Below are 72,089 nucleotides of genomic sequence, written 5' to 3'. Positions count from 1 at the left end.
GAGTCAAAATTGTGACCACTAGAGTGTTAACAAGGTTTTTCTATGTTTAGCTCCGGTGACCTAGTTTTTCATCTGAGATGACCCATGTTCAAACTCATCCGAGCTATCACCTAGACAAACATCTTTTTTTTTTTTTTTTTTTTTTTTTTTTTTCAGGCCCCGAAGGTGACCCCATTTATTGCCTCCGTCGCATGACTATTTAAGGGTCGGAGGTCCATCCCTTAACAGTCTTACAATAATGTGTTAAAACATGAAAAGTTAACATAGTATTTGCATAAAGTAATTTACGGCAAAACTTTATTTTTTGAAAAATTGAATATGTAAAGGAGGTTATAAGTTCAAGATATAGAAAAATATTACTAAATCTACATTATGCCTTAAACAGAAACATAATTACTTTTTTCTATATTTATGAGTAATACACAAACTAATGATACTAATGGGGTTAGCTAGGAGGCTTGACGATAGAATGAATAGACATACGAAAAAGGATGATTATTTACAAAAGAAAACAACAATATTATACAAACATAAACATCAAAGACAAATACTTTGCGGCCAGGGCACGTTCAAAAATACTACAAACTTGAATTTATTCTTCCATGTATGCTCAAACAAAGCTAGGTATGAAAACTGAAAAGACAAAGGTCGCTCCTAACATCAACATACGAAACAGTATTTCGATGATTTTTCACATTATTCATTATCAGATTGGAACAAAAAATTTGGATAGGTCTCTATTATATTATGATGATTGATGACATATATTTAAAATAGTATGCCAGTCTTTTTTTAAATTGGTCAATATTTCCACATTGGATAGCTTTTTTCTTCATTTACCTTTAAAACATATGAAATATACTTTATAGCACCAGCAAAAGAGAGCATTGTTTTATTAGTTTTACATTTAAAAAATATACATTTTGACATATAAAAGAACTAAATTGTTTACAATATCTATTGTATTGTTTCCTTTAGTGTAACCAAAAAGCATAGTTTCTTTATTCAAGTTTGGCATGTTTAGTTTATCTATACAAATTTCGTGTATTAATTTATTGCTGTGAATGCATTCCCAAAAGATATGTTCTATAGTTTCATCATGAAGATTACAAAGGCTACATAAGGGACTGTTAATATATTTCATTTTGAACAAAAGATTATTTGTACCTAAAATCCTATGGATAAGTCTTACTTGGAACCATTGTAAATAAGTATCTTTTGTCAATTTGAATGGTAAATTATATATATTTTTCCAGTATTCATCATTATTTGGGAGGCATAGTTTTTGTGACCATTTGACCTGACAAACGGGCTTGCTGAAATTGAGATTAAGCGAATCATACATATATTTTGAACCTTTTTGGTCTTTAAGTATCCCTTTAATGTGTATTGGAATTGTTGGCAATTTTTCTCTCTTAAAAGTTAAAGGGTTGAAGCAGACATTTTGAAAAAATTTTGTAACTGCTTTTTTAATTCCTAAATTTAAAAGATGATTGATATTTATATTGTAGATCTTGCCTAATTCTTCTGGTGTATAAAACTGGCCATTGTCTTGTAAGATATCATAAATACAACGAATTCCCTTATCATACCAAGATTTCCAAAAAATACTTTTATTGCCAATAGTAATGTTCTGATTGTAAAATAAAGGTAAGTTACAAATGTCTTCTTTATCAAATTTCTGATGCTCAATAAACAATGAAAATGCATTTAAAGTGTGTTTCCAGAATTCATTTTTAATAGATTTTGACATTTTCTCGACATAATGCTTTCCACACGTGACTAATTTTGTACATCAATACCCTGTTTTAAAATACTTATCCAACAACCATCACTTGAAATAATTCTTCTTATCCATGTAAGTTTTAACGCATTCATAAAAGCATTTATATTTACCATTCTTAAACCCCCTTCCATGTAATCTTTAACTAACACATTTTTATTAATTTTTGAAGTTCCATTCCAAATAAAAGCATATAATGCAGGGCTCATCCTGGGGGGAAATTTTAGGGAGAAGTGACTTCCTCGCGAAAATTAGGGAGAATGGAAACAACCCAATGTGTATGCATTAACATGCATGGCTATACATCCTTTAATTATAATATAAACACAATTAACATCACATATAATATTTCTCCAGTTTATTAATAGTAGATTAATTAATAGTAGATCTGGCAATGGCATCTAAATGTTTTTGAGCTGCAAATATGAATAAAAAAAATTATTTTTGATATCTATTGATCAGCTATTTATAAGCTTTCTCTAAATATGTGTTTATATATTTTAATGTAGTTTTGTTGATAATAATGTGTAAGAAAAAGATATGATGATAAAATCAATTTTATATTTTCCTCACTTTTAATAGAAGATGAGGTCACATTGGATATTGAATAACAATATCTGTTCTATTCTGTTCTGGTGACAGAAATTTCTTTCAAATTCATAACTGTTGTAATGTCACTTTTATATGAATATAATTATGCTTATAGAACAATTTTCAAACATCAAATAATATGTAAAATATGTACTGCAAACATGTGTGCACATTATATTTGATTACTAAAATTACATACATTCATTTCTTATTGAAAAATTTGACTGAGAAATTGTAGAAAATTAATTTCTAATTACCTCCCTTTATTTTCATGAAATGTTAAATTCGGTAATATCTTTATAAATAATGCTTTTTAAAATTTACAATACTGATAAATCTTAATCTGAGCGTCATATTTACGACATTAAAACAAATATATATATTGAAACAAAAAGAACACTTCTTTCCTGACAAATTTTGTTGTTATATACGTTACATGTAACATGATATACGACCGATATGTAGTTTCGCCGGGATGTCGTGCCCACGTGCGTAAACTGTGTCAAATTTGGCATTTCTACAAAGAGAACAATGCCAAACACCCCCACTGTCTACAACATACCATCGCAAGATTTTTGCGAATTGGCTTTCTTAAATTTTCGCGTAGACCTGTGTAACTATCATTCAGAATCAGTAACTTTCTTAAGTTGCTCGGTTTCGGCATTTCGCCTCGTAGCCATGACGTGAGCGACATAACAATTTTACAGTAAAAATTGATGTTAACAGACTGAAATCATTCAAAACTATGACTAAGTATTTAATCCTGTCGCTGAACATTATTTTAATTGACTAGCCGTGAAAAATCCATTGCACATCGCCTTTACTCGGTTTAAAAACCCACCATCGAAGTGCATCGTGTATATCAATTAAGGAAGATTGCACGTGAAAAAACAATCTATAATTATCGCCAAATCCCGTATTAAACTCGCAAAACTATCACACAATTATACCGTTTCGGGCCGATGCTCTCATTAATTACTGTTTAGAGTAGGCGGTCTATCGCTTTGCTTACAGGTAGAAGGGTAGTATAAAGCGACGCTCTGATTGGATAATGATATTTAGCGGTCGTCATATGGGCGGATACAATCTCTGCTCTTTACATCGCTAAGAAATTACTCTTTGGGAATTAAGATTTTATCGGCGATGTTGACTTCTCTTTGATCAATCGGGAGAGCGAAATTGGAATATACACGGCGAAGTTATCGCCTGAATCGCCCTTCCGGATGAGCCCTGATAATGTATCATTAATTTGTTGTATATATTTATCCGAAGGATTCGGCAACATTATAAATAAATGGTTTAGTTGTGAGATAAGTATTGTTTTTATTACTGTTATTTTTCCGATTGGAGTCAAAGCTCTTCTATTCCATTGTTTAATCATTTTTTCTATATTGGATATTTTTTCTTTAAAGTTAAGATCTACCATTTTTTCAAGATCCACATGGAATGTTATACCAAGCATTTTGAAACTAGTTTCGTTCCAATTGAGTTTCCATCTAGTTTTTATGCTATCACTGCTGTACTTTTTAATGCCTATCCAAACAACCTTTGTCTTCTCAAAGTTCACCCTGAGCCCCGAGATCTGAGCAAAAACTGTTAAAACATCAAGAGTGGCATTTAAAGATTGTGCTGTTCCATCTAACATTACAGTGGTATCATCAGCAAACTGTGACAGTAAATGTTCAGTCTGTTTAATACGTATTCCTTTAATATTTTCTACGGATTTCAACTTAAGGGAAAGAACTTCTGCACATAATATAAATATATAACATGAAAGAGGGTCGCCTTGTCGACAGCCTCGCTGTACATTGATAAATTTGGATAAGAATCCACATTGACAAACAGCTGATGTTGCATTTTTATAAAAGATATTAAACCATTTTTTAATTGATGCACCAAAATTGAAAAAAGATAAGGTATTCTGTACAAAATCCCAAGATAGACAAACATCTTGACAAAGTTTGATGATGACTGATGCAAAAATGTGACCACTAGAGTGTAAACAAGGTTTTTCTATTTTTAGCTCCAGTGACCTACTTTTTCATCCAAGATGACCCATGTTCAAACTCATCCGAGCTATCACCTAGACAAGCATCTTGACCAAGTTTGATGATGATTGATGCAAAAATGTGACCGCTAGAGTGTTAACAAGGTTTTTCCATATTTATAGCTCCGGTGACCTATTTTTTCATCCGAGATGACCCATATTCGAACTCATCCGAGCTATTATCTAAACAAGCATCCTGACAAAGTTTGATGATGATTGGGTCAAAAATGTGACCACTAGAGTGTTCACAAGGTTTTTCTATTTTTAGCTCCTGTGACCTAGTTTTTCATCAGAGATGACCCATGTTTGAACTCATCCAAGCAATTGACTAGACAAGCAATCTGACCAAGTTTGATGAAGATTGGTTCAAAAATGTGACCACTAGAGTGTTCACAAGGTTTTTCTATTTTTAGCCCTGGTGACCTACTTTTTCATCCGAGATGATCCATGTTTGAACTCATCCGAGCTATCACCTAGACAAACATCCTGACCAAGTTTGATGATGATTGGGTCAAAAATGTGACCTCTAGAGTGTTCACAAGGTTTTTCTATTTTTAGCTCTTGTGACCTAGTTTTTCATCTGAGATGAGCCATGTTCGAACTCATCGGAGCTTTCAACTAGATAAGCATCCTGACCAAGTTTGATGATGATTGAGGCAAAAATGCGACCACTAGAGTGTTCACAAGCAATTGTGGACGGACGACGGACATTCACCTCACCTTAAAGCTCACCCTGAGCAAGCTCAGGTGAGCTAAAAAAAATCCCCCTATTCAGTGGCAGTAGGGAAATTTTACATAAAGAAAAAATTATCAACAAATGTAATAAATTTTCACTTTAGATAAAAATTTACCCTTTTTTTTCCGAATCCTAGGATAGACACTGAATTGTTAAACACAATGAATGAAAGTACTTTGTATTACAATTGGTGATTGAGATAACATTGTCCTTATGTTTAAAAGATGTACAATATTTAATAGTCCTATAACAATTAATATGATGTTGCTTTGAGGTATTTTTGCTTTGGAGTAGCAAAGTCATACTGAAATTGCTATAAAAAAAACCATACCACTTTCCGCAAGAAAATCTGAAGGAACAAAAAAAACAAACACTTAAATCAGCGTATAAATACATTGATTTTGACCTCTTCATGAACAAAAGTCAAAATTAAATACCTTTTAACAAAATAATTAAACTGTCACATCCGATAAATCATGATTTAATCCTCTTATTTAATTGAATTATTTATACAGCCTATAAACAAATGGCCGTCACACAGTGAGCGAAATAAGATTGGCTAATTCAGATGCAAGCATTTAAATGAGTCAAACGTTTCAAAAGAAATATTTTTTAACGAAATATTTTCCGAATGCCCTACCGTCAGCGTGTAAGAATATATTTTTCTGCCTAGTAAACTTGTGAATCAATCTGTAAAGCACTTTATTTATCCAGTATGGCCGATAGGCAAAAAATAGATTAATGTTTGTATTTTATTTAAATTGATAACTACATTGTTTGAGGTTTTTTTCATGATTGAGTGTGAAATTAAAAGAAAATTTGATAAATTTTTTAATAAAGCTTGAGCCTTGAAAGGCGAGAAAAAAAGATTTTTTTGTGATTTTTTTATGATGCTATGCGTTTATCACAGGAGTTCGGCACATTTGCCATGCCAATAATGGTTCAATTATAATAAAATAATCACCCCATGACCATCAAGAATAAAATTACTATCCAGCAATCACCTGTTTATATAGAATATATACAAGGTATATAACTTGCCGTAGCGGATTCCACAAACGTAAACAATTTGCTGTCGCATTTTTTGCCCAACTCCTATGGCGTTTATGAGCAATAACTATTAGACATAAACTATAACAAGCCTGTATTGGGCTAAATATCTTAGTGTTTGTCAACTTACGAAAATACTTATGAACACATAAAAACTTAATTTGTTGTTGAATTATTAACTAAATAAAAAATATTGAACGAGGTGTGAAGTGTCTCGAGGGGTGAACTGTTTTGAGGTTGAAGTGTCTTCATAATTTGAGGGGTGAAGTGTCTGGGTGTGAGATGACTTGTTCCCGCTGAATCAAATTATACAATTTTTTCATGTGATAAATCGGGGCCTTTCAATACATTATTGCACAGTTTTGTACGTGAATGAAACATATAACTTCCCCTATATTGAATACTCAAATGGCATAGGATTCGCACCCTTTGACCCTTTGTTTCCCAATTTGGGAGTAGATATTCTTAAATATTTGGGGATATCATCGCATATAACATAAGTATTGGTATTGCTCCTAACATCATCTTACCAGGTCATCACGTGTCTTTCAAATAATGCTTTTAAAATGTAGCAAGCATTAAAACAGGACGCCGGCTTCTCCTCTCTCGCAAATTTCCACCATCTTGAATCAATTAATTGCATTATCCAATCAAAAAGGACCTCGCGCGCTTACAAACGCATGAGGTACTTGAGGGGAATTTAATTGATTGGGTCAGAAGCCACTAAAACCGCGTGCATGTGGTGTCTAGTAGATATGCATTCGCCTATTCAGCAATGGGGAAATTTTAGACTTGTTTTTATGTATTTTTTGTTTGTTTTAACAACATCGCACTGTTTTCAAATTTTCTAATGTAAATAGTTTTGCTGTTGTATAACATGTCACAAAGCTTTCAGTAATTAAAATAAACGTTTAATAATAATAATAATAATAATAATAATAATAATAATTATAATAACTACTTTATTTGAGAAGGTGACATAATTAGAGTACATAATAAACATACAACGTATTTCCAGTAACTTTATTAAGAGATAATGCCATGTTGGAATATCATATTCTTTTTATCAATATCTAATTTTATTTATCTAATAAATAACGTGCCAATGAGCCAGTCTTTAAACGGCTCACTAATGATGGGAACCAAATTCGGACAGGGAACTAAAATAGGACAACGGAGACTTTGGCGATACGGACGAAACGGAAATATTTTTTGCAAAACAGGCAAAACGTGTGCTAATTCATGAATGAAAATAATTAACATTTAAGTTTTAAAACAGATAAACTGAGTGAAAAAAGTACGTTTATTCCTAAGTGTATCACAAATATATACAATAGGTCATAGGATTCTGTGATGTTTGTTCTCTTTTGCCAATATTTTTTTATTACATTTAGTGGTTCTATACCTAGATTCAAGGCTTGTATATATTTAATCAAGTAGTTTAATTTTTTATAAATGAGAAAACAATACGTTACTAAGAATTGATTATATTTAACAATTTATTCACAACTATTATTTGATATTACAGAGACATATTTTGCTATTTGTAAGATAACAGAACAGTTCGTCCTCAAAATCATTCGATCATTATGCATTTGGCACCAATATTTAAATGGACATATTCTCAGCGCAACGAAGATATTTTTCTTTACCTCTCTTTGTTTTTGATTTTTTTAATTAGACCAATCATTTAAATTTTACATGTTATCCAATTTATTTTGCTTTGATCAAAGCTTTTAATCTTTGTCGCAACAGACAAATTAACATTTCAGAATTTCAGACGTGACTTAATGCATTAGGTGCTACTTTTTCACAAAAAAGCAACTTAATCATTACACAACGAGCACATAACAAGAACATGGAGAAAAATTTGATTAGTGCTTCGGATATTCAACTGTAATAGACAACGATTTTCAAGATAACATGTGACTGTTCACATCATTTGGCGGCGTCTTTGATGTGCAGCATCAATATTTAACTTGTTTAAATCTGCACAGCTGTATCTAGATCTAAACTGGAACTTAAAATGATCATAATGTATATTTGAAGCCCCAGATCTACACAGATCTGAATCATGACTACTAATAAAGTGACCATGACTCACATAGCATTTCTAACACAGTAAAAAAAGCGCACGCGTAAAACATTTGCCACAGATGACTTTACCAATTGGTATATCGAAAATGACTTACGGAATAATACATGTACTTACAAATAGTGAACATGATTCACGGATCACTACTCACACGATAAACTTTACTCACGAAGCACTTCTCACACAGTTAACTTTTCTCACGGAGCACTACTCACACAGTTAATTTTATTCACGGAGCACTAATCACACGGTGAACTTTACTCACTGAGCACTACTAACACAGTTAACTTTACTCATGGAGCACTTCTCACACAGTTAAGTTTACTCACGGAGCACTACTCACACGATAAACTTTACTCACGAAGCACTACTCACACGATGAACTTTACAAGGATCACTACTCACACGATGAACTTTACTCACGGAGCACTTCTCACACAGTTAACTTTTCTCACGGAGCACTACTCACACAGTTAATTTTATTCACGGAGCACTAATCACACGGTGAACTTTACTCACTGAGCACTACTAACACAGTTAACTTAACTCACGGAGCACTTCTCACACAGTTAACTTTACTCACGGAGCACTACTCACACGATAAACTTTACTCACGAAGCACTACTCACACGATGAACTTTACTCACGGATCACTACTCGTGAACACGATAAACTTTACTCACGGATCACTACTCACACAATGAACTTTACTCACGGAGCACTTCTCACACAGTTAACTTTACTCACGTTGCACTTCTCACACAGTTAACTTTTCTCACGGAGCACTACTCACACGATGAACATTACTCACGGAGCACTACTCACACGATGAACTTTACTCACGGAGCACTACTCACACAGTTCGCTTTACTCACGGAGCTCTACTCACACAGTCAACTTTACTCATGGAGCACTACTCATACTGTGAACATGACTGGCGGAGCACTACTCGCACAGTAAACATGACTGACGGAGCAATAGTTACACAGTGTATATATGTCTCGCAGACCATTACTTAGACAAAATCACATGACTTACAAAACACGTCTAACACAGTGAACATGACTCGTAAGCACTACTCAGTGAACATGACTCAAAGAGCGCTTCTAAAACAGTGACCATTACACTCTATATTATAAGCAGTACTCAAACAGTGAACATGACTTACGGAGCGCTACTTACACAATGAACATGACTATCGGAGCACTACTTTTACAGTGAAAATGACTCCCGGAGCTCTACTTACATAGAGAACACGACTCATGGAGCAATACTTACAGGGAGAACATGACTCGATCACGGAGCATTATTTACACAGAAAGCATGACTCCCGGAGAACTACTTACACAGCGGATATGACTAACGGAGCGCTACTTGCACAGAGAACATGACTCACGGATCACTACTCACATAGTGAACATGACTCACGGAGCGCTAATTACACAAAGAACACGACTCCTGGAGCGGTACTTACTCAGATAACATGACTCACGGAGCGTTACTTACACAGAGAACATGACTCACGGAGCGCTACTTACACAGAGAACATAACTCACGGAACATTACTTACACAGCGGACATGACTCACAGAGCGCTACTTACTCAGAGAACACGACTCCTGGAGTGGTACTTACACAGAGAACATGACTCACGGAGCGCTACTTACACAGAGAGCATGACTCACGGAGCGCTACTTACAGAGAGAACATGACTCACGGATCACTACTCACATAGTGAACATGACTCACGGAGCGCTTATTACACAAAGAAACACGACTCTTGGAGCGGTACTTACTCAGGGAACATGACTCACGGAGCGCTCTTACACAGAGAACACGACTCACGGAACACTACTTACACAGCGAACATGACTCACGGAGCACTACTTACACAGAGAACATAACTCACGTAACATTACTTTCACAGAGAACATGACTCACAGAGCGCTACTTACACAGATAACATGATAAACGGAGCACTACTTACACAGAGAACATGACTCACGGAGCCTTACTTACACAGAGAACATGACTCACGGAGCGCTACTTACACAGAGAACATGACTCACGGAGCGCTACTTACACAGAGAACATGACTCACGGAGCGCTACTTACACAGAGAACATGACTCACGGAGCACTACTTACACAGAGAACATGACTCACAGAGCGTTACTTACACAGAGAACATGACTCACGGAGCGCTACTTACACAGAGAACATGACTCACGGAGCACTACTTACACAGAGAACATGACCTACGGAGCACAACTTACACAGAGAACATGAGTAATATACTTAACTCCAACAATAACTTTACTTAATTCGAAAAGCTGTAGTTTGTTCGGTAATGCCCAAAAGGTATATTTAAACACTAAATACACTAAATATTCCAAGTTGGTCCATGGTTGGCCCAACATCCATTATTCTGTGAGAATTTTCCGTTTTTTGACCGCTGACTTGATGTACATTATGTAAGAGGAGTGACTTTTGTATTTTCTGTAGTGAGAATCGGTCTGTTGTGAGGTGCACCGAAAGCCATGTTCGCTCTGTTAATCATTTCTATGTGTGAGTAGTGGTAATCCGTGGCATAGTCACTGTGTAAGTAGTGCTCAGTGAATCCTGATTAATGTGTGAGTAATGTTTTGTGCGTCCCGTTAACTGTGTGTAATAGTGTTCTGTGGTACATGTTTAGTGTGTAAGTGTTGTTCACTGCGTTAGAAGAGCTCTGAGGTTTGTTCGCTGTGTCTTGTGTGTGTAGTAGTTTACAGTCCGTGAGTAGTTTACTGTGTGTGTGTGTGTCAGGTCAGTTGTGTCAGTATTGTTCTGAGTGCCTCAGGCCAGTTTGTGAGTAGTGTTCTGTATGTCTCAGGTCAGTTGTGCGAGAAGTGTCAGGTTAGTGTGTCAGGTCAGTTGTGCGATTAGTGTTCTGTGTATATCAGGCCAGTTTGTGTGAGTGGTGTCCCGCATGTCTCATATCAGACTGCAGTATACTGTGAGTGTAAGGTCAGTTGTGTCAGTAGTGTTTGCATCAAACCAGTTTGTTAGTAGAGTTCTGTATGTGTCAGATCAGTTGTGTGCATCAGGTCAGTAGTGTTCTGACTGCGTCAGGTCAGTGTGTCAGGTCAGTTGTGTCAGTAGTGTGCTGTGTGCGTCAGGTCGGTCCCTGTGTATAATGTCCTGTATGTGTCAGGTCAGTCTGTGAGTAGTGACATGTGTGTGTCAATGTCAGGTCAGTTGTGTGAGTAGTGTCATGTGTCCGTCTGCTTTGTCTGTGAGTTGTATACTGTGTGTATCAGGTCAATTTTGTGAGCAGTGTCCTCTGTGTGTCAGGTCAGTGTGTGCAAAGTATTTTGTGTGTCGATCATGTTTCGCCATAGAGGCCTGTGTGTCATGCTCGCCATTACAAGAGTCATTTGCATTAATTTTTCTTACGAAAGATTGTTAGTAATTTTAGTGGAGAAGCGGGGGATCGAACTCGCAACCTCTGGATTTGTAGTCAGACAGTGTTACCACTGCACCACAGCGTCCGCTCTGATTTATAACTATTTTGGAATTCCCTATATACATTATCACATTAGTGGCCAAGAAAGTGTGTTATACAATTGAATTTTCACACCTCAATAGTTAATATAGCGGTAAGTTACAATGGCTGATATTCGTATCATATGTTAAAGAACTTTACACAAACGTCGGAGTAGTAACAAAGAATAAGTAAGACTGGTGAAAAGCAATAATAAAACCCATACCGGAAAAGCATTGTTAATTAAAGTTCGAATATTTACAATAAGTAGGCTGAAACCAATATATATACTTGTTGTTAATGATTCATGAAGGTTTGAGACAAATCTATTAAATCAAATTTCACTAGTTAAAAATATTTCTGTTGGTGGAAATTAGGTGAAAAGAAAAATATGTTAAAGCAGGAAACCTCCAGACTCATGCTTATTTTCATGCAAATTTTGAAAATGATATGTAAATAAAAGGTTAATAATTTTTCAAGTGAAGAAAGTAATTTACATATTGCAAACTACACTTTCAATCACGTAAGTTACCAAATAAATGTCAAAATATGTTTGTCAAAAAAAGCTCTTAATGCGTTAGTCACGCAAAATACTTTTATTTTTCATGAAAATCTCAATAAATTATATCTTATTTTTTGCATGAATAGTTTTTTTCATAAAGCTTTAATCTTTTCAAATGACATTACACTACTTTGTGAAGATGAAAGTTTATGCGGTTTATGAGATGACAGTGCGTCGAGTTGCAAAACATAAGGAATGCGCCTGGTGTACAAGTTTCACGGTGATGAACTTAAACGGTTCGTATAAAGTAATTTATTTATTATAGTGACAATTGTAAACATATTTTACAAATCAAATTATACAACATATTAAATACACCCGGCCCAATTGGCATATAAGCCTTCAATAAACATAAAATATTTACATAAAGTCATAAGTAATTATATTAACAAACTCATTTGTAAAAATCGTAGCTATAACGTAATAGAAGTATTGAATATAATCTTTGTTTAATAAAAAAGTTTATAAGATATGTGATTTATTCTATACATTTATCAGTAAATGATTTGAAACAAATGTAACGTCCTGTCTTAACACGTAATGGCAAAATGTCACATCTTAACGTATACGCCAACGTTTGCGTTCTGTTGCTTCTATTATTTCTAGGTTGTGTTCAGAGTTTCATTGAGTGCACACAGTCAGTCTGTGTGTGCACACATAATTATAGTATGCAACTGAGAAGTATATAAGCTCCTGTAAAATCAGCCAGAGGAAGTTTCTGAGATTTTGAGCTTCAACTTGGGTTTTGAAAGTAAATATTTTTCTTCAATTGTAAGTCAACTTAATGATTTTTTTCTCTTTCGCATTTATAAAAAATCTTATATCAGTCATTTAAAAGCAAAAGTTATCATTTTGAAGTAAGGAATTTATTGTTTAAACTAAGGCCTGTTGACAGATATGTCTGCATTTTTGAGCTAAATAACATATAATAACGTATACGTCAAAGTATGCGTTCTATATACGATTTGTCACCGGTTTCTATACATATGAGTGCTTAAGGAAAATTGTCGGAGGTCCTAAAAAATTTACAACTTTTACAATTTCTGATCAATTGCTTAAAGTCAAAATAAGCCTACACTGCATTTGTCACGTAAAATATTTTTATTATGCCCCCCTTCAAAGAAGAGGGGGTATATTGTTTTGCTAATGTCGGTCTGTCGGTCTGTCCGTCGGTCTGTCGGTCTGTCTGTCGGTAGACCACATGGTTTCCGCTGATTATCTTGAAAAGTATTTATCACAAAGTCTTCATATTTCGCGTAGTGATTGGTCATCACTAGTAGATGACCCCTATTGATTTTGGGGTCACTAGGTCAAAGGTCAAGGTCACAGGGGCCTAAAATGTCAAAATGGTTTCCGCTGATTATCTTGAAAAGTATTTATCACAAAGTCTTCATATTTTACCTAGTAATTGGTCATAACTAGTAGATGACCCCAATTGATTTTGGGGTCACTAGGTCAAAGGTAAAGGTCACAGGGACCTTAAAATTTCAAAATGGTTTCCGCTGATTATCTTGAAAAGTATTTATCACAAAGTCTTCATATTTCACATAGTAATTGGTCATAACTAGTAGATGACCCCTATTGATTTTGGGGTCACTAGGTCAAAGGTCAAGGTCACAGGGACCTTAAATGTCAATTTTTTTCCCGCTGATTATCTTGAAAAGTATGTATCACAAAGTCTTCATATTTCACACAGTGATTGGTCATTGCTAGTAGATGACCCCAATTGATTTTGGGGTCACTAGTTCAAAGGTCAAGGCCACAGGGGCCTTAAATGGCAGAATGGTTTTCGCTGTTTATCTTGAAAACTATTCATCACAGGGTCTTCATATTTCACATACCGATTGGACATAACGAGAAGATGACATATTGATTTTGTGGTCACTAAGTCAAAGGTTAAGGTCACAGGGACCTTAAATGTCAAAATGGTTTCGCTGATTATCTTGAAAAGTATGTATCACAAAGTCTTCATATTTCACATAGTGATTGGTCATAATTAGTAGATGACCCCTATTGATTCTGGGGTCACTAGGTCAAAGGTCAAGGTCACAAGGGCCTTAAATGTCAAAATGGTTTCCGCTGATTATCTTGAAAAGTATGTATCACAAAGTCTTCATATTTCACATAGTGATTGGTCATCACTATTAGATGACCCCTATTGATTTTGGGGTCACTAGGTCAAATGTCAAGGTCACAGGGACCTTAAAATGTCAAAATGGTATCCGCTGATTATCTTGAAAAATATTCATCACAAAGTCTTCATATTTCACAAAGTGATTGGTCATCACTAGTACATGACCCCTATTGATTTTGGGGTCACTAGGTCAAAGGTTAAGGTCAAAGGGGCCTTAAATGTCAAAAGGGTTTCCGCTGGTTATCTTGAAAAGTATTCATCACAAAGTCTTCATATTTCACCTAGTTATTGGTCATAAGAAGTAGATGACCTCTATTGATTTAGAGGTCATTATGTCAAAGGTCAATGTCACATGGGCCTTAAATGTCAAATGGTTTCTGTTGATTTTTCCATAATTGAACACTTCCATGTACCCATTTTTGGCAAGTTTATGTAATAAAATTATCAATTATGTGAGTCAATGGCTAGAAAGGGGGGTATATGTGTCGTTCGACATTCTTGTTTTTATTAAAATTTTAGTAAATTTTAATCTATTTAAACTATTTTTCTGTAATTAATATTTTATTTCCCATATAGTAAAACATATTATTAGCATTCCATCTCCATACGTCGACCAAGGGACTCAGTTGGTTATTCGCGTGAATCCCCAACTACCTGCCAGAAGGTAGTTGGGGATTCGAACATTGCATGCTTTCACCTCAAAACAGAAAGTACTTTTCCGAAATAAATATAACGGATATATAACAAGAAAGATGTGTGTTTTCAACATTGAAACACCCTGTTTCCCTATGTCCACCAGGGGACCCAATTGGGTATTCTCGCAAATTCTCAAATACATACTGGAAGGAAGTTGGTAATTCGGATTTTGCATATATTCCTCTATTCCTCTAGAAACAGATTTTTTTCTAAAACATATGTTAAATTATGATTATATAACATAAAATGTGCTCTCTGTAATATGATAACACCGCCTTCACCATAAATCAACCAGGAAACTCCATTGGTTATCTATCATGCAAGGTATTGGTTATTCGGATATTGTATTTATTCCTCTGAAAACAGAAACTATTGTTTTATGAAACAAATATCACGGTAAAATACTAAGATATGTGTTTTCTTTTATAATATGGTACATGTAACATTCCTTTCATCAGAAAGCTCATAACTAAGCTGTTGAATTTATCATAAACGTGACAGACTTAAGATTATGTTGTTTTGCAGTTACGGCGAATAAATACTGTTAAATAGTATGTTGTGCATATTGTGACTTTTATTTGGTAAATAACATGAAAGAGTTGTTTGCATTATGTAAATAACTTTTCTTGTTCACTTTAAAATATTTTACCTTTAATTTACATTGCATTTTCAAAATTTGCCTGAAAATTAGCATGAGTCTGGAGTATGCTGCTTTAACTTTATGTTTCACCTAATTTTCGCGAACAGAAATTTATTTAACTTGTGCAACTTGATTTAATGTATCATTAACAACAAGTATTTGTTTCAACTTACTTATTGTCAATGTTTAAACTTCGGCTCTATTTAACAGAACAAGGACTTTTCGGTATGGGCTTTTTAATTTCTTGTCAACAATCTTACTTATTTTCTTTTTACTGCTCAATTGTGTAAAGTCCTTTATCATAACCCCTCGAGCAAGAATAAAACACATTAGACCTTTACGCTATATTTACTATTTTGGTGCCAAAATTCAATAGCATAATTACTCCATTTCTTGATCACTAATGTGATAATGTATATAGGATATTCCAAAATAATATAAATCAGAGCGGACGCTGTGTTGCAGTGGTAACACTCTCTGACTACAAATCTAGGGGTTGCAAGTTCGATCCCCCGCTACTCCACTAAATTTACTTACAATCTTTAGGACTCTGACTCACAGGACACTACTCACAGACTGACCTGACTCACAAAGGACACTACTCACAAAATGACCTGACATACACAGAACACTACTCACACACTGACCTGACAAACACAGTACACTACTCACACACTAACCTGATAAACAGGACACTATTCACATAATACCTGATACACAGGGCACTACTAACACTCTGACATGGTACACACAGGACACTACTCGCATACTGAACTGCACTACTCACACATTGACCTGATATACACAGTACACTGACATGACTCACAGGATACTACTCATACACTAACTTGACTCAAAGGACACTACTCACACACTGACCTGATACATAAAGTCAACTACTCAGACATTTACCTGACTCACAAAGATACCTGATACTCAGATACTGACTTGAATCACAGGCCACTACTCACACAGTGACTTGACTCACGGGACACTACTCACACACTGCTATGACACACATAACACTACTCACACACTGATCTCACTCACAAAGGACACTACTCACATACTGACTTGATTCACAGGGCACTACTCACACACTGACTATGACTAACAGGTCACTACTCATACATTGACCGAACACACAGGCCACTACTCACACACTGACTTGACTCACAGGGCACTACTCACACGCACTGACCTAACACATAGGGCACTACTCAAACACTGACCTAACATATAGGGCACTACTTACACACTGGCCTAACACACAGGACCCTAATCACACACTGAATTGACTCGCAGGGCATTACTCACACACACACACCTCTCACACAGGGCATTTCTCACACACTGACTTAACTCACAGGTCACTTCTCACATACTGACCTAACACACAGGACACTACTCACACACTGACCTGACACACAGGACACTACCCACACACTGACCTGACAAACAGGACACTACTCACAGACTAACATAGGACCGTACACATTAAATGACCGGACACACACACACGCACGCACGCACGCACCAACACACACACACACACACACACACACACACACACACACACACGCACGCACGCACACACACACACACACACACACACACACACACACACACACACACACAGAACACTACTCCCATACTGACTTGATTCACAAAGGACGCTACTCACACACTTATCAGACTCATAGACTGACCTACCTGAAACGACGCTATTCACGCATAAGACATAACTCATAAGACACTTCTCAAACACTGACCTGACTCACACACTGACACTAGACAATGCGGTAGTACACAGAGCATCGCCATTGTCCTCATCAGTACATCATCACCATAACTGATGGTTTGATTTTGCCGAAGATGAACGTGATTCATGTTGTAGTGATGTTATGGATGTTGATAATAATAATAATAGTAATGATGTTGATGATGATGATGTTGATAACGATGTTGGAGTTGATCATGGTTTTGATAAATGAAGACATGACAATTCTGATGATGATTGCCGTGATGATGATATCAATAATGATGATGATTGAGATGATTATAATTTTGATGATGATTGGCGTGATAGTGTTTTAATAATGATGAGGATGATTTTGATGATTATTGTAAATTTGAAAATTATGATTTTGATGATGATGGGGAAAAGGTGAGGACGATAGTATAATGATTTTAATGCTGATGATTTTGATGATGATGGACTTAATGGTGAGTTTAACGATGATAATGTTGATGTTAATGAAAATGAAGGTGATGATTTTTATGACTTTGATGGTGATAATTATAATGATGTAAGTTGACATTTTCATGGTGACGACATGGTTCATTTATAGCCAACTTCATGAAGGGAAGCTTTATGCGTTACGCCAGGCATCACTTTTAAATTCAATACATGCTGTTGACAAATAAACCTCCCGTGTGCTTTATTATTGTGTATTTAACGAATATAATTCTCGGTTAGTTCAACGGATAAAGCTTTTTTCGGAGAGCTATATTTGTCGAGAGCTACATAGTTCTTATATATCAGCTAATTGTAATCCGGGGTGCAAAATCATTGTCGCGATGTCACTTCGCGTTGTTTTGTGTCGACCCTTGCAAATGCGACGGCGACATTATTAAACGAGACGCGACAATCTCAAACGACGCTCGACAAAGCTAATCGACATTGTTCTTATGTCATATCGTATGTCGCGTGTCGCGGTTTTGGTTGAGGGTCGACGCGCGACAATTTCAAACGACATGTGACAATCCAATTTTCGGCTGCATCCGCCATCTTGTTTGTTCGGGTAGCGAACTGCGCGATTCTCCCCCTTGATGTTGTATATACAAGCGGTACTTGGCTGTGATATCATAAATCACCAGGATGCATATTTTAGAGTTATAACATTACATCAGATTACGTCACTTTTGTTAGTTCTCAAAATATTTCTGGTCCAAATTTGGTTAATGATCATCCTAGCAACTTTATTGGTCACTCCTTACTGATTTGATAGTCAAAAATATGTAAAATTTTAATTCAGTTAATAGCGAATTTTTGTCTATGTGTTTCACAACTTTTTTGTGATTTTCTTTTGAATATTTGTGTATGAGTAGAGTATGAATAAAATGAAAAATATCAGTTGAAAATATCACTTTACCAGCTTAAATATATTGGGGTGATTGCATGAGAGTGCCTTTTTTGCCGACACAAATAGTATACAGTCATGTACATTCAAAAGAATTTTTACTTTTATGCCTGAACATTTTTTTTTTTAAAATTACATAGTTTTATATTATTGTTTTCCTTTGTCTTAGTAATGCTTAAATCAAATTAATTTTTAATCAACCAGTATCTTGCAATTAATTATTACGCAGCCGTTTTTCGAAAAATCAGAATACTTATGTATTGTATATTAGCAGAGACATAGGTACACTATCTACATCTCTGGTATTAGCAAATTAGTACGATTTAACTGCATAGTAAAACAAGGTGCGACAATTTGCATTTTGAATCAAACGAAAATGGTAACCATGATCAGTTACCCAGCCGTATGGTCTAGTATTAAAACAAATCGTTAACCTTATTATAGTAAATATTTGTATTCATTTGACCATCCTTTTATGTAATATCTTATTCAATTACACACAACTTTGGCAATTTCAGTCTGCCAACCTTACAAAAGAAAGAATTAAGATCTTTCCTCAACTAATGTACTTAATCGTATCGGCATTGTCCACCGTATCCCCCAATGACATCATCCAAGGGCGACAACTTGAATACGGTCTTAAATGGAAGGGGTCTTATACGCGTCGACTTAAATTTACCTAAAGAAGTTCTGGAAACGAACTATCTTCATTCATGATAGTTCTTTTACTATCAAATTTAATTAAATTTAGGATACTTAAGTTTTGTTTAACCATATTCCTTCTCCTACACATTATAAGTTCTATTTTACCATGTTGCAGGCATTATTATTATTATTATTATTATTAAGAGGGGCTTGAAATTGAGTTTAATAGTTATTGACATAGCTACGCGCCATATACATATATTTTATACCTCTGGGTCGATCGATCATATAGCAATATTGATTTAGTTTCATATAACAAAACTGTCTTGTATAATTTGTATAAATTCTGTCTTGTATAAACCGTATGCAAATATTTATATAAATTAATTATGTATAAATATTATGCATGGGTAATTTTAAAACGGACATTTCAAAATTGTTAATACTAGTCCTAAAAATAGACTGACCTAATTTACTTATCGGCGTGTTACTAGTTATAGGTATTATTAACCGCTCCGCTACAACTGATGAAATAAAGGTAGAGTATTTCTACTACCTTTAAAAATAGTAAATATATACGTGTCCTCTAACGACTGGATTATGCTATATTGTCGGTGTACATAAATTTATTTAAAGTTCTTCAATAGCTCCAAATTAATGTAATACGCTACAACAGGAAATATATAAATAGTAATACACATACACATAACAAACCTCAATAGAAGTCAATATAGATAATATTATACCAATTGGAATATCAAATATTTACAAAGCTATAGAATCTGAAAATGAATGTGATATTAAACCACAAGAAGAAAGTACTGGCGCTCGGTGTTACGATAGTAGGGGCAAGATACTTGTGTTCCAGATCAACAAGGTAAGATATATTTTGTTTCCAGGTTCCCGTATTCTTACCCGTATATTAATGATATACGGAATTCCGTACACTTCCGTATATCCATATTTTTTCGCAGTGATACTTGTGTTCCAGATTAACAAGGTAAGATCTATTTTGTTTCTAAACTGATATTGAAATTATCTGTTTCACTCGGTGTTACGATAGTAAGGGCAATATACTTGTGTTCCAGATCAACAAGGTAAGATATTTTTTGTTTCGGGAAGTATTGTACATACACATTGGCTACTCATACAAGACCAATAAGTGACGGCAAGATTCAACCCAGTGGGCCTGTTAATGGGAGATATACTGTTAAACGTGACTTACTAGCTGATAAGCCTTTAATTAAATCCAGCAAGTCTCTGTGGCAAATGCGTAGGACTATACTCTTTACATCAATTGTGCCTGGACGGACTGGATCGGGTTAAAAGCAAATAGGTGATGAGTCCAGTCACGTACCTTAATTGACAGTGTCACATGATGGTCCTTTGTCAAGTGCATAATTAAATATTTACATAGTCGCACTTAAAGTTTCTTAAACGTAAACATCCGATAATAAATAATGTTAAAGTTAAATTTTACAGTAGTACACCTAAATTAACAAATACAATCTAGACGAGTTTTTAAACCTGAGATCGTTAGATATATATCTATTAACGCATCAATGAATACGTATGTTTTGACTTTGTCAATTTATATGTTATTGAAATTAATTTTGTTGATTTGTTGACGAATGGCTGTCCAAGTTAAACAAGGTGCACTTTCAATTTAGAATATTTAGATTATAAATTCATATAATTAGAGCATAACATCAAATATTCTAGTATATAATGCATTTTTACCTCGGATAAATTATCCTATAAAGTCTAGAAAAAATGAATTTGATGTTGAAAAATGAATGAAAAGAATATAATAATTTTATAATCTCAACTGTTTTATTTCACAGGAAATGTGGTGTTGACTTTCCTCGTGATACGGTTATTCTTCACACATGGCCACGAATGAAATTTATACCGCAGATGGACCCTTTCTCTTTGAAGGTAGAAACGTATCTGAGAGCTAATGACATCCCGTACAAGGTATTAAGTTATACTCTTTTAGAATTATGTGGGAAAGTATCAAGTTTACAAGACCATTTGCTCATGTTCCACCAAAAATTATTTCCGATATTCATCATATTATAAGCTTGATAGTAAATAATTTTGACATATCATTTTTTGAAGTTCAAGTTCATAAGCTGAAGGAGAATGTTTTCCTCTAATGATTAGAAACACACAATTGATTTAATACGATTTTCCAAAAGACTTGCTTATCTAACTGTACTGGAATAAAATCGGTTCCTTTATTCCAGCTGGACGAAGAGTCTAAAAATGGTCCCAAAGGTGATTCCTGTATACCATGGATAGAATATAATGATAAAAGACTGGCAGACCATGACGTGATAACAAAATATCTATCGAGTACTCTAAATAAAGATATGAATGAACATCTGTCTATGGTTGAGAAAGAAAAGGCCACAGAGATTCAGAAATGGCTGGAGAACCGCACCTATTGGTAAGTTTCAATCAAACCGAGTCTGCAATTCTCTTGTAATTTTGTTGTGATTAATGCTTCCGAGGGATCACTTTGTTTCCAGATTTTTTTTTTTCTATTAAATTAAATCGAAATTTATCTTTTTAAGTTTATATGTTTCCCCTTGAGAATAAGGGGTTGCAGCCACCCTGCGCGATCTTCCGAGGCGACTAAATGGATTCAAATTACTGGAGTGCTTGTTTTGACCCCTGGTGTTGCTTTAAGTCTATGACACCCGAGGTTAGCCAACATCATCCCTCCTGTTTCTGTGCCATATGCCCTTAATTATTTTTCGTCATCTTAGAGCAGTAACGGGTTAACTTCTATCAAATTATATTAGAAATTAACCCGTTATTGCATTAAGGTGACGATTTAGCTTTCATAGCATGAGATAAGTATACATGTTATTCAAGGTGCTAACGTTTGGACGACTGTGTACAAATATATGAAAAAATATCACCAAGGAAGGGCGGAATTCAATAAACGCATTCCCCAACAGAACCCAGCAAAACAGGACCACTGGCAATAAAGATCATACATAATGTTACGTTACTGACAAGGGTATTACTGTAGACTTACATTTTTCGTTTCAGGGTGACATATCACACACGTTGGTATGTTTACTGGGACGATATGCTGGTCAACTTGTTTGAATGTCCAACATATGTCAACAACTTAATAAGAAGACCAGCTAGGCTGTATCAGAAGATAATAACTAAGAAACATGGAATTGATGGTAAAAGTGACGACGAAGTGAACGCTATGTTGGTAGAAGATCTTAGAAAGTTTTCTGATATTCTCGGTGAGCTAATTTTCAAGTTATTCTGTTTTGTTATAGAAAATATATATCGTTAGCAATGATTATAGTTCACTGTGATAATATATATCGTTAGCAATGATTAAAGTTCGCTGTGATAATAAATAGCGTTAGAATTAGTTAAAGTTCGCTGTGATAAAATACAGCGGTAGCAATGATTAAAGTTCGCTGTGATAATATATATCGTTAGCAATAATTAAAATTCGCTTTGATAAATGTAATGGAGAATGTATTCTGTGACACAAAACACTTTTCATACAATAATATTGCATTGGAGACGCGCATAAAATCATTCCGACTCTGAGGTGTCTTTTTATTCACCATTTACTTGTGAAGGATGACAAAAACCTAGCAAAACAACTTATATTTTACTTGAGATTAATACCGAATAAAATATAAAGTACAGTTTTTACATTATAACAGGTGAGAAAGATTTCGTCATGGGGAATCATATTAGCGAGGTAGATTGCATTGCTTTTTCAATCATTTCACAAATCCGATGGTGTTGCCCAAAGGAAAGCCCCGGACATCAACTTTTGACAGGTATAGTTTAATTGGATTTTGATTTATTCACAAAAGGAAAGCTCCGGACATCAACTTTTGACAGGTATAGTTCAATTGGATTTTGATTTATTCACAGACATCAACTTTTGACAGGTATAGTTTAATTGGATTTTGATATAGAATCGGGATTGATTCAGCAGCTCTGGATAATGTAAGGAAATACCGCGTTTACTTGTATATGAAATATCATTGGTCCTTGATACGCAGAAAAAATAAAAGATGATATTTTACATTTAAAAAACATGTAAAGAGTGTGAATGCATATAATGAAACGTTATGAATCTACTGATTTTAACGCGTCATGAACTTTTTATGCATAAAATTACGAGAACAGGTATTATATTACGATTGGTAGTACTGATATACTTTGATATACTATTAGTATATTGGTTATATGGCCCTATATACGGCTATTTGTACATTAAACCTGGTCAGCTAGGCGAGGGTTATATACGGCCATATAACATGTTAAGAATCTTTAATACACCAAATTTCCTTCTTTTAGAGAAAAAACATGGAAATTCTTCAAGTCTATTCATAATTTGACAGTAGCCGTTTATATATTTATTATGTAATACGTATAAATGTCACGGTTATCCAATGACAATCGACGTTACAAACGTACAGTTTCACATATGTTTTAATTTATGTTTTACAGGAGGAGAGATGCAGAATGTGATGGACTATCTGGACAGAATAAGAAACTTATATTGGTCAGATTGGGAGGAGCTTATGAAGTCTGCCAAGTGTAAATCTTGAAATAATTTCCCTTGAGTTATATGACATTATAAACAACAGATACCTCTGAATATGTTTGACGCAACATTTCATTATAAAATGTAATGTACTTCATTCAAGGATACAGAGATATTGAGTTATGAATGTTCTTTAACCAGTCTAGTGTGATATGTGTATACAGACTGGACAGCCATATTTAGATCTACGTGAGAGTTATCTATGTGATGCTAAAACTTTTATTAACAAGATCAAATCGTTTCCGGTCAAATTTCAACTTAATCTCTAAACGCGGGTACTTTTATATTGAGTTTATTCATAAAGAGGACCTTCAATAGCTCGACGCAATTGCAAGTTATAGGTTACTACAGCAATTCCATAAAAGGAATAGTTATCATTGATATGATTTCTGTCAAACAGATATTTTATAAGCATAGAAGAATGGCATTTCATCTACTTAATATATGAAATACTCATCATCTATATAATCTTGATCATTTTTGCTATATATTTTTGAATAAAATATTGTATTTGTTTCGACACATTCTTAAGTCAAGTGAAGTTTATAAATACACATTTGTACATATTTTATAACTTTTTTTAACCATGTTAAATATCTATATTTTTGTTATTTGATGCTTTTTATTATTTGTTTGCTACTAAAAAAGTAAATGGAGAAAATATGACTTATATGTTAATGCTTTTAATTTTGTACTTTATACGTATTTCCTTAACAATTGTCTAGTATAATAGAAATAAAATGACTATAATTATAGGCGGCAACATCAAAAGTAATACGGACTATGTCCAATAAATGCCGGTGCTAGTGGGCGGGACGGTAGTTTTGCCATTCCAGTGTTGTCCATGAATATACTCAACCACACTGAACATGCAACATTTTCAATTTTGCCGTTTTGATCATTGCCATATGAACTGCGGATGTTGCTTAATTCAATAATTTCACCATAGTTTTGTGTAAATATTGAACACTGGTTAAGTCGGTGCTAGGGAGCGTGAGCGATAGCTTGCACGTTCCATTTCTGTCCATGAATAGACTCGATTAAACCGTGAGTGCAACATTTTCAAATTTCGCGTTTTAAGTGTTCTTAGTTTTTACAAATTTATTTTAGATCGATTGTGTTGGAAGTTGTTAGCTTATTGAAACACTCTCGAATCTGTTCCTGGAACCAACCAGTACTAAGCAATGAATGTAAAGTTTCTTGCTCAAGGAAACAACGGCTTGCCCCTGACAGGGTTTGAACACATGCAATCAGCAATCCTTAGATACTAGTCCGGCGCGTTAACCACTCGGTTACTCCACCATTCTTAAGTGTTCTTAAGGTATTGAGTTTTTTTTATAGCCTATGAAGTTTACTATGTTTTAATCCTTCGATTTTTCTTTATTTTAATGTTTGACAAAATGATGTGTATGATGTTCACCTGACCTGAACTGTAATGACAATATGTTATAAAAACACGTAGTTTCCACTATGAATCAAATAGCAGACTGATTAATCTCTACAAATGATCGACGTTTAAAATGATACAACAATACCTGGTCAATAGCTACTGCAGGCCAAATACTGTAATAATGACATTTATCCCATGCAGTGGAAACTGAAAAAAGATAGGCAACGTATAGGAAAAACTAGGAATGATGGGGGCATTTTTTCATTGCAAATAAACGTTTCTTTTGGAATGGGAAAGTCAATTTAAATCGTTCGGATGGATACCAGTGTAATTGAGTATTAAGATTTGAATGTTTGTGTTTGATTGACGTAAAGCTGTATATGCTGTATAAGTTTATCATGATTTTAAGGAAGAGTTTCATTTCTAAAACTTATAATAAGCAAATCATTTATGCTTTCTTTAACATAAAATACTTGCCTAGATGTAGAATATGAAGATGTTAACAAGTATATTTAGCAGTCTCGAATTGAATTTTTGTCATAGTCTGGAATTATGTTTTGTACAAACGTACAAAATGGACAAAACTGAAATATAAATGTTCGTTTTTTTTATAAAGAATATTATATATTTCGATAGCTTAAAGACAAGATAATCGGCCCCATTCATGGATGCCCCGAGTCAGTGCTTTGGTCAACATTACCAAACTGTTATTGATAGATTTTCCTGCATTCAGTTTTGAATAGCCCGTCAGAAATTAAAGACTTAAATATATTATGTACTTGTGGCAAATGCTAATCGGCTTTCGTTTAAGGGTAAATTCAAACCATGTCTGCAGTTTTCATGTAATTTTGTTGTGAATTATGCTTCCTAGGAATCACCTTTATTCCAGTTTTTTTATTAACGCTCTGTAAACAAAAGACTCGGTTACAACACTTCTAGATATAAGTAATTGTTTTAGCCATTTAGTATAGGTTAGTGTTTAATAATATGTATTAACAAAAATAATTGGCCAAGCCTGCCGCAGGCAGGCGACCAATTATTTTTGTTAATGCATATTATTAAACATTAACCTATTTAATGATCAACATTATTTTTTTCACAAAAAACAAAGGCATTTCTCAAAATCACTGATAGCTCCGCCCTTTCGCTCTACAAAATGTCTACACTTGTCAAGTTTCTAACATTTCACATTTAGATAAGCTAAATAAATGGCACCTTTTTCACATATAATCAAAGGACATTTTTACTGAAATGTCACAGAATTTTATACTTTATCTACAGTAATTACATGTAGGTAAAAACATGGAGTTAATGAAATATGTACATCTTTAAAATAAATGGAAAAATGTGAGAAAAATAACATTAGAGATTAATTTTATTTGTAAAACAGTTTACAGATGGAGGGGGTCAAGTTTACAAATGAGTTTTCAGCCAAAGAATGTAATCATTGTATTCTTAATAAATCATTGGATTGTTAATGGCAGTTCATTCCTATCAAGTGAAAGAAAATAATTTTTTGGTTACTTTTTCTAGAAAATATAAAGTTAAAACAGTCAGCAATTTATAACAGACATTTTTCTTAGAGTTAAAAGGATATAAATAAGTTACTATGTAATCATTTGTCTCTGCGTGCCCCACATGTATTATCTATGTAATAAATCATTTGATTGTATCCTCACATTTAGAAAGCCTAATTATTTTTACATTGGAATTGTTTTGCTAACCTTTATATTTTCCAATTCAGAGTGCAAACCACACCTCTAACTCCTCCCTAATATAATGCATTACTGAAATTGGTTAGACTGGTTAGACGACGGATTAAGTAAATTTTATTTAGTTAGTACACATTAACCAAAGTTAGACTAAGCAGAAATTTGAAAAATACTACAATGTGATTGGACAAAAAATAATGTTGATCATTAAAATACAACAATTAGAACAACAATGACTAATAATACAAATGTAAAATATTTTATTTTAGACAATACAACACGTTTATTAACAGCTTTATATTGTATATTAAATTTGAAAGTTAAAAGTACTTGATGTTTAAGTAAAGAATATGTTTGATTATTGTTTATAAAGTAAAGAGAGCAGTGCAATAACAATATATAAATGTAAATCAAAATATTCATAACACTAGAATTTTTATGAAATTTTATCAAATAACCCTTATACATATCTCGTATCTATAATTTTATTTATGTAAGTAGATATGCCTGCACGGACAAACAAAAATTTAACACTTTGATTCTGCACATATTTTCTCCCAGTCTGGCCAGTAGACATCCTTGATTCTGTCAAGATAGTCCATCACGTTCTGTTGTTTTCCACCTGTAAATGTAATTAAAAACTAAATCTATTGCTTGTTAGGTGATAAAGTTTTTCACAATTTGTGGTAATATTCTTATGACCCAACCTTTGATATTTTTTTACAGTACATATATTATATAATTTTAAATACAGTTTTCAGAAACCTTTGCTTGATTTGCATATAATTTTGTTTTAAATTGATAATTTTCATATCAAGATTGCTTTATATGTTTTTCCGTCATTTAAATTAGTATTCAATGGCCAATTCAATTTCAAAGTGAAGTAGTATTCTTGAAAATTATCAAACAAAGAAACCTTTAATCCGGCAAAAATACAACAAATTGAAACTTTGATATACAGATTAATCACGGGCTTGTAACGATGTAAAATGATGTTTTATATACAAGCATGTACAGCGACTAAAAGTTTTCACGGTGCATCCCTTTTATTGTTTTTGTATGAAAGAAACATTATTTATTAGATTCAGCACTGTTGTAAACGGACTTCGACTAAATCATGTAAACAAATCCGCTTTCTGAATCATATTTTGCCATATATTTATGTAGGTAAATTTCGTATCCTCGAGTGTAATTTTAACATCAATATGATTGTTTATATTATACTGAATGATTATTTAATACAATTACAACTTACATTTCTCTTGATAAAATATACAATACATATTTACTTATGTTTACATGAAAATGTTACCGCCAACAGACAGCTCAGATGGAAATCTTAAAATTAATATTCAAATACCTGACAATATCATTCTAAAGGTTATTACCTGTCAATAATTGATGTCCAGGGCATGACTTTGGTGTACACCATCTTATTTGTGAAAGTATTCCAAAAGCAGCACAATCAACTTCGCTTATTTTGTTACCCATAATAAACTTCTTATCGCCTATAAAGCGAGATAAACATTCTTTTTGTTATTATAAAAATATATAATAACTTTATTTACCAAAGATAACAAACGCATAAGTGTCATGAAACACTATAATAATACTAGTATGAGTAATTATAATTCTGTCAGTACAAAATGTGTTAAAAATATAACTCAATATGCAAAGAGCATAACATTCATGAAAATGAAAAGTCTTACAGACAAAAACACTGGAAACAAATCTCTTAGCATATCACAGCTGCAATATACATACAAAGAGAAACAGTTGTACTGCTTGCAGAATTGGAAATTGTTGCATATAATGTACTTATCAAGTAAATTTGACACATATATATTTATCGAAAATCAAACAAAAAACTAAGAGGGCTAAAAATTTATACATATGTATTGATTAAAAGAATTGTATGATAGCCAAACATACCAAAGGGGTTTAAACAAACTGTTTAGATCTTTAATTATCTTTCATTTACTTTCCCCACAGTATGGGTTTTCCCAAAGCTACAGCTTTTGTTGTTTCTTTTGCCCCCATCTTGCAGGGGAAATTTGTATCAAATTTATTTAAACGCTGGAAAATTCCCAAACATGTTGACAACCAGATCGTCCCAATACATGTACCATCGGGAATGGTAGTTTAACCTTAAAAAACAATCTTATTGTTCAAATGGAAATAGTATAAGGGTTTTTGTCTCAAAATACATTTTTTACGAAATAAAAAGATGCTATTATTCCAATTAAAAATGTGCATTTAATGAAAGAAGCAAAGTTTTTCTTTGCACGAGCTCAGTTAGTTCTTCTTTACTTCTTTATCTTTTAACTGAAGTACTGCATCTTAGTTAAATTTCGAACCATGGCTAAAAAACTAATGTTCATTTTGTTGGTTTCATTGAATTAAGTAATTGTTCAAGCATTTAGGGATCACAGACAACGCCCAATTTGTGTATTTAGTTTTAATTATTTGCTCATATTTTTTTTTATTTGCGGTGTATGATGTACAGTAATTAGTAATTATATAACACCTACCAATATGTGTATTCTTCTAACCATTTCTGTATGGCCCATGCTGTAGCCTTTTCCTCATCAGACAAATGTTCATTCAAATCAACTTTAAACATCTCATTTAAGCGCCGCATAATAACCCCCGAGTCCCCTATCTTTATACCATCAATATCTATCCACGGAACAGTATTCTTTGGTCCTTTACACCAATCTTTAGTATCCAGCTAAGAATGAATATAAATTTTTCTAATTATATCTATTATTAAATTAACTCTTTATAAGTTATAAAATACTGTCGCAATCAATAACTTGTACGTCGATGTAAGAAACACATGGACGTATCTTGTAAGTTTCTTTTCTTTTTTGGTCACTTTAAAATCAAACCAGTGTAATTACGTACGAAAAAAGATACTTAATATTTGATGTTTTAAGTACTCAAAACATTTGTACAATAAAGTATGAAAAGGTCAGCAATTTGATACATTTAATGGTGCTTTTGGAGGAAGCCTAATTATCCTCCATTTCACAGCCAATCTACATTCATGTTTTATAAGCAAATCACCGGTCTAATAGTTGGTAAAGCAAAAGTAAAACTGTTTATATGATTTAACATAATACGACGTATAATCACATACCCGTGCCACTTTTGCGACTCAATAAAAATTGAATTTCACGACCGTGCAAATATTTTGTCATGTCGTCATTTGCGTTATAGACGTAATAATGTTTGTGTCACATCATGAGCAAATCAATGAAAATTTGTTCTTGTTTACTGTCAACACCTTTTATTTTGTGGGTGCGATGAAAAGAAAGTTATATTCATGTACATGTAGATTCATCACTTAATTTATTGAACTCGTTGGATAAACTAATATTAAGTTCGGCAGACGCTCGCATAAAATATAATTTTATTCAACACGTTCATCACATTCAGTATTGACCCAACACTCATTCAATATATCCTATTCAGTTTTTGACTTACCTTATATGGAATTTTGCTGATCCTCATGTATGTTTCTAGCTTCATAGAAAATACGTCCACATTTGGAATAAGTTTAACACGTTGATAACTATGAAGAACCACGCGGTCTGTATTAATTTCCATTCCTGAACACCTATAATAAGAAAATATTTACAGTAATGAAGTGTGATGGATGTAGATTTATAGGAATTTGTACATGATGGTGTCTGTTATTTTAATTAAAAATAGCCTGTAAATAATGTCAATGCGAATTTTTACCTTGAAATGTCTATAATTTAAGCATAGGTTAAAGTTATGCCGCATACTACATCATAATACATTATAAATGGTTGAAGTAACAAACTTTCTCAGATTTATTACATATGCCACTTTATATTCGAGGAAATTTGCTCATCGTGTAAAGCGCAATACAGTATCATCGTCAAATAACTAGAAATATAGCGGTTGCTCACAGCAAGAAACATATGTCCTTTTGCAATTCTAACGTAACGTAACAATTTACGTAACCGTAAACAGCAAAAGTTTAGTAATGTTCGTCTGTTTGGTCTCGATGTATGGTATGAATTCCATTTAGCAATGGCCAAATATCAATCATTAAAAACTATTCGTTGAAAAGATATTATTGATATTTTTACCTATGTATATAATATTGTAAGCTGTTGGGACTACATGTACTTAAATGTTATAATCTCGTAAAGAAATATTTGGTTATTATTTTGCACGAGAAAATAAAGTGTTAATAATATCAGTATATCACTCGTCGAAAATATTGACAAAATATTAAATTATGCCTTTAGAATCATCTTTCTGACCAGTTTTTACGAGAAATGAAATTAATCTTTAACGTAATCAATTAAAATAAAGATACAACAAATATTGAGTGAGAAAGCAATTTATTTCGAATACAAATGATGCCTGACCGCCATGTTCATAATTAATACTGGTCGCTTTTAATAAAAAAATCAATAATAATGACAGGAAAGACATAACCCTCATCAGAAAAATATATGAAGACATTAAGTTGTAAAATCTAAAGCACTTACTGTTCGTCAAAATTCGTCTTGGCACACTTGCTATCACTGTATCCTAGATCTAACCCAGGGTAAAGGTGAGGTTTTTTCTCGTGTAGGGAAGACATCATCTTTTAATTATTATTTTGTATCCAAGTGTAATAAAACAAAATATATAACATATATTCTTTAAGGTAAAGTTGAATTACAATTTTTGATTTATATCCTTTGTGGTAATAGCAAGCCGTATATATAGAAAAACAACTCGTTGTGCTCTATCGGGCATGAAAAGCCACGTCTATGAATGAATACGTATATAGCAGTAATGTGCGCGTGACTGGGAAAAATTGTATTTCAAAATATTGGAAAAATATGTTGTACAAATTGTAATATGCTGGTTCTAATAATATTCTAGGGAGTGGAATCAGTTACGTAGAGAGAAATGAGAGTGTCATCATATGAAGGAACGTATAAAATAATTATTGTGATGAAACAGAAAATCATTAATGGTGCACTCCACTTTATGGAAAAGTAGGATTCTTTCTGATCGAAAAATAATGTTTGCAAACTTGATCCAAGGAATCACTTTGTTTCAAGATTTTTGTACTTCACAACAGCAAGTGTCAAATGCCGTGTGACAGCTGGAAAATGTTGCCCCGTACTTCACTGCAGTGTTGTTATTTTTTTTGTTCTTCGGGATCATTGATGCAAGCATTAAGTGTTGAGACTTGAATACCGCTCAAGCCGGGGCTAGTGGGCGTGTCGGATGCTGCACTTATTTATTATCCCTCATGTACAGACCCAATCAAAACGTGTCTGTTATCATGTTTTATGTAATTTTGTTTAAGTTAATGCTTCCAAGGGATCACTCTGTTTCCAGATATTTATATCAGTTAATAATGTCACCATTGAAATAAAGATATTTTATGATTATAACATATTATCTTTTGGAACTGTGTACACTTTATAAATACCAAATAAAATGAAATATTTAACAACAAAGACAAACAAAAAAGTTTAAATATGTTTGTACGAAGATTTCACATTCGTGACACAAATCTGTGTAAAGAAAACGACCACCTCTCTTGACATTAAATAAGGATTCGTTATCATCGGTTTACGAGCAAACACACACACTGATCTAGATCACTAAGTCCTGATGCAGCTTCAGAGGAAGTATCTATGGTTAATGTAGGTAGGTGTGTACTCAGATATGACACAAGCTTTGAAGCATATTTTCTATTCAACATTATAATCACTTTCGAGTACATATCATGGACTGACCATACATGTTATTGCTAATGAAGAATTGTGGGCCATTCTTTATCATTCAGTTTAAAACGGTTATTTCAGCACAAATTCGGAATTTCCGGTTGACTTCTGTGAGTCCGCAGAACAGGCAATGGTGACATGCTTAGAGGATCGGATTTTGTGTCCATTAATAGTTAGTGTCTGTCTGTCTGTCAGGAATACTGTGGTACGTTACGTTAATAATTAAGAAGCCTCCCTATGTCATAGGGGTGGTGTGGGGAATGAAATATCGTAGGATACTCATGTCAGAGGGGTTAGCGGTATATTTGGCTCAGGTGTAGGTGGCTGAATTTCTTTGCAGGCATTTTTAGCATTGCTCGACCTTTTATCTATATCTGACGTAATCTCCGGACAGATAAATTGCCCACGAACCCATTGCGTAGTTCTTTTCTTTTTACCAGAAGGGTCAGTGTACATTTTTGTCTAAAGAGTTTTAGATGATTTTTTTCCTTGTTACCAGACCATATATATTCAAATTTAACTTCATAATCAAAGGTGCTTATCGCATTGATTTGACATAAAATGTGTTCAATTTTGTTATTTCATCTCAGCATTTTATTACTTAATACACAATGTTATAAGAGCTAGTTAGAATTACTCAACGCAAAAATTATATCTTACAGCCTTCAACATTAAACGTATATTGACTTTTTCAGGAGAGCGAACAGAAAACATTATACATTTATTAAATTATTATAAGAATAATAGTAAAGCATTAAAAATAAGATATTGAGGGATTGCCTTGAAACTTTTAGGGGTTGTAAGGTGAGCAGCATCTCCCTTTTACCGCCCCGGCTATAATAATGCATTTATAGCATGATATTTTTAGCGTGGAAAATCCAAAAACTGTTTCTAATTATAGTCAAAATGAATCATGAATCGGGTGACATATTGGATTAACAAATTAGTCAACGCTGCTCTTCAGTGAAGAAGTGAACTTTTAGAGGAAACTATCGCTTGAAAAGCACGAATTTTTGTGAACAAAATATTGTGTTGGCTTTATTTTCTACGTCTTCAAGTGTAAAAATATGTTGAGAATGTGTTAACGGACTATACTCTAGTCTGAACACCTTAAATAGTTAAATGATCGGACTAGTGTAATACTTTTCAGGGAAGCAATAATGATAAAAGGAAATCATTGTTAGAAAAAGGTAAGTCAAAATATACTGACGTGCCAAAGCAAGATTCTGAGAAATTTTCGTTCTGGGTCATTATCTCGCTTAGGCAAGATATTGCCCGGACACAAAACAGCCCGATATCTCGTCGCGCGGTATAATTAGTTGGACTAGAAAAAGGTAGAATCTATTTTATCATACTTCTCATGGTATTTGATAGAACTTATAGAAACTGTTTAAAATGTATGTTTGTTACTTTGACAAATTCATCATACTATTAAACACGTATCATGTCATTGTTCATAACATTCTTATGTTAGCTTATGTATGAGTATCATGTTTTTGAAGTCTAAATATATTGTCATGCCAAAGCCAGATTCTGAGATACCGGTATGTTCCATCTGTGTCAAAATCTCGCTTTTACAAATTCGCAGTATTGAATTTTTTCACACAGTTGTAAGCTGATTTTAACCATTACGCTAATTGTAGCTGCAAGTGGAATTTTGAAATTTTCTGTGTCAGGCTTAAATTTGCCTACGAATGATTTATCAGATGTAAATATTATTTTACTAAAAGAAAATGTGTCTGCTATTGTTTAACCTTTAATATACTATGGCCAGATATATAAATCAATGTGTATTCTATTTTATCTTACACGTAATTCATTTGTCTATTTTTAGAAACGTTTCTTTAAATAGTGTATCGTGTGATATATTTAGCTCTTAAAACGTATAAAACAGTAATGTGCACGTGGCTGGGAAAAATGTATTTCAATATATTGGAAAGATATGTTATACAAATTGTCATATGCTTGCTCTAATAATATTCTTGGAATAGAATCGTTTAAGCATAGAAAAATAAAATTAAAGTGACATCAAATGATGGAACATATAACAATAATTACTATGATAATAATGGCGCACTCCAAATTACAGAAATGAAGGGTTCGTTATGATAGAAAAGTAATGTTTGTAAACTTCATATACTTTTACAAATGAAATAAAGATATATAATAATTGTGTAATGATATGTTTGGAACAGTGTTCACTTTCTAAATACAAAATAAAATGAACTATTTAACAAGAAAGACTACAAAGACTAACGAGAAAAAAAATAGATATGTTTGTACGAAGATTTTTAATTCGAGACTAGAAAAAGATCAAGCATCTTGACATTAGAATAGCATAAGTACTCGTTATCATCGGTTTACAAGCAAACAAACACAATGTCCTTAATCGCTACGTCCTGGTGCATTCCCATAAGTTTCATACATGGATGTTGTATACCTTGTCCAAAACAATATAACAAAACTATAAAAATATATTTTTTATAATATGGATATTACATTTCAGGAATAATAATAATTATATATTTTATGTCAAATCAATGCGATAAGCACCTTTGATTATGAAGTAAAATTTGAAGAGATTTGGGATTAATGAATACTATTTGGGTCAAATCAATGCAACCAGCACCTTTGTTCATAATTTGGTCTTCCTTTTTTATAGCTTGTGTATGTATGTCTCCTAGCTCAATACATTGGGTGCCCATCTATCTGCATTTATCAATAGTGTAATCTTCCCATTTGATTTTGTCTTTTCTCACACATCTGAATTTGAACCATTAGGGTGCCACGGTATACTTTTATTTTAACCATGTTCACAATTTTTAAACAAGGCATAATTTACATTTTAATTTTAGTATACTGGCATGAAATGGAAGAGAGCAGAGAAATTCAAAACGTAATATAATAGTGATTATACTAGTATGTCTGTATTTTTATAACATTTTGTGCAATTAAAAATACTGATTTTCTGAATTCTGAGCTAGTTATTGTTCGATATGAAACATCTTCAGTGCAGGAGCAGCATTATCTTTACTTAATATGCAATGTAATATAAGGTTAAATTATCAACGCAAAAATTGAATCTTACAGCCTTTAACATAAAGGGTATATTGACTTTTTGGTGCAGAGCGAACAGGAAAAATATGCATATATTAAATTATTATAAAAATAGTAGTGAAACATAAAAAATAAGGTATTGAGGGATTGCCTGGAAACTTTCAGGGGTTGTAAGTTGAGCAGCCTCCCCTCTTTAACCGCCCCGGCTAAAAATATGTTTTTTATAGCATGATATTTTTTGCGAGGGAAATCCAAAAACTGTTACTATTTATAGTCAAAAATGGGTTTCTGGTTTAAATCATGAATCAGGTGACATATTGGATTAACAAATGGACAACGCTGTTCTTCAGTGAAGAAGTGAATTTTTAGAGGAAAACTATCGCTTGAAAAACACGAATTTTTGTGAACAATATATTGTTTTGGCTTTATTTGTGTAAAAATATGTTGAGAATAGATTAACGGATTATACTCTAGTCTGAACACCTTAAATAGTTAAAGGATCGGACTATAGTCTGTCCCATTAAAAATGGAAATGAACTTTTGCCTGGTGTGAATTAACAAAATGAGATTGAATAAAAATTTTACTGTTTTTGTAAACTAAAAAAAAGTCACCCTCGAGATTTTTTAGGATTTTACTTTAAAGTGTCTGCTTTTCTTGTGAAAGCAAATTTTGATTTCTCTATGGAAAATCTCTGTTGTTTATTTTCCGTAGCCATTGCCGAAGTACTCTTCATTTGAAGATGAACGGGAGAAAGCACGTGCCATGTTTCTAAAATATACATGAGGTTCTCGGGGTCGTTTCATGATTATTTTACAAAGCTGGATCTACAAGATGTAACAGTTTAGTTGCAATGCATGATGGAAAACTTAAAAAAATGAAAAATAAGCAACAAGAACACTGCGTCACATGGATAAAAGATCTAGAAATTACACTTACTTTTAAGCTGAATAGAATTCCTATAAATTTCGGAATAGATCTTTATAAACGTCACTTCTGAAGATTCCTTCATTGCCTGTTTCTATCCAGTTCCGTAGATCCGATTTTTTCTACCTTGAAACTCCTAAATGACATGACTCAGGACTACACTTATGATGATCCAGATTTTTTTAACTGTTAATCCGTCTCAGTTCAATTTGTGGAGTTATCTGGGTTAGCAAATGAAATATGTAAATGAAACACATCATAATTCAGCATGTTCCAAATCCATAATTCAAGAACGGCCCATCAATTTTAGTTGTCAACATCACAATGCTTATAACTCTTGAAAATGGATTCCTGACGAAAAAAAACTTTATTACGTCAACAACAATATACGAAATATATGACGTAACAAAAATGCCTCGCGACTCCAGTTGCGGCATTGACAGAGAGCGGTTAGGCATATTTAACCTCAAACAGATAATTTTAAGCGTTGAGATGAATTTGTCTTCATGGCATTTAAAATAATTTTTGTATACCCAGATTTTGCAACTTAACTGTAAAAAATACACCTTCAATTCATATATTAATAATAAAACTTTTGATAACATTTAAATAATTTTAAACACACTTAATGACATGAATTTACAACAGTACAATACTTCTTCCATTAATTATGACATATAACATTCGTTTTGATTTTATGTTTTTAAACTATTTTACATATTTCTCAGAAATAATTTCCCTACATATTATCTCGTTTTTCATGACTTCTGTAAATCCTACTCTTTTAGCTACAAAATATACAATACGCCGTATTTTTCTCCCGCGAAAAATATGCTAGATCTATTGTATTTTCACTGAATATTTTTAAATTTTAGGAAGGCTAAAATTATTGAGAAAGTCACTCGGTGTTTCTCTTTGACTAGATCTCCCTTTCATATTAACATAATAATTATATGTAACACTTTGAGTCTAAAAACACACACTTATTGTCGCTTATTGAACACTCCAATTCAAACTTATTCTTAATAATATCAAATCACTGACATTTTGTTGATTTGTGAGACGGGAAGTTAAATTTGTATTACTATCTTAAAGTATATAGGCCTACGTTTGATTGCTCAAACTAGAAAGCAAGATATTATATATTCTTATAATTTACATTTTCCTCGAACGCGAGTCTGTGTTTTCTCGTTAGCGAGGGAGTTAGTTAAAGTAGACGCAAACCAAGTCTGAATGTATAGTGAATCAGTTTTCCTTTCTATATATTTCTTGTCATATTTGCATGATAATGTAGTATTTGTTGGCGATTTCTTGTGAAAGTTGAAACCTACGGAAAGTTTTAGCGCACGGACATCGCACCCGAAATAAGAAGGCTAACATATTCTTATATCCCATCGAACCTGGTCAATTTAATTATTTTTGAATAGAAGTGATACATACTAATGGACAGAATTCAGACAACTACAGAATTGTGTAAATTAAACATTAATAAGCGAAGAACCATTTTTTATAGTCTTCTAGCTGGGTCATGTGGGGGTTGCGTTCATTGAACGCCGCCTTTCTTTGTTGATCTTGTTTATCATGTTCTAGGTGTTTGTTTTCGCTCCCCTAGGACATGTTGCGGTAAGATACGCACTTTATTGGAAAGCTATCTAATCAAATCACTGCATTGTTCTTTTTATCTTTAAAAAATACGACAGTTTATCATGGTAATTAATTTAATCTTTGTGTGTTAGAATTTATAAAGCGGTCACCGATAATTTAGCTTTAAATGATTTTGATTATTTTAAATAATAGTTTGCTAGTAAAATTGCCTTTTTGACACCAACTTTGTTCTCATTTTTCATTTTAATGATAACATTTAGCTATTGATCAGTAAGTAAATAAGAATAATCAATACAGTTCACCGTAATTGTGAGACGAACCCTAAATAACGTCTATATGGGCGCCGCCATTTTGAAATGGACGTCACGTCAGGTTACAACGTAAGTCAACGGGGAAAAATATAATTTTAACATTTTGACCATATTACTGACTTTATGAAAAAAATGAAAAACATGCCTAGAGATATTGACGTCAGGGTTAAGATGACATTAATTTAATGATTTTACTATTATATTAAATAAAAAATGGAATGTTCAAATTTGATGGGACAGACTATAGTGTAATACTTTCCAGGGAAGCAATAATGATAAAAGGAAATCATTGTTAGAAAAAGGGGAGTTAAAATAAACTGACTGGTCAAAGCAAGATTCTGAGAAATTTTCGTTCTGGGTCAGAATCTCGCTTTAGGCACAAAATAGCACAATATCTCGTCGCGCAGTATAATAAGCTGGGCTAGAAAATAGTAAAACATATTTTATCATATTTCTCATGGGATTTGATAGATCTAATAGAAACTGTTTCTTCTATTTCTGTAGAAGTATGTTTGTTGCATTTGAAAGAACTAATTGAAACTGTTTCTTCTCATTCTGTAAAATGTATGTTTGTTGGATTTGAAAGAACTAATAGAAACTGTTTTTTCTATTTCTGTAAAATGTATGTTTGGTACTTCGCAAAATTCATCAATTATTATACACGTCACATGTCATTGTTCATAACATGCTTATGTTAGCTTATGCTTGAGTATCTTGTTTTTGTAGTCAAAATATATTGTCATGCCAAAGCCAGATTCTGAGATATGTTCCTTCTGTGTCAGAATCTTGCTTTTACAAATCCGCAGTATCGATTTTTTTCACACAGTTGTAAGCTTATTCAAATCATTGCACTAATTGTATCTACAAGTGGATTTATAAATTTTCTGTCTCATGCTTAAATTTGCCTATGATTTATGAGATGTAAATACGATTTTACTAAAAGAAAATGTGTCTGCTATTGTTTTACCTTTAATATACTTTGACCTTATATATTAATCAATGTATTTTCTATTTTATCTTACACGTAATTCATTTGACTATTTTTAGAAATGTTTCTTTAAATAGTGTATCATTGTAAATACGTATATACGAAAACGTATATAGCAGAAATGTGCACGTGCCTGGGAAAAATGTATTTCAATAAAATGGAAAAATATTTTATACAAATTGTCATATGCTTGTTCTAATAATATTCTTGGAATAGAATTGTTTTAGTATAGAACAATGAAAATAAAGTGACATCATATGATGGAACATAAAACAATAATTACTATGATGATACAGAAAATTAATAATGGCGCACTTCAAATTATAGAAAAAGAAGGGTTCTCTGTGATAGAAAAGTAGTGTTTGCAAACTTCATATACTTTAACAAATGAAATAAAGTTATATAATAATTGTGTAATGATATCTTTGGAACAGTTTGGAACTGTGTACACTTTCTAAATACAGTTTTTGTACAAAATAAAATGAAATATTTAACAACAAAGACTACAAAGACTAACGAGAATAAACCAGATATGTGTGTACGAAGATTTTAAATTCGTGACTATAAAAAGACCAACCATCTTGGTATTAGAAGAACATAAGAACTCGATATCATAGGTTTACAAACAAACAAACAAACACTCTGTTCTAGATCACTAAGTCCTGATGCATACCCATAATTTTCGTACTTGGATGTTTTATACCTTGTCCAAAACAATATATCAAAACTACAAAAAATCTATTTTATTATATTTATTATATGGATATTACATCTCAGAAATAACAATATTAAAATATTTTAGGTCAAATAAATGCGATAAGCACCTTTGATAATGAAGTAAATTTTGAAGAGATTTTGGGATTAATGAATACTATTTGTGTCAAATCAATGCAACCAGCACCTTTGTTAATAATTTTGACTTTTTTTTATAGTTTATATACATATGTCTTCTAGCTTAATAGCTTGCGTGCCCATCTGTTTGTATTTATCAATAGTGTAATCTTTCCATTTGATTTTGTCTTTTCTCACGCATCTGAATTTGAACCATTAGGGTGCCAAGGTATTCTGATATTTTATCAAGGCATGATTAACATTTCAAATTTGGTATACTGGCATGAAATGGAAGAGAACAGAGAAATTCAAAACGTAATATAATAGAATAATACTAATATGTCTGTATTTTTATAACAATTTGTACAAGTAAAGATACTGATTTTCTGAATTCTGAGCCAGTTAATGTTTGATATGAAACATCTTCAGTGCAGGAGCAGCATTTTCTTTACTTAATATGCAATATAATATTAGTTAAATTACTCAACGCAAAAATTGTATCTTACAGCCGTTAACATTAAATGTTTATTGACTTTTTCGAGCGGAGCGAACAGAAAAATATATATTTATTAGATTATTATAAAAGAAATAGTTAAATATAAAAGATAAGGTATTGATGGATTGCCTCAAAACTTTCATGGGTTGCTAGGTAAGCAGCCGGCTTAAAATACCTTTAAATAATGTATCGTATAGCATGATATTTTTTTAGCTTGGAAATTCCAAAAACTGTTTCTATTTATAGTCAAAATGGGTTTCTGTCGGGTCACAATCTTCATCTTTAATTCTTCTTGACATATTCGATTGTTTGTATTTACAAATTTGACAACGCTGCTCTTCAGTGAAGCAATGAATTTTAAAGAAAATCTATCTTGAAATTATATTTGGCTGAATTTTCTACGTCTACAAGAGTTTTAAATATGTTGAAAATGGGTTTTCGAATTATACTCTATTCTGAACACCTTAAATTGTTAAATGATCATGGTTGATAAGAAAGACTTAATCATTTGACTAGTGTAATACTTTTCAGTAAAGCAAGAATGATAAAAGGAAATCATTGTTAGGAAAAGGTAAGTCAAAATATATTGACGTGCCAAAGCAAGTTTCTGAGAAATTTCCGTTCTGGGTCAGAATCTCGCTTAGGCGAGATATTGCCCAGACACCACAAAATAGCACAGTATTTCGTCGCAAGGTATAATTAGTTGGACTAGAAAAAGGTAAAACTTATTTTATCATATTAATTTTCTCATAGGATTTGATAGAACTAATAGAAACTGTTTCTTCTATTTCCGTAAAATGTATGTTTGTAACTTTGACAAATTCATCAAATTATGATACACGTCTCATGTCATTGTTCATAAAAAGCATATGTTAGCTTATGTATGAGTTTCTTGTTTTAGTAGTCTAAATACATTGTCATGCCAAAGCCAGGTTCTGAGATATGTTCCTTCTGTGTCAGAATCTCGCTTTTACAAATTCGCAGTATTGAAGTTTTTCACACAGTTGTAAGCTGATTTTAATCATTACGCTAATTGTAGCTACATTTGGAATTAAAAGAATTTCTGTCTCAAGCTTAAATTTGTCTACGAATGATTTATCAGATGTAAATATTATTTTACTATAATTAAATATGTCTGCTATTGTTTTCCATACAATGACCTTATAAACTAATAAATGTCTATTCTATTTTATTTTACACGTAATTCATTTGACTATTTTTAGAAATGTTTCTTTAAATAGTTTATCGTGTGATATATTTAGCTGTAAAATTCCAACAGTTGTTTCTATTTATAATCAAAACGGTTTTCCGGTTTCTGATCCGTTAGCGAAAGGTTGCATCCATGCAACATAACAAACGTCAGTTAGGATATAATTTTAATGAGAAAGGTAAAAGCTATTCTTATAATACGCCTTCTATAACCCTGTTAATCTCTGTATAATTATTATAACTGGCTTTTTATATACAAAATACCTAAGTTATAAAACCGGTCAGATATTGAAAGAGGTTAACGTTATAGTGTAATAAACTACAAATTTATATAGAAATTGTTCAAAGTGCACTTGTATCCGATTGCGGATCGAGAAATTAAGTTTGAAATAGACAAAAAATTAATTCAATGAATACATATTGCTTTATCACTGATTACATTATTCATTGAAAAGTGAGATTTTAATTACGTAAAATCAAAACTTTAGCGACATTAGGGTCATTAGGGTCATTAATTCAAATTCCCATTAAATGCAATGTTATCATTATTTTTGATCATGGATGATTAAAAGGTAATTATTCAGTTGATAAATAATTATGCTAATATAACAGAAATAGTTATTATATTTAAAGTATCTTTTAATGTCATTGTCAGAATGAGGAAAAGTAAATTCAGTGTTCTTGTCACGTATTAAAAGAAATCATTGCTTGACAAGTTATGGTTAACTTCTGAAACAATGAAATAAGAAACTTAAATGTACCCTAATTTGTATTTTATCTTCTAAATTTGAAACACTATACAATCTTTGTGTTGTTTATAAAAGTACTTAAATAAAAACATAAACTCAAACACAAAAAACGTGTAATAATAATTTAACTATTTTGAACTATAAGCATTGATTCACACTGATACTTTTGCGTAAGACTATTCGTTTATTAATATTAAGTTACTTTTGCACATCATTTAATTAATATTTTAAAATTTTGTACAACGTTTACTACTACTGAAATGATCAATATACAAAAACATGTACTAACTTTTCTATAACAATAGATAAACAAATAATACTTGTATATTATACATAAAAATTGGGTTTCCTTTTTACATTGTTCACTTTACAGATGGCAGACAAATATTATAGACTTGTTTGCTTTGTGGTAGATATATGTGCTGACGTATTAAGGAAATATTTTGTCAAACTTGCAAAAACCGATGCTGGGAACACTTATACATCAGTTATGGCATATCTAAATCAAAGACATAGAGATGCAAAGCAGTTATTGTGGCAGAAAAAGATCAGGAACTATCAGTATAATCTACTTTTTCCTAGTAACGGCAGAGCTGATGAAAATCAATGGGATATAACATTAATTGTTACATTAATTGTTGAATTATATCCGTCACACGAAAACTTTGCCTTATCTGAAATTCGAGATATTCGGAATAATTTGCAGCATCACTCAAATACTAGTAACATTTCTGATGACGAGTTCGACGATTATTGGGGACGTCTGAACACTGCTTGTATGCGTATAGTAAATACATGTTCTGTTAAAGAAGCCTTTAGTCCAAAAGATAAAGTTGCATTTCAAGATAAAATCAGTAAAGCAAAATGTAACAATCTTCCAAATATCGGAGATTGTCTACGTTGTTGGTACGAGGAAAGAATTAAGCAGATGGAATCAACTACTGAAGAAACAAACAAAATTATTCGAAAAGTGACTGTCGAAAAACCGGGACCTTCAGGTTATCTCTTTAGAAGATATTTTAACCAAGTCTTATCATTCCGATTCATCCGTTAGCACAAATTCATGAGTAAAATAGTATGACTTACACGAAATTGCCTTTACTATATATTTTGAAAGTCATTGATATATTTGATCTTTATAAAATCTTTATTTGAACAAATAAAATCGGCATGACATACTTTGAATAAACGTTTATCAGTATATTACATTTTTCATCGCTGAATGATAAGTTTGAGATATGTTATTTACTTAACATTTTTAGGTTCAGAACATATAATTTATGCACTTATAATTGTATAATAGACAAATAAACCAATGTGTAAAATTTCAGGGGAAAACAATAAAAGATTTAAAGCTTTTGATGGCATACTGGCAAAACTCCGAAGTAAGTTTTTAAAAAAGAGCATTATTTGCTAAAGTTGTCTAGAGACAAAAAGACGTGTTAAATATTAACGTTTGAATACATAATTAAAAAAGTTCTTTTACACAAAAATCAATTAATGCATCTTACAATAATTATTTTCAAAGAAATTCGTGATAACTTGATTTTCCTTTCATTACTTCAATGTTTATATTTATGAAGACATTTATTCTATTTAAGAGGGATTCGAGTTATCGATGAAGGACTTTCCAGACGATTTCAATGCTCCAAATGAAGTGACAGACATTCGAGCTAAACTTAGAGATTGCCATCACGTGCTTGTAGCCGGATGCAACAATAGCCGTTACTTTGAGACCGCTCTTGCAGCAATAAAGGGGATGGACTATAACTACAAACGAAGCGTAGAAATGCATACGTCATCTGATTGGCGGCACATTGATCCAGAAGATGTAGATTTGGTTTTATGTAGAGATCCATTTGGGGGAGTTTCTTACGATGAAAGCAAAGCTAAAGCCATGGATGATATATTTACAAGCATGATGCATTCAACAAAGACAGATAATGGTGATAAAACATTGGACATTGTAATAGTAACAGACCTGAATATATTGGAAGAGTGCAAAATGCATCATGATCATGAATTCCTAGACGAAGTGGTAAAGGTGTTTACTGATACAAGTTCAACACAACCAGCTGATCTTACAATAGGTATACTATTTATCGCTTATTCTGCTATAGACTGATATGACGTTAAATAAACTAAATCAGTCTAAATGTTATGAAATGAAGAAAATGTTTTGAATAATATAATCTAGCTCTTGATTAAGAATGTTTTCGGTAATTTCTCTCTCCATACTATATCCATTGTTGTGTTAAGTGTTCATGTTGTCCTTTGGTTATGGGTGATTCTGTATTGTATAGTATTGTATTGTTATGCCTAATTGTGTTTAGTCCGACTCTTTTCATATTTTTATAGTCATATCACATATTGTTTCAATTTTTGGTGTATTGTCGTTATGATTGGCCACAAAAAAATTTGGACAAGACCTTTAAGTTGACTTGACTAAACTTGACAATTATTCAATGAATGACCTTGACCTTCAAGTTCAAATGTCTAAATGTTGCCTGATTTGGCAATAACTTTGTTATTGTTGAATTGATTGTATTCAAACTTGAACACAACAATTTCTTTAGGATAGTCCTTGAAGTTCTACTGTATAAAACTCCCCCTTAAAGCTCCCATTCGGACTTCCAAACAAAATCTACCCCGATTTCAGGCTTAAACCAGACAGTTGTACAATAAACTATTTTTTTGAGATTATAAGTTATAAGTTATTATAAGTATTAACGTCAATCTCAGAACAAAAACATATTTCATCTTCGAGTCGATGGGATGTTTAACAAAAAGAAAAGAAAGAAAATTGTAGTATATGACATAGTGTCTTACCATTGACACGAATGTGTTCCTTTTTAGTGTACGGATTTGATTTATTTGTGGATAAAAACAACACTTTTAAACCAACCGGACATGTTAAATAATTTAGATATGACCTTGATCTTTAAAGGACCTTTATTGTCAAGGTCAGACGATTGAATATTTGCATATATTTTCTTACATTTGTCACTTATGGAATGATTCATACTTAGACAAAACAAGAAGTCTGACAAGACATACTTATTAAGATTAATAAGGGAAATATATTATTATATTTTTAAAGATTTGTTTAAACCGTTTATCTATTAGCTTTCAAAAAAAGTTTAAAACGTCGCCACTACTGTGTGGTTGCTCTTGTTTTATTTAGTCAAACATCATTTGTTTATTCGTTTACCACGATTACAATTATACCACTGTATGTTTGATTAAATAGGTAAAAATGAATAAGAATAGCTTCCTCATTACAGGATGTAGACGTAAAGGACAATACGCGCAATCGTCTTCGCTGCCAGTAACCAGAAATAATTTGGGAGGTAATATTGTTTCTTTTTCATGTATATTTGTTATGAAGTAAAAATGTCATACGTGTTTTTTGTGTGTGTTTTATTTTTTAATTTGACTTTCTTTATTTTTAAGCTTTAACGGAATGTTTCCTGAAGGCTTATGAGATATCCAGTGCTCAAGTAAATGATCAGATACTTACAAAAGCAAAGAGAAGTTTCCAAGTTTATAAGGCCATAGTATTAACAGGGCATGAGAAATGTGGTAAAACTTCTATAGCTGTTGCATTGGCGTCTGCTTATGATGTAAAAGAATGTTTACTTCTCAAGAAACCTAATGATGTCAATTACATTGACTTCCCAAACATCTGCTTGGTGATCATAGACGAGTTTGCTGGGAAATATCGTTATGAGGAGAATGATGTGTACAAATGGTACAACATGTTTGACCATCTGTATAATGCCGTTATAGCAGGACATATGAACGTGATAATGACGTGTGAAAAGCGTAAACTAGACAAATGTATCAACGAAATTGGACGGCATGCCATTCTTGACCACGTGGTGGATGTACCTTTACAAAAAGCTGTCGTTAAATTAGAAGTATCTGAACGTAAGTTCATACCATCGTAATATTTCTAAAATTACGCATTTAAACATGAATTTCACTATCACAATAAATGATTATTTTACTTATTGACCGCTTATGTCATTTAAGGTTAAGATCGGAAAAAGTATAGATAGAAATAGTTGACTGTAGTGTCGATTTTAGCGGAGATAATAATCATTTGCAATGCATGCCATTATACATGTATGTATTTCAAAAGTGTCAGGGATTTTGTTTAGTTTTTCACTTTATAGATATTTAATTTTCTTTAACCTTTTACCACATGAATATATTGTGAAAAAATGCCCGATTTCATTGAAAAGCCTCCTGTTACAAGTTCAAAATGCTATAAAACTATGAAAAATGTTTCAATACGGATGAAACTTGGCATTTTTAGCCCGTTACATGTTACAAAATTTTCTTGGTGATGAGGGGACCACTACTCCTTTCAAACCCCCAAACAAAAGTGGATACATCCTCCCTCTGGTACCCCCTTCTTGTACCTTTTTAATAAGGAGCGGTGCCGAAAAAGTGATCACTTTTACAGCATTTCACAAACGACAAATAGTGTTAGGGGCCTAAATAGGGCATTTATTCACTATTTAAGGCCTCAAAGGGAGGGGATGTCAAAAGCCGTAAAACACGTTTATATGAGGAAAAAGGTTATTAACAATCTTCTCTGGGATATACAATTGATTTGAGTTTTTTATATTTTGACAGTAAGATTTAAGATGGCATATATTTTTCTTTTTTCTGTCTAGAATATGGACATGTGTTTCCATTCATAGTACCTAAAGTATTCCCTTTTATTTTTTTAAACCATACTTTTAACTCTTAAAGTGTTTAGGTATTAACGTTTAATATAATACGTTGATATGAGTCATTATGGAACGGTGTATTAATCAAGTACTGTAGCTCTGCATCCCATAAAGTTTGCACTACTGTCCTTGGTGACCTAAATCTTGTTGTCATTCAAATTATTTTTGTTATCAATAAGAACAGCAAAGTGCACACATGACATTGTAAGCTTCAAATTTTGAGATATTTTCATTTGGCTGTAATTCTGAGTTATGTTATCAAAAATAATCAAACTCTGATTCTGCATTCTTATCTATGGCCATTTGTAGATTACCGAAAAGAAATATTTATGACAAGATTTTAACATACCCTGGAATACGTTTGTATGTTTTACAGGAAAAGTTTAAAATCACAATTAGTCGGAGAACGCATTACCCTTTATAAATAAAATCTACTGCAACTAAGTACTTAGAGAGCCCTATACTAGATAAATATTGACTTGCTTAGTTATAGAGATTTATAAGTTGTTATTGCTATTTATCCAAATTGACATAAATGCATATTGATAATTCACATAGTAAATAGTTTTATTTTGTTTCATCTTTGTCTATTTATAATAATAGTGATAATTTAAGCATAATTTCAGATGAATCCTTAAATTATATATCTTATATATAGCAACATAATTAAAACTAATGACCAAAATGACATGACAATATGTCGTACAAATATTTTATTGTCATAGTAGCTCAAAAGATTGACCTATTATTACAGCTCAATTATGTTAGCCTTAAACATGTATTATAATTTTATTCACAAGCGCATAATACACACACGTTTCAATCAAGCGCTTTTTTATCAAATGGCAGAAGATATCAATTCAACGAATTCACTTGTTGATTCAAACCATTACTATATACTTCCACTCAGAAAGAAAGGCATTTAAACGCGCTTATCTAATATCATTATACAATATATGAACATTTCATTTCAGGAATACAAAGTCAAATACAGGCGAAAAGAGGATTTTCTGGATTGGAAAGGTAAAAAATAATCTAAGTCAATACCTCTGCGCTATTTGATACAAAAGGACATATCTCCACATATTATATATGTTATAAATGAACAGGTCGTAGTCGGTGTGGTCACCGTGGTCTTCTTACATGCACAGCATAAAGAAGTAATGCTTACATGTCGTAAAGAAGAAATGCTTACATGTCATAGGACGTCAATTATGACGAATTAACCAAATGAAAAAGTACTACGTTCAATTTACACAGACTATATTCTCTTTTATATTGACATGTTAGATTGGAAATTGATCATAGTATAACAATGCACGGTGTATTGCTCAACTGCTTTGTTAATTAATCACGCAGGCATCTAGGTCTTCGTAATTATATTCCGATGCATTTGAACTCGAACCGCGCATTATTCTACAACAATGCACTCAAAATTGGGATCTATTTCCTAAGTGAACACGGGGTCTGAAATTTAAAGCCTCCTGACATCAAATATAGATGAGCTGAAAATTTATGGAAGTTAATATGATATTGTGTATATTCCGGTTGTTCCAATTGAACATACAAATAGGTGACTTTGACTAGAGCTAAATGAGCACTATACAGTTACACATGAATTGCACTGATTAAACTTATTTTAGACTAAGATTGAATTAAACGATTTTTCTTAATATTTATTAATTTTTATATAAAGCCCTCAGTTTTAATTATAACTATTTAATTTTTACTTAGTGCAGTTGTATCGATAAATCATCAAATAGTTGCTCTTTGTATCACTATCATCTTTGATAAATCTGCAATAATTCATAAAAGCAGTTCTTGTGAAAACATGTTATAAATAAAAAATATATGCAGTCAATATTTGAATATTTTACGTTTCACGTTTGATCTCATTTTCTTTCAAATAACGGATAAACTTATATCGATTTTATGACCATACAGTAAGGTGCTATTTCAGGGTAATGCAGACTGAGACAGATGATTTGAGTGTAAAGAGATCGAGGTCAATGTCGTCTGGTTTATGGTCAGCCGAAGAGAAACGTGAGATTAACATCAGGATCAAGGATGATAGGAAGCATTGTGACCTTTCAGGAAGTTGTATACTACCTTCAGGAGAAATTCTTCTTTCAGATTTCTATAACAAAACATTAAAGAAACTTGATAACATGTATAAAGTAATCAGTGTTTGTGATCTTCCTTGTATACCATATGATGTTTGTTATGTCGGGGATAATGTAGCTGTTGTATCACTGTTGATGAAACTTCAGTTTGTTGATACTAAACGTAGTATGACACTGATTAGATGCATTGATACAGATCAACTTTGTCGTGGTCTGGCTTGTCATGGTGATCAGATGTATGTTAGAGACATTAATGGTTCAATTTATAGATATAGTACAGATGGAATAAAGCAGCAGGTGATTTATTCAACTATAATTTCTTATAATCCTTATAACAAAATTACTGTGAGTAATGATGGAAGTAAGTTATACTTTTCATGTGAGAATCAGCTTGTTACCATTGACAAAAATGGAAACCATTTGTTTACATTAAACAATGCAAAAATACATGGCAGATGTAGAGTTTGTGTAGATGATCAAGGCTATGTTTATGTAAATGGTAGGAATGGGAATATTTTACAAATAAGTGAAGATGGTATGATTTTACTTCAGGTCATACCAAGGGTATATGGCATGACTAATGCACGTTCATTAACATTTGATAGGAAAAATACAGCTCTGATTATAGCAGGGTTGTCAGATGAAATTAGTGTTTTTAAACTGAGGTCATAATGTGAAACTCAAACAAGATGAATAGGATACCATGATCAATTTAATAACTTTAAGATTTCTTAATATATACTACACTTTATTTGTTCCGGCATAATGCCAAGTAAGTTAGAATTATTCCTCACTAGATGGTGGAACAAACTTGATTTTTCTGGCTTTACTTCAATGCATGGATAGTGTAAGATATATATGTTTATAAACTTTTATAATTTAAGTTACAACATAATATTTTGTCATCTCCTATTTTTTTTATCTGAAATGGAGTCAATTAGTCGATGCACATATTTACAACACTGTATTCTACTCAGTCACTGTTAACAGTTGTTTCATGTGTGATCTACCAATTGATGATTCAATTATAATAATTTATTTCATAGAACTAAAGTGTTTGAAAAGTTTGTAAAGGTTTCAACAATTATATATAGATCTGTAATATGGACCAATGTAACTTTTTTTTCGTACCATGTGTATGTGTCCTTGAAGAGAATAATAACGCATTTTTTCTTTTAATTAGGGAGCATAGACCGCTTTCCATGGTGATAATTATACTTCCTTAATGTATTAGGGACTTCTCATTTAATAAAATCATTGGCTGAAATAGTATTAATTATTTGTTGTTGTTGATGATGATGCAGTTTAGTCCAACATCTTTATATGGTCCTGAGAATATACTCCTCTAACAATTTTGCGATCGTTTGGTCTCTGTTTGGACCAGAAATTGATTCTCATAGAACCTGACCACTATTACAGTATAACTAATGGATTAAATTCCAATAAATTCTTTAAAACATTTTGCTGCTATACACAACATATATATTTATATTTAATCAATCAAGATTACAATTTAGATGTTTATTGAATACATTACTAAAAATATTATCCATAGGTTTATTATTCCGGCGAATTGAATTTAACAATTCTTACAACATGAAGCTTGTTGGTTGGTGACTATTTTTATTTATAGATTCACGCATGCAATGTTTTATAGATAACTCTAGAAAACATGCAATACAAGACTACTTGCATCACCAAGCACAAAGATTGGCAATATCTCATATTAATTTGCGTTGAGCAGAAAATTCTATCCATAGAAATAAGGTAGCCTGGGACATTTAACCCGGTTTTTATTTTCCAAGTTCAAAACAATCCGGATGAAATCTACAGTTGATAGTACTCGAAGTAAAGATACTTTTTATGTACATGTACATATATTTATAAAACTGTTGGTGCGTTCAGAGTATTCCCAATGGTAGCAATAATGAATTACCACCGGTAAAATTACATTTCTATTGTTTGTTACCAATGTTTGATCATTTATCTAAACCAAAAGTACATGGCACTCCAAGCCATCAGTTCTGTTCTTAAGTCCAAGTTTTACTCAGTTTTTTTATTGTACAGGTAATTTGAATTGATATTTATAAATTTATAAACTTTATCCCCCGCTTTAATGTTTCTTTGCAAATTCAGCGGGTTTTTTTACATTCAACGCATGCCTATATACTATTAGTCTAATACGAGCAATGTAAATTGCATGCAACTGACAATAAGAATCAGATCTGATTGACAAAAGTTACCAACACTGGGTGATCTCAGAGTAACTCCATGCCATTTGTAGGTTACTTATCATAGTCATAGCATGGTACCAATGTTTATGGATAAAATTTGTCATAGTAAGAAAGAATAACAGACAGAGGGTGCTCTCGGAGTTAATATATTGGTATCCAATGGTAGCTTTAATTTACTTACACTGGCATATCAATGGTATCAGATTTCCTGAAAACAAATGCCATTGGCAGATAAATTTTCAGAAAAACTAGTGCTATGTAAGTGTTGACAAGTCTTACTTATAACGTCATTCATTAAATTCAGCGCAAAATATTTGTTGTCAGTTTCTTTTAAACAAGTACATATATTCACGTGGACATGGAGTGTTCATGGAGTGATTTTAATGGCAGATTATGAAAATTGTGAGTTTTTAAAAACATTTGGCAAGTACTAATATAAATCAAGACAATATAGACCTGACCTTCATATATCTGCTTCTATATGACATCAAAATCGATTTCATACGGTAAGTGCAACAGCAGCAACATCAAACATTTATAATTAGAAGGAAAGTTTCATGAGGTTAAAGTCATTAAAGATCCTGTATGTTTTGATTAAGGTTGTTACCTCAATTAAGTGATTTTTTATATATGCATATAATTATGCTTCTAAAAAAAATTCAAACATCGAAGAATATGTAAAATATGTACTGCAAATATTTGTACATATTATATGTAATCACTAAGATATATGCATTCATTTCTTTTTGAAAAAGTTGACTTAGACTTCATAGAAAATGATTTTTATTACTTCCCTTTATTTACATGAAATGTTAAATGTGGTAATATCATTACATAAATAATGCTTTTTTGGAACTTGCAAAATTGTTAAATCTTAATTTGGGCATCATATTTATGCTATAAAACCATAAAAAAATTGTGTTACATGATCTTTAACCTAATAATCAGGAAAAAAACCAAAATGAAAGTAAGGAATCAGACATAATTCAGTACTAAGACAGGCACAAGGACCAACATGCTGCTTGAGCAAATCAGTAACAGCTATCTCATGAAAATATGAGTATACACTAACATATACATACATGCATCAAAAATAAAATTTTAAATGTTTCTGTGGCAGTCTCTGTCTTGAGCTGGCCGAAAACTGGGGTAAGATTATGAAAAATATAAATGAAAAAATATAAATATTAAATTAAATTAAAAGTTGGACAATAATATTGTTTAAAAGCTTTTTCCCCTAATACAAAATGGGAAAACTGATCAGTAAGCTAGCTACCACACATTTAAAAACTATACATATAAATAGTACTCGTGTACATTAATCGGCCGGAGGCCGTATGTTTCGGGTTGAAGTTCCGCTAGTACTGATGAAATAAAGGTAGGGTATTTCTGCTACCTTTCAAACTAGTGAATATATACGTGTATTCTAACGGCTGGATTATGCTATATTGTCGGTGTACATAAACATATTTAAAGTTCTTCAACAGCACCAAATTAATGTGCAGGAAATATTTAAATAGTTTTAAATATACATACATAAAAGTCAATATAGATATTATTATACCAATTGGAATATTAAATATTTACAAAGCTATAGAATCTAAAAATGAATCTGATATTGAACCACAAGAAAAAGTACTGGCGCTCGGTATTACGACAGTAGGGGGAAGGTATTTGTGTTCCATATCAACAAGGTAAGGTCTATTTTGTTTCTTAATTGATATTGAAATTATCTGTTTCACTCGGTGTTACGATAGTAGGGGCAAGATACTTGTGTTCCAGATCAATAAGGTAAGATCTATTTTGTTTCGGGAAGTATTGTACATACACATTGGCTACTCATACAGGACCAATAAGTGACGGCAAGTCTCAACTCAGTGGGCGTGTTTATTAGAGATATACAAATAAACGTGATTTACTAGCTGATAAACCCTTAATGAAATCCAGCAAGTCTCTGTGGCAAATGCGTAGGACTATACACATTACATCATTTGTGCCTGGACCGACTGGACCGGGTGAAGGGCAAATAAGTCATGAGTCCAGTGACGGACCCTAAGTGACAGTGTCACATAAAGGTCCATGGTCTTGTGCATAATTAGATATTTACATAGTCGCAGTTAAAGTTTCTGAAACGAAAACACCCGATAATAAATAATGTTGAAGTTCAATTTGACTGTAGTACACTTAAGTACACAAATACAATCTAGACGAGATTTTAAACGATTAAACGTAAGATATTAGTCACTTTACGCATCAATGAATATGTATGTTTTGACTGTCAATTTTATATGTTAATGAAATTCATTTTGTGGATTTATTGACGAATTGCTGTTTAAATTAAACAAGGTACACTTTCAATTTAGAATATTTAAACTATAAAGCATAAAATCAAATATTCTAGTGTATAATGCATTAGACCTATACATTCTTACTTCGGATTATTCATCATAAAAAGTCTAGAAAAAAATAAATTTGAGGGTTGAAAAAGGGAAAAAAAAGAATTATAAAATTTTTAATTCAACTGTTTCTTTTCTCGGGAAAATTGGCGTTTGATTTTCCCTTTCGTGATACGGTTATTCTTCACACATGGCCACGAATGAAATTTATACCGCAGATGGGACCCTTTCTCTCTGAAGGTAGAAACGTATCTGAGAGCTAATGACATCCCGTACAAGGTATTAAGTTATACGCTTTTTAGAATTATGTGGGAAAGTATCAAGTTTACAAGACCATTTCCTCATGTTCCACCAAAAAATTATTTCCGATATTCATCATATTATAAGCTTGATAGTAAATAATTTTGACCTATCATTGTTTTTGAATTTCAAGTTCATAAGCTGAAGGAGAATGTTTTCCTCTAATGATTTAGAATCACACAATTGATTTAATACGATTTTTTCCAAAAGACTTGCTTTTCTAACTGTACTGTATTAAATCGGTTCCTTTATTCCAGCTGGACGAAGAGTCTAAAAATGGTCCCAAAGGTGATTCCTGTATACCATATGGATAGAATATAATGATAAAAGACTGGCAGACCATGATGTAATAACAAAATATCTATCGGGTACTCTAAATAAAGATATGAATGAACATCTATCTATGGTTGACAAAGAAAAGGCCACAGAGATTCAGAAATGGCTGGAGAACCACACCTATTGGTAAGTTTTCTATTAAATTACATCAAAATTTATCTTTTTATGTTGATATGTTTCCCTTTGTGATTCATGGGTTGCAGCCACCATGCCAGTTGTCCGAGGCAAATAAATGGTTTTCCAAATTAAAAAAATTTAAAATTTGGGTTTGCTTGTTTTGACCCCGGGTGTTGTTTAAAAAGGGTTTTTAACCCCAGGTTCCCCCAAAAAAGCTTCCCCCCTTTGGTTTGGGTGCCTTTTTCCCCTTAATTGGTTTCGTCATTTTTAAAACCCAGTAACTGGTTAACTTTTTATAAAAATTATTTTTAGAAAAAAAACCAGTTTCTAGATTAAATTTGACGTTTTAGTTTTTATTATGGGAAAAAGGTAAACTTTGTAATTGAAAAAAAAATTTCGAGGGTTTTAAGTTTGGCCCGTATATGAAAAATTTTCAAAAAAAGGGTATGGCGGAATTCAATAAACGCATTTCCCCAACAGAACCCAGCAAAACAGGACCACTGGAATTAAAGATCATATATTGTTACGAGCCAGGCATAACGAGAAAGAAAAGCCAGCAACAAACTTGTAACAATAACAAATTTATTACAGAAAAATTATTAAAGAAAAATAAAATAACAAATTATGTTTACAAATACCTGAAGTCCAAATAAAAATGAAATCTTAAATGTCTAGTCTGATCCTGGAATGATCCTTTTTTGAATAGCACACTTAAATCCAAGTAAAATCCAAGAACACTTTAGAATAAATTCCCACAATAAAATCCACAAGAATAATTTTAACTATTTTAAAATAATCCAAGCTCCAATAAATCACTTAATTTCCAAGTTGAATAATACTCCAAGATAACTGATGACTTAAAAAGGTCACTGATGACTAAAAAGGTAAAGGTAATGAAAAATGTCTCCTTATATATATTAACTAAGAAAATTCCAGAAAGGTCTATTATGTTCTCAAGTAATCATAATCTAGCAACTTCAACAATAAAGAACATTCCAGAAGTTTCTATCTAAATATGATGCATGAGTTTTCTACAACAGTTAAGAACGTTCTAGTACATACATGTAGTTTATGTTCTAAAAATAGAACAATGATAATATTGGAAATACCAACTGGTCAGATACAAACTATATACATGTAATATGTTGCATACATAACAATATAATGTAACTGACATAGATATTTATGTAGTTTGACATTTTTTCATCTCAGGGTGACATATTACACACGCTGGTATATTTACTGGGACGATATGCTGGTCAACTTGTTTGAATGTCCAGCATATGTCAACAACTTTATAAGAAGACCAGCTAGGTGGTATCAGAAGATGATAACTAAGAAACATGGAATTGATGGGAAAAGTGACGACGAAGTTAATGCTATGTTGGTAGAAGATCTTAGAAAGTTTTCCGATATTCTCGGTGAGCTAATTTTCAAGTTATTCTGTTTTGTTATAGAAAATATATATCGTTAGCAATGATTAGAGTTCGCTGTGATAACATATATCGTTAGCAATGATAAAAGTTCGCTGTGATAATGTATATTGTTAGCAATAATTAAAATTCGCTTTGATAAATGTAATGGAAAGTGTATTCCGTGACACAAAACACTTTTCATACAATTAAATTGCATTGGAGACGCACATAAAATCATTTCGACTCTGTGGTGTCTTATTATTCACCATTTACTTGTGAAGGATGACAAAATCTCGCAAAAACCATATTAAGTTCATGTGATGAGTAGACTAGTGTTAAGCGAATATATACTAAATGGAAAAAAATTATTTATTGATACACTACTTATATTTTACTCGAAATCAATACCGAATAAAATATTAAGTGCAGCTTTTACATTATAACAGGAGAGAAAGATTTCGTCATGGGGAATCATATTAGCGAGGTAGATTGCATTGCTTTTTCAATCATTTCACAAATTCGATGGTGTTGGCCAAAGGAAAGCCCCGGACATCAACTTTTGACAGGTATAGTTTAATTGGATTTTGATATAGGATAGAATCAGCCACTAAGGTTTACGTAACAAAATACCGCGTTTACTTGTATGTATAGGAAATATCATTGGTTCTTGATACGCTGAATATCTAATAAAATATAAGAATGATATTTTGCGTTTCAAATAACATGCAACGTTTGTACATGTATATTATGTAACGATATGAAACTACAGACTTTAACCATCAGGAACTTTTTAGCATATTTAACGAAACAGGTATTATATTACGATTGGAGCACTATATATCTGTATATTTTTAAGTTTTAAAATTTTTGAGGTTATATCCCTATATAAAAACCCTATTTTAAAATTTCCCGCCAGTGGGAATTTTTATATTGCAAGAAACCGTTTATTAGGCCATATAACCTGTTAAGAATCTTTAAAACGAATCAATAATACACCAAACTTCCTTCTTTTAGAGAAAAACACATGAAAATTCTTCAAGTCTGTTCATAATTTGACAGTAGCCGGTTATCCAATGACAATCGACGTTACAAACGTACAGTTTCACATTTGTTTTAATTTATGTATTACAGGAGGAGAGATGCAGAATGTGATGGACTATCTGGGACAGAATAAGAAACTTATATTGGTCAGATTGGGAGGAGCTTATGAAGTCTGCCAAGTGTAAATCTTGAAATAATTTCCCTTGAGTTATATGACATTATAAACAACAGATACCTCTGAATATGTTTGACGCAACATTTCATTATAAAATGAAATGTACTTCATTCAAGGATACAGAGATATTGAGTTATGAATGTTCTATAACCAGTCTAGTGTGATATGTGTATACAGACTGGACAGCCATATTTAGATCTACGTGAGAGTTATCTATGTGATGCTAAAACTTTTGTTAACAATATCAAATCGTGTCCGGCCAAGTTTCAACTGAATCTCTGTCCAACTCGGGTACTTTTAAATTTAGTTTATTCATAAAGAGGACCTTTAATTACTCGACGCAATTGTAATCTGTAAATTACTACAGCAATTCCATAAAAGGAAAAGTTATCATATGATATAATTTCTGTCAAACAGATATTTTATAAGCATAGAAGAATGGCAATTCATCAACATAATGTATAAAATACTCATCACCTATATCATCATGATCATTTTTTGTGAGACATTTTTGAATACATGTATGATATTATATTTGTTTCGACACATACTTTACTCCAGTGAAGTTTATAAATGCATATTTGTACATATTTTATAACTTTTATTAACCGTGTTAAATATCTATTGAATTTGTTATTTGATTTTTTTTATTATTTGATTGCTACTCAAAAAGTAAACGGAGAAAATATTACTTATTTGTTAATGCTTTTCATTTTGTACTTTATACGTATTTCCTAAACAATTGTCTAGTATAATAGAAATAAAATGACTACGATTAAAGGCGGCAACATCAAAAGCAATACGAACTGTGCCCAATAAATGCCGGTGCTAGTGGGCGGGGACGGTAGTTTGCCATTCCAGTGTTGTCCATAAATATACTCAACCACACTGAACATGCAACATTTTCAATTTTGCCGATTTGATCATTGTCACTGCGGATGTTGCTAAATTCAATAATTTCACCATAGTTTTGTGTAAATATTGAACACTAGTTAAGTTGGTGCTAGGGAGCGTGGGCGAAAGCTTGCACTTACCATTACTGTAAATGAACAGACTCGATTAAACCATGAGTGCAACATTTTCAAATTTCGCGTTTTAGGTGTTCTTAGTTTATACAAATTTATTTTAGTTCGATAGTGTTGGAAGCTGTAAGCTTATTGAAACACTCTCGAATCCGTTCCTGGAACCAACCAGTACTAAGCAATGAATATAAAGTTTCTTGCTCAAGGAAACAACGGCTTGCCCCTGACAGGGTTTGAACCCATGCGGTAAGCAATCCTTAGATTACTAGTCGATGCGTTAACCACTTGGTTACTCCACCATTCTTAAGTGTTCTTAAGGTATTGAGTTTTTTTATAGCCTATGAAATTTTTTCCTCCGACTTTTCATTATATTAATGGTTGACAAAATGATGTGTATGATTTGAGTCACCTGAACTGTAATAACAATATGTTAAATATACACGTAGTTTGCACAATGAATCGAATAACAGACTGGTTTATCTCTACAAATGATCGACGTTTAAAATGATACAACAATACCTGGTCAATAGCTACTGCCGGCCAGATACTGTAATAATGACATTTATTCCATGTATCTGAAACTAAAAAAATAGGCATTGTATAGGAAAAACTAGGAATGATTGGGACATTTTTTCCATTACAAATAACCGTTACTTTTGGATTATTAAGTTAATGATGGGAAAGTCAATTTTAATCCAAATGTGATTGATTATAATAATAGAGTATAAAGACGTGAATGTTTGTGTTTGATTGACGTATAGCTGTATATGCTGTATATGTTTATCACAACTTCAAGGAAGAGTTTCCTTTTAAAAGATTATATTTTAAAAACTTATAATAAGCAAATCATTCATGCTTTCTTTAACATAAAATACTTGCCTAGATGAAGATTATGAAATGTTAACACGTATATTTAGCAGTCTGATATTGTAATTTTTTTTAAAGTCTGACTCGAATTATGTTTTGTACAAACGTACAAAATGTTCAAAACTGAAATATAAATGTTCGTTTTTTATAAAGAGTATTATATGCTTCGATAGCTTAAAGACAAGAATATCGTCAACATATATGGATGCCCGATTCAGTGCTTTGGCCAACATTACCAAACTGTTATTGATAGATTTGCCTGCATTCAGTTTGAAACAGTCAATCAGAAAATTAAGGGACTTGAATATATTCTGTACTTGTGGCAAATGCTAATCGCTTTCGTTTAAGGGTACAATCAAACCGAGTCTACAGCTTTCATGTAATTTTGTTGTGATTAATGCTACCTAGGAATCACCTTTATTCCAGTTTTTTTTATCAACGGTCTGTAAGCAGAAAACTCTGTTACAACACCTCTAGATAGATATAAGTGTTTAGCCATTTAAATACAACAATAAGAACAACAATGACTAATAATACAAATGTAAAATATTTTATTTAAGACAATACAACACGTTTATTAACAGCTTTACAATGTATATTAGATTTAAAAATATATGTTCATCTCGCTCGTGTAAGTAAAGAATATGTTCTATTATTGATCATAAAATCAAGAGAGCAATGCAATAACATTATATAATGTAAATCAAAATATTCATTACACTAGAATCTTTATGAAATATTATCAAATAACCCTTATTCATATCTCGTATCTATGATTTAATATATATGAGTAGATATGCCCGCACGGACAAACAAGAATTTAACACTTTGATTCTGCACATATTTTCTCCCAGTCTGGCCAATACACATCCTTGATTCTGTCAAGATAGTCCATCACGTTCTGTTGTTTTCCACCTGTTAATATAATTAAAACTAAATTAATTACTGGTTTGGGGATTACGTTTTACACAATTTTTGGCAATATTCCTATGACCCAACCTATGATATTTTATCAGGATATATATGTATGATCTTAAATACAGTTTTCAGAAATCTTTGCTTGATTTGCATACAATTTTGTTTTTAATTTACAATTTTGATATTAACATTGCTTTATATGTTTTCCGTCATTTAAATTAGTAGTGTAGAAGTGTGTAGATGTTCGTCAATGTGTAGAAGTATTCTTGAAAATTATCAAACAGAGAAAACTTAAAGTCCAGCAATAATACAACACATTGAAATGTTGACATACTTATTAATCACGGGGTTATACTAATGTTAAATGATGTTTTATATACAAGCATGTGCAGCGACTGAAAGTTTCCACAGCGCATCCCTTTTACTGTTTTTGTATGAAAAAAAAAATATTTATTATAATCAGCACTGTTGTAATCGGCCTTCAACTAAATCATATAAACGCTTTCTAAATCAAATTTTGCCATATATTTTTGTAGGTGAATTTCGTATCCTCGACTGTAATTTAAATATCAATATGATAGTGTTATTATACTGAATGATTATTTAATACAATTACAACTTACATTTCTCTGTATAAAATTTGAAATACATATATACTTATGTTTACACGAAAATGTTATACCCAACAGACAGTTCAGATGGAAATCTTAAAATTAATATTCAAATACCTGACGATATCGTTATGAAGGTTATTACCTGTCAATAATTGATATCCAGGGCATGACTTTGGTGTACACCATCTTATTTGTGAAAGTATTCCAAAAGCTGCACAATCAACTTCGCTTATTATGTCACCCATAATAAACTTCTTGTCACCTATAAAGCGAGACAAATATACTTTTTGTTATTATAAAAATATATAATAACTTTATTCACAAAAGATAACAAACCCATAAGCTAGTGACATGGAACACTATAAACATAACAACTTAACATAAGACATGGTGGCATAAAACAATATTCGAGTATGAGTAATTATAATTATGTTAATACATATTTTGTAAATCAAAAATAACACACTATGCAATGAGCATTGCATTCATGAAAATCTAAAATATTACAGACAAAGACACTCGAAATAAAACTCTAAGCATATCACAGCTACAATAAACATACGAAGAGAAATAGTTGTACTGTTTGCAGAATTGGAAATTGTGGCAAATAATGTACTTCTCAAGTAAATGTGACACATTTATGTTAATCGATGTGAAAAAATCAAACAGAAAACTAAGGGTGCAATAAATTTATACATATGTATTGATTAAACCATTTATATGATAGCCAAACATACCAAGGAGTTTAGCAAACTGTTCTAGATCTTTAATTATCATTTCATTTACTTCCTCATCAGTATGTTTACCAATGCCTACAGCTTTTGTCTGTTTCTTCTGCCACCATCTTGCAGGAATTCGTATCAATTTATTTAAAGCTGCTGGACATTCAAACATGTTGACAACCAGATCGTCCCAATACATGTACCATCGAGAATGGTAGTTTAACCTAAAAAACAATCTTATTGTTCAGATGGAAAAAGTATAAGTGTTTTTGTCTCAAAATACATTTTTTACGAAATAAAAAACTGCTATTATTCCAATTAAAAATGTGCATTTAATGAAAGAAGCAAAGTTTTTCTTTGCACGGGATCAGTAAGTTTTTCTTTATCTTTAAACTGAAGTACAACGTCTTAGTTAAATTTCGAACCATGGCTAAAAATAAACTAACGCTCATTTTATTATTTCATTGAATTGGGTTATGGTTTAAGCATTTAGGGACTACTGACAGCACCCAATTTGTATTTATTTTAAAGTATTTGCTCATTTTTTTTTATTTTCAGGGTATGATGTAAAGTTATTAGCAATTATATATCACCTACCAATACGTGTATTCTTCTAACCATTTCTGTACGGGCCATGCTGTAGCCTTTTCCTCATCAGACAAATGTTCATTCAAATCAACTTTAAACATCTCATTTAGGCGCCGCATAATAACCCCCGAGTCCTCTATCTTTATACCATCAATATCTATCCACGGAACAGTATTCTTTGGTCCTTTACACCAATCTTTAGAATCAAGCTAAGAAAGAATATAAATGTTCTTATTATACCTTTTATTAAATTAACTCTTCTTTAGCTATAAAATACTGCCGCAATCAATTACTTGTACTTCGATGTAAGAAAAACATGGACATATACGTATCATGTAAGTTTCTTTTTTCTTCTTTTTTTGGTCACTTTAAAATCAAACCAATGTAATTACGTACGAAAAAAGATACTTAATATTTGATGTTTTAAGTACTCAAAACATTTGTACAATAAAGTATGAAAAGGTCAGCAATTTGATACATTTAATGGTGCTTTTGGAGGAAACCTAATTATCCTCCATTTCACAGCCAATCTACATTCATGTTTAATTAGCAAATCACCGGTCTAATAGTTGGAAAAGCAAAAGTAAAACTGTTCATATGATTTAACATAATACGACATATTTTTTATGTAAACAGAATTGGACTTTTAGTTACATAGCAAATGAAAAATAATCATATACCCGTGCTCACGACCGTGCAACTATACTAGGTTCCAAACAAAGTGTGCCTTTTGTTATCGGCGATTTTCCATTGCCCATTATGCTTAATGTCCACGTATTTGGTACCAAAATCAAGATCAGAACATGTACATTATAATCGTGACTTTAAACTTTAAATTCCGGTGTCATTAGGACACGATTTTGTCTCGAGAATGGACTAGGTCCAAAAATTAAAGTTGCAAGACTATTCTGAAATTAGCAATTACCACAATTCATCATTTCATTCTGCTGAAATTGGAAATTCGATGGTAACTGTTGTCAGTATCAAGTGTGGCCACCTCGACTATTGATGCAAGCAGCAAGGCGACCTCGCATTGACCTTACGTAACGTCTTATATTGTCGTTGGGAATGTTATTCCATTCTTGAATTAAGGCGTTTTCCAGATCCCTAAGATTGTGTACGTTCCCTCTAGCTCGAACCTTTCTACCAAGATATGCCAGATGTGCTCAATCGGATTCATATCCGGTGACACGGCAGGCCAAGGTAGTATGTAATCGTTATTTCTATTTAGAAACTGTCGACATATCCGTGCAACATGAGGCCTTGCATTATCATGCATCAATATTGCAAGCCCATGCCTTTGAAGGAAAGGAACAGTTTAAGGCTGCAGAATCTGGTCAATGTAACCTTGAGCATTGAGGTTGCCTTGCCTTGTTTTCCTACTGCCCAGAATGCCACGCCATACCATAACACTCCTACCTCCAAGACGGTCCCTCTCAATGAGACAATTATCAGCAAAACGTCTCCCTCTTCTTCTAAAAATTTAAATTCGACCGTCATGATGACTAAGGTTTAACTTAGACTCATCCGAGAATAGAACCCGAGCCCACTGCTGTCGCCCTAACGGAAATGTCGTTGTGCCAACTGCAAACGGGTAGCCCGATGACGTGCTGTAAGCACTTGTCCCACATAGGGCCTCCTCGGCCGAATGGGTTGCCGGGCTTGCCTGAGGCGGCACAACACTGTCTGTTTGCTGATACCATACTGCCTTGCAGAACTTGTCGCCGTTTAAAAACGACGACAAAGGTGCGTCAGCGTAATGAACCTGTCAGTTCGAGGGTTTGTAACCCTCGGTCTACGTGGTCTACGGAGATATGCATCCCCACCTGTCTGCTGGAAACGCTGGTGCAACCTAAATATTGTGTTTCTGTGACAACCGAACGCTCTACTTACGTTGGAGACGTTTGTCGCCACGAGCAAGCATCGTTAATGCATGAATTCGCTGATTTTGATTCAGTTTAGGCATATTCAGTGACAAGCGCTGTGAAATCAAATGTGTTTTTCCCTATGACGTGGGTATAAGGATTATGTCTATACACATTTCCCGTGACATGTACCTTCGCCTCGGACTGCACGTGCAAATCAAGCTATTTTATGTATTGCCATATAAAGCGAAAATCACGTGCCACCACGGGATAAGTTTTATATTGGATCGATGTTTTGTGTACTTAGGACTAACAATGCCAAATTTGCAAAAGAAACGTCTGCTAATATTCTAAATATTCAACATTAAAAAGCGCACACTTTCTCTTGGAAGCGAGTATATTTTGACATGACGGTATTTGCGTTATAGACGTACTAATGTGTTTGTCACATCATGAGCAGATCAATGAAAACTTGTTTTTTTATTGTTAACAGTTCTTATTTTATGTGTGTGATGAAAAGAATATTAATACATGTACATGTAGGTTCATTACTAAATTTATTAAACTTGACGGATAAAATAATATTAAGTTCGGCAGACGCTCGCATAAAATAGAATTTTATTCAACTCGTTCATCAAATTCAGTATTGAACCTACACTCATTCAATATCTCCTATTCAGTTTTTGACTTACCTTATATGGAATTTTGCTGATCCTCATGTATGTTTCAAGCTTCATAGAAAATACGTCCACATTTGGAATAAGTTTAACACGTTGATAAGTATGAAGAACCACGTGATCTGTATTAATTTCCATTCCTGAACACCTATAATAAGAAAAACATTACAGTAATGAAGTGTGATGGATGTAAATTTATAGGAATTTGTATATGATGGTGTCTGTTATTTTAATTTAAAAATATCCTGTTAATAATTTGAATAGAAATTTTACCTTGGAAAAAAGCATAGGTAAAAGTTATGCAAACCATATCATAATGCATCACAAGTGGATGAAGCAGATTTATTACATAATCACATCTTCGCCGATATAAACATTATAATAATATCTTAAATATCACTAGTAGAAAATATTTAGAAAATATTAAAGTATTATTTTAAAGCCATGTTTTAGACAGGTTTTAAAGAGAAATGCAATTCATTTAAGATACACTTGTTGTTGGAAAGCTTGACCGCCATGTGCATATGAATACTGGTCGCTTTAAATAATGACAGCAAAAACATAACCCTCATCACCTTGTTCACCTTTCACAATCACGATTTTTATGTTAAATAAGTAAAAAATAGGTCTCATTTTAATATTGATTTTAGCTGTAGAATTTATCTTAAACTAGAAACAATAGACATTAAGTTGTAAAATCTAAAGCACTTACTGTTCGTCAAAATTCGTCTTGGCACACTTGCTATCACTGTATCCTAGATCTAACCCAGGGTAAAGGTGAGGTTTTTTCTCGTGTAGAGATGTCATCATCTTTTAATGATTATTTTGTATCAAAGTCTCAATAAAACAAAAAAATATATATATTATTTAAAGTGTAAAGTTGAATTACAATCTTTGATATATATCCTTTGTGGTTATAGCAAGCCGTATATATATACAACAACTCGTTGTGCTCTATCGGGCGTGAAAAGCCACGTCTATGAATGAATACGTATATAGCAGTAATGTGCGCGTGACTGGGAAAAAATGTATTTCAAAATATTGGAAAAATATGTTGTACAAATTGTCATATGCTGGTTCTAATAATATTCTAGGGAGTGGCATCAGTTACGTAGAGAGAAATGAGAGTGCCATCATATGAAGGAACATATAAAATAATTATTATGATGAATCAGAAAATCATTAATGGTGCACACCACTTTATGGAAAAGTAGGATTCTTTCTGATAGGAAAATAGTGTTTGCAAGTTTGATGCGAGGGATCACTTTGTTATGCTCCCCGAAAAATTTCGGGGGAGCATATAATCGCCGCCTTGTCCGTCCGTCTTTCCGTCCGTTCGTCCGTCCGCTTTTCTTTTCCGGGACATAACTTTGAAACAACAAGAGGTATCAACATGAAACTTTGTAGGTACATAGATCTCATTAAGTAGGTTTGCACTACACAAGAACCGTAACTCTGCCTTGCCTAATTTTTTAATTATTCCCCTTTGTTTATTTTTACACTTTGAACTTTGTCCAGAACATTACTCTAAAAGTATAAGAGGTATCAACATGAAACTTTGTAGGTAGATAGATCTCATTGAGTAGGTGTGCAGTGCACGGTAACCGTAACTCTGCCTTGCCTTATTTTTGAATTATCCCCCTTTGTTTATTTTACACTTTGAACTTGTCCGGGACATAACTCTAAAAGTATAAGAGGTATCAACATGAAACTTTGTAGGTAGATAGATCTCCTTTGGTAGGTGTGCAGTGTACAAGAACCGTAACTCTGCCTTGCCTAATTCAGAATTATCCCCCTTTGTTTATTTGTAATCTTTGAACTTTGTCCGGGACATAACTCTTAATGTATAAGAGGTATCAACATGAAACCTATTAGGTAGATAGATCTCTTTGAGTAAGTGTGCAGTGCACAAGAACTGTAACTCTGTCTTGCCTAATTCTTGAATTATCCCCCTTTGTTTATTTTACACTTTGAACTTTGTCTGGGATATAACTCTAAAACTATAAGTGGTATCAACATGAAACTTTGTAGGTAGATAGATCTCATTGAGTAAGTGTGCATTGCACAAGAACCGTTAGTCTGTCTTTCCTAATTTTTGAATTATTCCCCTTTGTTTATTTTTACACTTTGAACTTTGTTCAGGACATAACTCTAAAACTATTAGAGATATCAACATCAAACTTTGTAGGTAGATAGATCTCATTGAATAGGTGTGCAGTGCACAAGAACCGTAACTCTGCCTTGCCTATTTTTTAAATTATTCCCCTTTGTTTATTTTCACACTTTGAACTTTGTCCAGGGCATAACTTTAAAATTATAAGAGGTATGAACATGAAACGTTGTAGGTAGATAGATCTCATTAAGTAGGTTTGCAGTGCACACGAACTGTAACACTGTCTTGCCTACTATTGGAGTTATTGCCCTTTGTTCATTTTGACACTTTGAACTTTGTCCGGAAAATTACTCTAAAATTATAAGAGATATCAACATGAAACTTTATAGATGGATAGGTCTTATTGGGTAGAAGTGCAGTGCTTAAGAATCTTTACTCTGCCTTGCCTTATTTTGAAGTGATTGCCCTTTGTTCATTTTTACTTTTTGACTTTTGTCCGGGACATAACTTTAAAACTTTTAAAGATATCAACATGAAACTTTGTAGGTAGCTAGATATCATTGAATAGAACTGAAATGCTTAAGAACCTAAACAAAGCCTGGTCTAATTTTGGAGTTATTGCCCTTTGTTCATTTTCACACTTTGAATTTTACCCGGGACATAACTCTGAAACTATAAGAGATATCATCAGGAAACTTTATAGATAGATAGATCTCATTGAATAGAAGTGCAGTGCAAAAAAAACATAACTCCGCCTTGCCTAATTTTGGAGTTTTTGCCCTTTGTTTATTTTTTTTATACTTTCCTGTGTCCAGAACCTTCTCGGGGAGCCTCACCCGGTTCAACCGGTTCTTGTTTCAAGATTTTTGTAATTCACAACAGAAGGTGTCAAGTGCCGTGTGGCAGCTGTAAAATTGCCCTATACTTCACTTTAGTGTTGTTATATTTTTCTTGTCCTTCGGGATCATTGATGCATGCATTAAGTGTTGAGACTTGAATACCGCTCAGGCCGGGGATAGTGGGCGTGAAGGATGCTGCACTTATTTATTATCCCTCATGTACAGACCCAATCAAAACGTGTCTGCAACCATGTTTTATGTAATTTTGTTGAAGTTAATGCTTCCAAGGGATCACTCTGTTTCCAGATATTTATATAAGTTAATAATGTTACCATTGGAATAAAAATATATTATGATTATAACATAGTATCTTTTGGAACTGTGTACATTTTCTAAATACCATAAAAATGAAATATTTAACAATAAAGACTACCGAAAAAAGTTAAAATATGTTTGTACGAAGATTTCACATTCCTGACACAAATCTGTGTAAAGAAAACGACAACCTCCGTTACATTACATTAGAACTCGTTATCATCGGTTTGCGAGCAAACAAACACACTGGTCTAGATCACTAAGTCCTGATGCAACTGCAGATGATGTATCTATGGTGAATGTAGGTAGGTGTGTACTCAAATATAACAATGCACTCTCAATCTAGGCTTTTAAGCATATTGTCTTTTTAACATTATAATCACTTTCGAGTACATATCATAGACTGACCATAATTGCTAATGAGTAATAATTTGTCGGCTATTCTTTATCATTCAATTTAAAACGGTAATTTCAGCACAAGTTAGGAATTTCTGGTTGGCTTCTGTGAGTCCGCAGAACAGGAAATGGTATCATGCTCAGAGGGTCTGATTCTGTGTCCATTAATAGTAAGTGTCTGTCTGTTAGGAATACTGTGTTATTTTAGCATAGCAGAATAATTAAAAAGCCTCCCTTGCCATAGGGGTGAGGATAGGGATTAAACATCATAGAGATGAGGATAGGGATTACATATCATAGAGGTTAGGATGGGGATTAAATATCATAGGGGTGATTATGGGGATTAAATATCATAGGGGTGAGGATAGGGATTAAATATCATAGAGGTGAGGATGGGGATTAAATATCATAGGGGTGATTATGGGGATTAAATATCATATGGATGAGGATGGAGATTAAATATCATAGAGATGAGGATGGGGATTAAATATCATAGAGGTGAGGATGGGGATTAAATATCAAAGAGATGAGGATAGGGATTACATATCATAGAGGTGAGGATGGGGATTAAATATCATAGAGGTGAGGATGGGGTTTAAATATCATAGAAGTGAGGATGGGGATTAAATATCAAATAGATGAGGATAGGGATTACATATCATAGAGGTGAGGATGGGGATTAAATATCATAGAGGTGAGGATGGGGATTAAATATCATAGAGGTGAGGATGGGGATTAAATATCAAAGAGATGAGGATATGGATTACATATCATAGAGGTGAGGATGGGGATTAAATATCATAGGGGTGATGATGGGGATTAAATATCATAGGGGTGAGGATGAAGATTAAATATCATAGAGGTGAGGATGGGGATTAAATATCATAGAGGTTGGGATGGGGATTAAATATCATAGAGGTGAGAACGGGGATTAATTATCATAGGGGTGAGGATAGGGATTAAATATCATAGGGGTGACCATGAGGATTGAATATCAAAGGGGTGAGGATGGGGATTAAATATAGTAGGATACATATGTCAGGGGGTTGGTGGTATATTTGGCTCAAGTGTAAGCGGCTGATTTTCATTGCAAGCATTTGTCGAATTGCTCGACCTTTTATCTATATCTGACGTCATCCCTGAACAGATAAATTGCTGACGAACCCATTGCGTAGTTCTTTTCTTTTTTACAAGAATTGTTTATGTCAGTGTACATTTCCTGTCTGCATTTAATATGAACTTTTTTCAATGTTACCTTCTATTTTTTTTAATAATCTCTTCCTTAATCCCAGATCTCTTCAAATTTTACTTCAAAATTAAAGGTGATTATCGCATTGATTTGACCTAAATTATGTTCAATCTTGTTATTCATCACATATAAAATCCATATTAGGTTTTGTTATATTGTTATAGACAAGGTATCCAGCATTTTTAAACTATAACGTTTTACTTTCGGGCATTACTGTGGTAACTTGCGTGTAAATGAGGATCTGTAAATAGTCATTTTTGATAAAACAATATATATTGCATTGCTTCCATGCGATTATCTGTCGATATTTCCACCCGGTGGAAACTTTTGACACCAAGAACGGACATACGCATAATTTTCGTACTTTATACCTTGTTGTATACATTGTCTATAACACTATTATTTGGGATTAATGAATACTAATTTGGTCAAATCGATCTGACTAACAGCTTTGTTAATAATTTGGTATTCCGTTTAATAATTTGTATACGTATGTCTTCTAGCTCAATATATTGTGGGCCCATTTCTTTGCATTTAGCAAAAGTGTAATATTCCATTTGATTTTATCTTTTTTTTATGCATCTGAATTTGAACCATTAAGGTGCAGGGGTATACTTTTATTATAATCCTGTTTACAATTTAAAAAAAAAGCATAATTTACATTTCAAATTTTAGTAAACTGGCATGAAATGGAAGAGAACAGAAAAATTCAAAACTTAATATAATAGTAATTACTAAAAACAATTTGTCCAAGTAAAGATACTGATTTTCCGACTTCTGAGCTATGAAATGTTTGATATGAAACATCTCAGCATTTTTTACTTAATATACAATGTAATATAAGTTAGATTACTCAACGCAAAAATTATATCTTACAGCCTTTAAATTAAATGTATTTTGACTTTTCGAGCAGAGGGAATAGGAAACATATACATATATTAAATTAATATAAAAATCATAGTTTAACATAAAAAGTAAGGTATTGAAGGATTGCTTTAAAATTTGAAACCTTCAGGGCTTGTTAGGTGAGCATCCTCCCCTCTTTAACCGCCCCGGCTAATAATGTATTGCATAGCATGATATTTTTAGCGTGGAATTTCCAAAAACTGTTTCTATTTATATTCAAAATGGGTTTCTGGTTTAAATCATGAATCGCATCGACAAATTGGACAACGCTGCTCTTTAGTAAAAAAGTGAATTTGAAGAGAAAAACTATCGCTTGAAGAACTTTTTGTGAACAATATATAATTTTGGCTCAATTTTCTGAGTCTACAAGTGTAAAAATATGTTGAAAATGGGTTTACAGATTATACTCTAGTCTGAACACCTTAAATCGTTAAAGGATCGTCGTTGCATTTGTATTCTTTCCAAGTGAAGCAATAATGAAAAAGGGGAAATCATTGTTAGAAAAAGGTTTTAAGTCAAAATAACTGACGTTGCTAAAGCGGATTCTAAGGAAATTTTCGTCTCACACAATTGACATGGGTTTCTAATGGGCTGTTTAAAATGAAATTATAATCAAATAGGACAAGTATTATACTGTTTCTTTCATAAAATTAACTTATTATGTTTATTATTTAATTACATGCAATATTTTAATTGATTATATAGGGGATACATATTTTTTGACAATTTTAAGGTCGCGGCTGTTGGAGCTCGTCTTGATAATTGTAAAAAGGTATTGTGATGGAATACGTGTAAACGATATACAATACAGTGGGTTTATACTGGG

The 72,089-nt window shown here is 32.6% G+C and overlaps 3 protein-coding genes across 10 annotated transcripts; 2 read left to right on the top strand and 1 right to left on the bottom strand.

The window, feature by feature from the left end:
* The first annotated feature begins 19,931 nt into the window (after window positions 1–19,931).
* Window positions 19,932–58,861, top strand: LOC132715884 (failed axon connections homolog). Of its 5 annotated transcripts, none has more exons than XM_060698983.1 (6): window positions 19,932–20,181; window positions 21,488–21,620; window positions 21,893–22,095; window positions 22,707–22,915; window positions 23,354–23,473; window positions 24,153–24,915. In XM_060698983.1, exons 2-6 carry the CDS (start codon window positions 21,543–21,545, stop codon window positions 24,251–24,253), a joined length of 711 nt encoding a protein of 236 aa, XP_060554966.1. In that variant the 5' UTR covers window positions 19,932–20,181; window positions 21,488–21,542; the 3' UTR covers window positions 24,254–24,915. The 5 variants fall into 5 exon arrangements, 4 of the variants coding, with proteins under 4 accessions (XP_060554966.1, XP_060554963.1, XP_060554962.1 ...); XM_060698980.1 differs by lacking the exons at window positions 19,932–20,181; window positions 23,354–23,473; window positions 24,153–24,915 and adding exons at window positions 20,188–20,520; window positions 57,403–57,522; window positions 58,088–58,861; XR_009623741.1 differs by lacking the exon at window positions 19,932–20,181 and adding an exon at window positions 20,192–20,520 and having other exon boundaries at window positions 23,354–23,537.
* On the bottom strand, window positions 27,667–66,361 carry LOC132715885 (failed axon connections homolog). Of its 2 annotated transcripts, none has more exons than XM_060698984.1 (6): window positions 66,158–66,358; window positions 65,461–65,593; window positions 62,913–63,112; window positions 62,331–62,539; window positions 28,740–28,859; window positions 27,667–27,973 (listed from the first exon to the last, which is right to left on the bottom strand). In XM_060698984.1, exons 1-6 carry the CDS (start codon window positions 66,253–66,255, stop codon window positions 27,879–27,881), a joined length of 855 nt encoding a protein of 284 aa, XP_060554967.1. In that variant the 5' UTR covers window positions 66,256–66,358; the 3' UTR covers window positions 27,667–27,878. The 2 variants fall into 2 exon arrangements, with proteins under 2 accessions (XP_060554967.1, XP_060554968.1); XM_060698985.1 differs by lacking the exons at window positions 27,667–27,973; window positions 28,740–28,859 and adding exons at window positions 60,596–60,976; window positions 61,736–61,855 and having other exon boundaries at window positions 66,158–66,361.
* LOC132715883 (uncharacterized) lies at window positions 34,035–51,430 on the top strand. Of its 3 annotated transcripts, none has more exons than XM_060698977.1 (8): window positions 34,035–34,312; window positions 43,667–44,291; window positions 44,625–44,678; window positions 44,895–45,383; window positions 46,578–46,643; window positions 46,747–47,223; window positions 49,010–49,058; window positions 49,996–51,430. In XM_060698977.1, the coding sequence occupies exons 2-8, from the start codon at window positions 43,667–43,669 to the stop codon at window positions 50,828–50,830; spliced, it is 2,595 nt and encodes an 864-aa protein (XP_060554960.1). In that variant the 5' UTR covers window positions 34,035–34,312; the 3' UTR covers window positions 50,831–51,430. The 3 variants fall into 3 exon arrangements, with proteins under 3 accessions (XP_060554960.1, XP_060554959.1, XP_060554961.1); XM_060698976.1 differs by having other exon boundaries at window positions 41,867–44,291; XM_060698978.1 differs by lacking the exon at window positions 34,035–34,312 and adding an exon at window positions 41,115–42,053.
* Window positions 66,362–72,089: the final 5,728 nt, after the last annotated feature.

Source organism: Ruditapes philippinarum, unplaced genomic scaffold, assembly GCF_026571515.1.
Source record: "Ruditapes philippinarum isolate M1 unplaced genomic scaffold, ASM2657151v2 ctg14245_1_1_1_1, whole genome shotgun sequence".
NCBI lineage: Eukaryota > Metazoa > Mollusca > Bivalvia > Venerida > Veneridae > Ruditapes > Ruditapes philippinarum.
The sequence above is the reverse complement of the archived record's forward strand: the minus strand, read 5'-3'. Positions and strand labels throughout refer to the sequence as shown.

Excerpts from the sequence above, each read along its gene's own strand:
- LOC132715884 (XM_060698979.1), top strand. The coding sequence starts at position 20,432 with ATGAATGTGATATTAAACCACAAGAAGAAAGTACTGGCGCTCGGTGTT. Across the intron at positions 22,096-22,706 it reads CTGGAGAACCGCACCTATTG|GGTGACATATCACACACGTT; the intron begins GTAAGTTTCAAT and ends TTTTCGTTTCAG. Across the intron at positions 23,474-24,152 it reads CGGACATCAACTTTTGACAG|GAGGAGAGATGCAGAATGTG; the intron begins GTATAGTTTAAT and ends TATGTTTTACAG.
- LOC132715883 (XM_060698977.1), top strand. The coding sequence starts at position 43,667 with ATGGCAGACAAATATTATAGACTTGTTTGCTTTGTGGTAGATATATGT. Across the intron at positions 44,679-44,894 it reads CATACTGGCAAAACTCCGAA|AGGGATTCGAGTTATCGATG; the intron begins GTAAGTTTTTAA and ends ATTCTATTTAAG. Across the intron at positions 49,059-49,995 it reads GGATTTTCTGGATTGGAAAG|GGTAATGCAGACTGAGACAG; the intron begins GTAAAAAATAAT and ends GTGCTATTTCAG.
- LOC132715885 (XM_060698985.1), bottom strand. The coding sequence starts at position 66,255 with ATGATGACATCTCTACACGAGAAAAAACCTCACCTTTACCCTGGGTTA. Across the intron at positions 61,856-62,330 it reads ACAGTTTGCTAAACTCCTTG|GTGACAAGAAGTTTATTATG; the intron begins GTATGTTTGGCT and ends CTCGCTTTATAG. Across the intron at positions 60,977-61,735 it reads TGGATATCAATTATTGACAG|GTGGAAAACAACAGAACGTG; the intron begins GTAATAACCTTC and ends TTATATTAACAG.